The sequence below is a fragment of the Microcaecilia unicolor genome, chromosome 11, assembly GCF_901765095.1.
Source record: "Microcaecilia unicolor chromosome 11, aMicUni1.1, whole genome shotgun sequence".
Lineage (NCBI taxonomy): Eukaryota > Metazoa > Chordata > Amphibia > Gymnophiona > Siphonopidae > Microcaecilia > Microcaecilia unicolor.
Window position 1 is genome coordinate 16,282,255 of NC_044041.1, and position 71,695 is coordinate 16,353,949.

Genomic DNA, 71,695 nt, shown 5'->3' on the forward strand with positions numbered 1-71,695 from the left:
TGGTCCCTAATGTCTCTCTTCCACCTTTCCAAACTGTCACAACCTCTTCCCCATCCACTACCTCTCCCTCTGCCTGGAGAAGCATCTGATGATGTACAGATGCACTTCAGCAAGAATTACCCGAGACCCTTAAGGTCCCGTCTTGCTGAGTCCTTAACGTGTGGCCTCTGTGCGCCCTTCTGTCCATCTGAGACTGACTGGGAGCAGGATTTTCCAGGATAGCCCTTTGCAGACACAGACTGCTTCTAAATGCCTGAGAGTAACCTCTGCTGGAGGTGACATGGCAGGAGAAGGAACCTTAGGACATCTCAGGTGATGGAGATGGTCACATGACAACAGACTCTCCCAATCGCGGAGCAGAAAAGAGAGGTTTTGGTGGTGAGATGCAGGAGTGGACAGCTGTGGACTTCAGCCCTCTCCAGCATGGCTCTCAGCATTCAGTGACTGTCAGTACACGAAGTATGGATATCAGTGTTTACTCAGAAAGTTAATTACCAGGGCCGATAAGATTTAGATATGAATACACTTTTATCAATATTTGTGTTTCATTTTTTTCTATTGTATATGTTGAGGGTCAAATTTCTTAGTAGTGGGGGGGGGGGGGGGCAAGGATACATTTTCCCAGGGTCCCAGCTAAAGTATCACAAGGGACCCTCTTGGCTAAGCTGAGGCAGAGTCTCAGGGTGCCTGGCATTGGCTGGGCCCACACTTTTGTTTTGGCCCTGGGCCCCTGTGTTTCCCAACCAGCAGGTTGTCTGTGTTCATATCTACATCAAAATTTGTCACATATCCTAACTCAACATAAATATAAATAGGGTTCAAAAATAAATAGGGTTTTTACAGGGGAGGCTCAGTAACCGGATTTGTTCCCTCCCAGCTACAGCTAAGCATTTGAATATATTATGTGATGTTTTGCCTGATCTCCTGAAGACATCTTAGGCGAAACACAGGACTATGTCGGGATCAGAATTTTGAGAATTACATTCAGTTCACCAGGGTTGGTTGTGGAAATGCACGTTTGACTCCACCCGATTCAGTGAAATAAGATTGCAGTCCTCTGCAATCAAGATTGATATCATACATTACGCTAAGTTCAGCTCTCTATTTTTTTGGTTTTGATCACGGTGGAACGCCTTGGGGGGCGGGGCTTATAAATTTTAAACTCCTACAACGTCATAACGTAGCGTCGATTTAATCAGTTCTAAAAAAAAAAAGCTGGCGCCATCTTGGCTAATAACTTTTGCTGAGCTGACGCTAAAAGAAACACGGGGTGAGTCTATCTCTAGTTTATTTTCAGTTTGCTGGATACTCTTTGAATGTAGGTTTACTACTAATATTTGGGGAGATTTCTAATGAACTTTCTATCTATATTGCAGGGGAATGTCCTTGAGACAGCCCATTATGGGCGAAACGTGCATGTCAGACAGTTGATCCCCTGGGTCCGACAAACTTTGAAAAATTGAAAAGATAAGTGCTTTAAAAAATTTTAAAAAACTTAATTAAAAAAATTTATATATAGTGAATATGAAATTTGATAGATTCAGTAAGAAAATAAAAGAACCAGTGAAGAATTTGATGTTTTCAAATCGATTCTATCTAAAGGATGGCGATTTACATCACTGAGGTTCAAGAGAATATTAAGAAAAATATATATGATTAACTTTTTTTGCTGAAGTATCTATGCTATAAATTGTGTCTGTACAAAAATACTTTACTACTTTTAATAATCAAACGGATATAAAGAAAATTTAAACTGGATTATAGTACTATCTATTGTTATCGGTTGATAATCCGGTTATATTAAAATTAGTAAATTTGCTCTTGCCTGCTGTGGAGTGACATATCCTAACGCAACATAATCCCAACATTTTTGTTGCTGTAGATCAGTTGGCTTCACTCCCAGTCCTCAGAGGCCACAAACAGGTCATTTTCAGGATTGCTCTATTGAAGATTTGCACACAATGGAGGTTGCAGGCGTAGAAATCTCTCTCATGCATATTCATTAGGAATATCCTGAAACCCTGGCCCTCAAGGACTCAGAGTAAAGAACATGGCGCTAGATCTGGGATCCATTCCACCCCAATGTATCACTATAACCAAGAGCTTCAAGCAACAGCATCTGGTAATCTACAACCTACCCTCAGTGGCGTAGCCACAGGTGGGACTGGGCCCACCCACTTTGGACTCAGGCCCACCCAAAATTGTGACACTCTTGCTGTGGCTGGTGGGGATCCCCAACCCTTGCCAGTTGAAGGTTTTCTCTCCTTGGGCAGCTTCGCTCTTCTAAATGTCAGCCAGCAGCACTTGCCTTGAGCTGACGCTGAGATCGGCCCTTCTGCACATGCTCAGTTTTCGCACGTGCAAAAGCACGAGCATGCACGGCCTGCCAGCAACAGCATTAGTTTGAGGCAAGTGCTACTGGCTGCCGTTTGGAAGAGTGTTGGCTGCTTGAGGAGGAGGTTTGGGATGCCCGCCAGCTGAAGAATTTATTATTTGGGGTTTGTGGGCAAAGAGGGGTGGAGGGAGGAGCAAACCGGAGGTGTACCGGGGAGGGGGGTGAATTCCATGCCCGCCCATCCGGCTACGCCCCTGTTGCCACCTTAATCAATAGTATCCACAGTCTTATTTTATTTTTGTTACATTTGTACCCCACACTTTCCCACTCATGGCAGGCTCAATGCGGCTTACATGGGGCAATGGAGGGTTAAGTGACTTGCCAAGAGTCACAAGGAGCTGCCTGTGCCTGAAGTGGGAATCGAACTCAGTTCCTCAGGACCAAAGTCCACCACCCTAACCACTAGGCCACTCCTCCACTGTTGCTACTATTCCACTAGCAACATTCCATGTAGATGTTGGCCCTTGCAGATCACCAATGTGGCCGCGCAGGTTTCTGCTTCTGTGAGTCTGACATCCTGCACGTATGTGCAGGACGTCAGACTCACAGAAACAGAAGCCTGCGCAGCCTTCTACATGGAATGTTGCTAGTGGAATAGCAACATTCCATGTAGAATCTCCAATAGTAGCAACATTCCATATAGAATCTCCAATAGTAGCAACATTCCATGTAGAATCTCCAATAGTATCTATTTTATTTTTGTTACATTTGTACCCTGCGCTTTCCCACTCATGGCAGGCTCAATGCGGCTTACATGGGGCAATGGAGGGTTAAGTGACTTGACCAGAGTCACAAGGAGCTGCCTGTGCCTTATGGCCACCAAAATCTGTGACACATCTTAACCCAGCCTAATCCTAGATATAAGCTTTAATCACATGCACCCTAATGAATAATTTCACAAACTTGTACTGGTATAAATTGGTACATAATAGAGACCTTCTGTATGCAAATATTTCTCATGCATATTGATAAACACACTCATTGTGGATATCCTGAAAATCTGACTGGTTATCCTGGTGACATCCCCAGGATTGGGGGGGGGGGGGGTCACCAGGATCGATTTTGGAACTACTGTCCTATGATCCTACCTCAAACATATTACCACAGTATTAGCAGTAAATTTGGGAGAGCAAACCCAACATACACTGGCTTTCCTTCATGGTATGCATAAAACAAAGGATCACTCTAAATATTGGAGTTGGCAGTAGCGGAGAAGGGAACAGATAAGAAGGATTTATCCATGGAGCGGAGTGCACGGGAAGGGGTGTAGGGAAGGACGAGTGTGGAGAGATACTGGGGAGCAGCAGAGTGAGTACATTTATAGGTTAGCAGAAGAAGTTTCAACAGGATGTGAAAACGGATAGGGAGCCAGTGAAGCGACCTGAGGAGAGACACTCAGAGATACTATTTAAAAAGAACCAAAGAGCGTCTCTGAATATCAGTCAACGATAAGGTATAAAAAGATATCCAAATACTCTATACGTGATGTGTTGTGTCTTTTATGTTTGAAAGAGAAAAAGCCTCAAATGCTAAAATCCTCCTAAATGTGAAATTTCAAGCTTGAACCGTGGACCGGTGAAACGCGACTACAAGGCTGTCAAGATAAGTACATCTTAGAACCTTTAAGATACTAATAAGTAAGGTTCAAGCTTGAAACTTCACATTTAGGAGGTTTTTAGCCTATGATGAATGAAAGGTGGCTCCCTAAAGTTGTTAGAATTATCAACAAAGGAGTGCTCCTTAGCATTTGAGGCTTTTCCTCTTTCAAACGTAAAACTACTACTACTACTTAACATTTCTAAAGCGTTACCAGGGTTGCACAGCGCTGTATAATTTAACAAAGAAGGACAGTCCCTGCTCAAAGGAGCTTACAATCTGAAGGACAAAAAGTGCAGTCAATCAAAGATTGAGGCAGTCTAGATTTCCTGGATAGAGGTACAATGGTTAGGTGCCGAAAGCGACATTGAAGAGGTGGGCTTTGAGCAAGGATTTGAAGATGGGTAGGGAGGGGGCTTGGCGTATGGGCTCAGGGAGTTTATTCCAAGCATAGGGTGAGGCGAGGCAGAAAGGGTGGAGCCTGGAGTTGGCGGTGGTGGAGAAGGGTACTGAGAGGAGGGATTTGTCTTGTGAGCGGAGGTTACGGGTAGGAGCGTAAGGGGAGATGAGGGTAGAGAGGTAATGAGGGGCTGCAGATAAAAGACACAACACATCACGTATAGAGTATTTGGATATCTTTTTATACTTTATCGATGCATAAAACAAACCCATTTGGACCCACTGCCCCAAGAGTTCCAGCTATAACCAAAAAAATCATGACCCAACACCATCTCAAGGTTGAGTTGCTCCTGTTAGTATGAGATCTTGTTCTGATTAGCCTAGAGCTGAATTATTGGTGTCTTGGTACTGTTTCATGAAGGTTTGGTATATGAATTTCTCCTCTGCTTTCCTATTGTATATTGATTTATTTTGTTAAAGACCAGAAACCCTAGTAGCAGGGGCTGAAGCTATACAGCGTCAGCCTTGACCAATACCCGGATAGTGGACCACCAGGGAAGGCCAAGTGCTGACCGCAGAAGGCAACAGCAAACCTTGCAGTAGTGGTGGGTCCATAATCACTGAACCCAGTGGTTCCCAAACCTAGTCCTGGAGGCACTCCAGCCAGTCAGGTTTTTGGGATAGCCACAATGAATATTCATGAGAGAGATGTGGAGGCAGTGCATACAAATCTCTCTCAAGAATATTCACTGTGGATATCCTGAAAACCTGGCTGCGGTGCCTCCAGAACCAAGCTTGGGAACCACTGGCTTAACCCTTGACTACCAGAAGTAGGTAGATAGAATGACCGCAACAATGATTTTGCTACTGAGAGAAAAACATGTGATTTATACTAAATTGAACCTGCCGATTCCAAATATGAACTACGAATTTGCTGGACACATCTAGATTTTAAGTTATACATGCAAAGCCTATTCACTTATAATATTAATGCTTGGGATGCATTTGTGCTAGTAGTGCAGAACGTCCTTGGGAACAGACGAGCTGAAAACTATGCTGAACTAGTAGACAACATGCTTAAAGCATACGAACAATTTGGCTGCCGAATGTCATTGAAAATGCATTTCTTACATTCCCATCTCGACTTTTTCCCACCCAATTTGGGACACGTAAGTGATGAACATGGAGAGAGGTTCCATCAAGACATTTCTACAACGGAGAACAGATATCAAGGCCGCTGGAATCCCAACATGACGGGGGACCTACTGCTGGTTTTTGCAAAGGGAAAATATGACCAGTCACAAACGCAAAAGTAGATGCCTGAAGCACTTTTAACAGTACTGGGCCTTTCTCAAGTAAGACTTTTAAACTGGAATACGAGACTTTTTTGAAATTTTGTTATTCCATTACATTTTCATATACTGTTTACTATGAAAACGTTGATGTAGATCAGGTAATTGTTGGAGTAAAAATTGTTCTGTAAAAAATTGTTCAATGCTTTCCAAGTGCTTAATTCATTTGGGCAAACTTACGCATAACAGAATTTCCTGACATGTTACAACAATTCTGACTTCGGATTTGGAATACGCACACTGAATTTAGTATAGAACAAACGTTTTTTTGCCCAGTAGCACATTAAACATTTTTTTTTTGTTGTACTGTGGAAAAACAAATAAATGAAGGCCAGGAAAATTTGCTTGTGTTGTAATGGAGAACAGAGGGTCACGAGCCTCACTCTCCCTGATATGACATTATCTAGTTAGTAACGAAAATGTAAACATGCACTTCCAACCAGGCAGAGCAACTATCAGACGTCAAAACTCCACTTGGCAAGACATTAAACAGAGCACAGGTGAGTTAAGTGAGGACATGCCTGCCCTCTGGTTGGCTGCGGTTCATCAGCTCAGGATAAAGCCACGCTTGTGTAAACCAGCCTGTTAATACGTTTAGAAAAGGGGGGGGGGGGACACCTTGACTTTTTTCTTCTTCACTTGCATCCTACCTCACCTTGTGGATTTTTTAAAAAATATTTTTATTAGATTTTTGAAAGATACATCTAACACAAGAGAAAAAAAACCCAACAACATGTGCAAATGCACAATATGATAAGGCATACAAAGCTGAGTTCAAACAATTAAGTTCTATAAGTTTAAGCTGCAGATGAGAGAAAAAGGTCTAGAGTTTTCCCATTTCTGATGACTAATTTTATGTCCAGGAATCGAGTTTATTGCAGACTGCTCATAGTTTTTTGTATAATAAAATCCAGTTCCACCAAAGGATAACATTGACTTGAGATTTATCTTTCTAATGCGAGATTATTAATTTCAATGCCACAGAAACTAAGAAATCAAACAGTAGTTTATCGTTTTCTGAAAATAAAAATGGAATGCAAGGGGATGCAAGATTCTTCAAACCCAAAAATCTTTTGTAGTTTATCCCAGATATCTGACCAAAATACGACTAGGTTAGGACATTCTAGCAAAAGATGTATTAGAGTTGTGGATTTTTAACACTTATTTATGTATGAATTTGTTTATTTATTTATGTATTTAAAACCCGCTCAATCCATAATGCTCTGGGTGGCTCACAAGAGATGGTTGCTGATGGGTTTCCAGATTTTAGGAAGGGACTGGCACCAGCTCTGATCCACTTGCAGGCACTGTCTTTATAAAATAATTAGAGGCTTCTTGGAGCGCCTTCAGGCATATCTCGCTGTGTGTGATCATTCAGTTCAGTTTTCTATGTGATCTTGCAGTCTCAGGACTTAGTCACCAGTCAGTGCAACTTGTGCTGAAATTCTGGAAAATCGGGCAGCTTCAGCATTGGGTCCCGAGGTCCAAGTTCCCAGCTTTGGAAGTGAGCTGATCTCACATTGTGTCAGACGCTGTGACATGATTAGGCTGAAAGAGTATCACAATAAATAAATCACATTTAGCACTGGGCTGGCACAGAAACAAATTTGAACTACACAGAACTAATGTCTTGTTTGGTTTAGTGGTGAAATAGTTCAGAGCTGCTACACTGAAACTAAAACACCCCAGTCCCTTGGGGCCAGCTGGTGCTCAAGCACTCACATGCCCTGTCAAATAACCATCTATCTGTCCCTGTCAAACTTGGAGCAGATGATACCCAGTATTCTGCCAAGAAAGAGCTCCCACCTAGCTCTGTCAATGCACCTCAGTTCTGCCCTTGCCGTGGATCCTCTGTTATTCCTTCACACTCAAGCCTTCTGTTGTCTTATGTAGATACGTGGAATGCCCTCCCACGGGAGGTGGTGGAGATGAAAACAGTAATGGAATTCAAACATGCATGGGATAAACACAAAGGAATCCTGTTTAGAAGGAATGGATCCACGGAACCTTAGCGGAGATTGGGTGGCAACGCCAGTAATTGGGAAGCGAAACCGGTGCTGGGCAGACTTCTACGGTCTACGCCCTGATCCTGACTGAATAGATATGGATGGGCTGGACTGTAACTTTTAAGGGGTTTAGATGTTAGCTTTAGAATTTTTAGTACAAGAACAGTACCAGGCAGACTTCTACGGTCTGCGCCCTGAGAAAGGCAAGGACAAATCAAACTCGGGTATAAAGTATCACATACCATGTAAATGAGTTTATCTTGTTGGGCAGACTGGATGGACCGTACAGGTCTGTATCTGCCGTCATTTACTATGTTACTATGTTACTCTTTGGGGTTCTACATGGAATGTTGCTACTAATTGGGATTCGGGAATCTTGTAACTGTTTAGGATTCCAGAATCTTCAAAACTTTTAGCCCAAGAAGAGTGCTGGGCAGACTTCTATGGTCTGTGCCCTGGGAATGGCAAGGACAAATCAAACTCGGGTATACATATAATTTATTTATTTGTTACATTTGTATCCCACATTTTCCCACCTATTTGCAGGCTCAATGTGGCTTACATAATACCGTAAAGGCATTCACCAGTTCGGTAAGGAACAAATACAAATAGATGTTAGGGCCAATAGGGTAGATAAGGTTCTGGCACATTATGGGTTGGGGATAGGAAGGGGTATATAATGACCGATAAGATTGTTGGTATTAATGTGTTGCAGAGTTGAGGCATTTATGTTGTAAACTGAGTTTATCTTGTTGGGCAGATTGGATGGACCGTAAGGTCTTTATCTGCTGTCATTTACTATGTTACTCTCTGGGGTCCTACATGGAATGTTGCTACTAATTGGGATTCCGGAATCTTGTAACTCTTTAGGATTCCAGAATCTTCAAAACTTTTAGCACAAGAACAGTGTGCTGGGCAGACTTCTACGGTCTGTGCCCTGGGAATGGCAAGGACAAATCAAACTCTGGTATAAAGTATCACATATCATGTAAAATGAGTTTATCTTGTTGGGCAGACTGGATGGACCGTTCAGGGCTTTATCTGCCATCATTTACTATGTATCTATGTATGTCTCAGGATTATATATGTTATGCTATATCACATAGTACATGGTGTGAGATTTTACCTATACATTTTAATACACGAAATGAAATGCACCTCGGTCCTTCCCCCAAGGCCACTCTGCTGTTCCACTCCAGTCTTAGATCTCTACAGGACAGAACTGAACTGTCTACCCCCTGCATCCTGAGCACCAGTAGCCCCTGCTGGCGTTTGAAAGCAAAAGACAGAAGAAATGTGACAGACTCTGCTGTTTGCAGGTACTCACAATGCTCCTGGGTAGGCAGGGATTTGAGAATGGAAGCCTTAAATTTTTTAAAACTGATTTGATTCAGCATTTGGAATCTGAGTGGGCCCTTCCCTTCTTGTCCTTACCCCTCTTGCGGGCTTCCATTGAGTATCTTTATCCCCAATTGCTGAATGTGGGTATGGACTGTGCTTGCTTGTTTTCTCGCTCTATCCTCCTTGACCCCTCTCTTCTTGAGGAAATAGCTTCAATTTAAGCCTTCTCCCCCATTTCTGTTTTATTCTCACTTTTTGTATTTGAAACATTGCCACCAGCATAGATGTCATTGTAACATGTGATATAGCAAGGCAAATAACCACATATCCCAGCTGCCAATAAAATTGTTATTGATATATAAGAATCTGAACTTGAAAGAGTCTTCACTGACCTTGCTCAATCTGTACATCTTTATCTGTATTTTATCATCAGGCACACCATGTCCCCATGTTATTAATATCCTGCCATTTGAAATTTTCAGCACTCACTCACTGAATCCATAGACATGCAGGAAAAAAAATGTATCCCGATTTTTCAAGCACAGGATACACATGCACCATGGACCTGCACAAAAAGTACACAAGAAACCAACAACCACCCTCTCCCAAGGGAGACCAGAACCACCCTGACAGTAACTAAGGAACCTCCCTCTTGCAAAGGTGCCCAGTGATACCCTGCAAGAGCTCAGCTACTCTCCCAGGAGTGTCCTTAGCAATTCGCCGCTCCTAAGGGAGCCCACAGCCCAGAGTCACCAGAGTAGCTGCAGCAGAGGCTTAGCCAGACGTCGGCGGGGGAGGGGGGTCCAGAGCCTGAGGTGGAGGGGCACAGTTTAGCCCGCCGCCGACCCCCCCCCCCACACTTTCAACCCCTCTCCTGCCGCCGACCCTCCCCTGCTGCCGCCTCCGCCAGGTACTTTTGCTGGCCGGAGTCCCCAACCCCCCGCCAGCCGAAGTCTTCTTCAGCGCCGGTCTCCGGGAACGTCCAGGGACGTCAGGACTCACAGAAACAGATCAGCGAATATGTTGGAGACCGGCGCTGAAGAAGACTTCGGCTGGCGGGGGCTGGTGGCGGTGGTAGCAGGAGGGGGGTCAGCGGCGGGGAGGGGTCAAAAGTAGAGGGGGCCAGGGCTAAATCTGTGGGGGCCTATGCCCCCATGGCCCCACCTAGCTACGCCCCTGAGTCGCTGCTGCAGTGACCTCCCTCTTGCAAAGGTGCCCAGTGAGATAAGCCCTGGTCATCATACATACTTAGAGATCAGCAGCTCTACCAGGTGGGTCCAGGGACTCATAGGGAGCAGCTGCAGCAACTTCCCCGCTCCTAAAGTAGCCCAGTGCCACCAGAGAGTAACTGCAGTAACCTCCCTCTTGAAAAGGAGCCCAGTCGGAGCCCTATGGTCACACAGAGGCTTTCCCAAGGGTACCCAGTGACCCCCCCCCCCTAAGTGAGCCTAGCGCCACCCTGCTGTCAGATTCGGATAACTTAATGGACTTGACAGTTTTGCAGGTGTTGCGATGTCATCCAGACATAAAAAGGGGCGGGGTCAGCCAGGGGAAAGTCCTGGGTTTAAGTTTAGAAACCGGCAGAAGGGGAATAAAGGGGGCGTGGCCTTAAGAGGGTAGTTTGGGGTGTCGCGACCAATGAGCGGCAGGAGCGGAGGGCGAGCCTCCCCCCCGTCTCTCTGACGGATTAGTGTATGGGGATCACCTCATGCCCGCCGCCGCCCCCTTATAGTGCTGCTCGCCTCCTCCAGCCGCTTCATTCATTCATTGCAAGCACAGCCCCGCTCTTCCCTCCCCTGGAGCAGCGGCTGATCCTCGCTGCTCTCTCGGCTCTCCTCTTGCTGTCACTGGAGCGATGACTCCCCGGGTGCTGCTGGTCCTCTGGGTCTCCGTCCTGGCTGCAGAGCCTCAGTCGTCCCTCTTGGGCCGGGACAGTACCTTCTGCCACGTGCTGCGTTCCGGCTCCGGGCTCAGCTACCTGAGCTTCCTGCACCGGGGCCCCGACGGGCTGCAGCTGTACCAGAGCACGTGGGCACCGGGAGGGAGGCTGCAGGACTGCTCGGTCCGGGAGGAAGCGGAGCTCGTGCGCGTCTATGAGGCAGCCTGCGCGGAAGGGATCCGGGGCGACGTGAGCGGGATCCGGCAGAACCTGCGGGAGCTGGAGAGGAGCCGCCACCGCTGCAGCCGCGGACCGGGGGTGAGGGCCAAGCGGGCGCTCGAGGGGGCTGAGCCAGGCACGGGGGGCACCCGCAGGAGGACCAAGAGAGGATGGACGATGCCCGGGACCCTGTGGTGTGGAGCCGGAGACTCCGCGGGAAACTTCACTGATCTGGGTAAGGATTGGATGAGATTCTCCTGCGGGGCATCTCCGGTGCATCTTCTGGAGGGGAAAGGGAAATGGGACTTGTATACCCCGCCTGCAGCTACATCCAAAGCGGTTTACATCAGGTACTTATTTTGTACCAGGGGCAATGGAGGGTTAAGTGACTTGCCCAGAGTCACAAGGAGCTGCAGCAGGAATTGAACTCAGTTATGCAGGATCAAAGTCCACTGCACTAACCACTAGGCTACTCCTCCACTAGCAACATTCTGTGTAGAATCTCAAACAGTAGCAACATTCCATGTAGAATCTCCAATAGTAGCAACAGAATCTCAATAGTAGCAACATTCCATCTAGAATCTCCAATAGTAGCAACAGAATCGCAACATTCCATCTAGAATCTCAAATAGGGAAAGGGAAATGAGACTTGTGGGGTAGCCAAGGGTGGGCTTGGGTGGGCCCAGGCCCACCAGTAGCAGCACACCTATGATGTGGCTGGCAGAGATTCCCAAGCTGAAAACTCCCAACAACTGTCCCTCCTGCATACCTTATAAATAGCAGATCTTCGCCTGCAGGAAGCAGCGACTGATACATACTGCTCACACCAGCCCCAAAGCCTTCCCCTCTGACTTATTCCTGCCTATGCAGAAACAGGATGCTGCATCAGTGGGAAGGAAGTGGGGCCAGCATGAGTACTGTGTATTAGTTGCTGCTTACTGCTGGTGAAAATCTGCTATTTAAAAGGTGTGCAGGAGAGGGGGGATATTTGAGAGACCACATGGCATGCAGGCAAGAGAAGGAGAGACCAAATCACCTGTGGGATGGAGTGGGGTTCTTCTGCCCACCCATCTTGGGCCCAGGCCCATCCAAAATTGGGTGTCTGGCTATGCCCCTGCTTGATATAGTAGTTTCTATGGTATATGCAGGTACTTATTTGTACCTGGGGAAATGGAGGGTTAAGTGACTTGCCCAGAGTCAGAAGGAGTTGCAGTGGGAATCAATCTCAGTTCCCCAGGATCAAAGTCCACTGCACTAACCACTAGGCTACTCCTCCACTAGCAACATTCCATGTAGAAGCCTGCCCCTGCAGATCAGCAACGCGGCCGTGCAGGCTTCTGTTTCTGTGAGTCTGACGTCCTTCATGTATGTGCAGGACGTCAGACTCACAGAAACAGAAGCCTGCACAGCTGATCTGCAAGGGTGGGCTTCTACATGGAATGTTGCTAGTGGAATAGCAACATTAACATTCCATGTAGAATCTCAAAGAGTAACAAGATTCTAGAATCCCAAGAGTAGCAACATCCCATGTAGAATCTCAAATAGGGAAAGGGAAATGGGACTTGATATACCGCTGCCTTTCTGAGGTTTTTGCAACCACATTCAAAGCGGTTTACATATATTCAGGTACGTATTTTGTACCAGGGGCAATGGAGGGTTCAGTGACTTGCCCAGAGTCACAAGGAGCTGCTACTCCTAGTCAAGCAAGGGAGATGCCACCTTGTGATGCCTTAAGGAGATTCTGCAGAACATCTTTCCATGTGACAAGTCACTTTCAGTTGGATCCCAGGCACTGAAGTCCTTCCCCACCAGAGCCAGCTTTAACTATTAGGCAACACAGATTTTGTTTGTTTTGGGGGAGGGCAAAGAGCCCCTGCGGTCAAAGCAAAACGGTTGAGCCTATAGCTACACACGCACTCAAGAATCAAATAGTCACACACAACAAAGTTCAATATTTTAGAAGTATGATGTCCAATTATGCATTTTTTTTTTACAGAATTGTGGTGTTAATTTTCACTGTTGGATTCAATGATCAAAGTTTTGGGAAGGACAGGTTAAGGGTTCTGACAGTTATCTGAGAGAGGTCAATGCCAAAGATCCTCCTAGGGTCCCCAATATTTTTGACCCGGCCTTCTCTCCACCCCCCTCCCCACCTCTTTTGTGCTTATTGGAAAATGCTTAATATTTCCAGTGAGGGGGATTTCAGAGGTAGGACAGAGCTGATGCTACAGTCCTTTCTTTATTGGGACATTACATCTGCTTTCACTGCTGCCTGGCTTGTGAACTCCTTAAATTTTTGTTTTATTTGCCATGAGGTCATGCTATTTTATACTAAATGATGATTTGTCCTTTTATATAAACCTGAGGTATGAAATAAAGTGATTTCTTGACCTAACCTAAATTACAACTTTCTTATATCCATCCCTTCCCGCCTACCTTTGTCAGCAGGGTCTCCCAGCTAACTATGGGAAATAAATTGAATTCACCCTTCATCCAGGCGTGCTTTACAATTTGACATTTTAAAAATTAGAGACTGTGTAGTTGTTTCTGGGGTGGATGATGTGGCCCACACTTTTCTGGTTGCTGGACTACCTTCCAGTGGGGGAGAGGAAAAAAGAATGGATGAAATTATATTACTTATTCCTTAATGTCAGCTGGGTAAGCAGAGGGAAATAAGGATTTGCTTAGGGTCACCCAGGGAACCCTTGTCAGAGGAAGAATATTTGTCTTGGGACTTTTCTTGGCTGGTAGCACGGTGCTTCCACCTTTATATCATAGGACAGAGAGTTCACTGTTTCCCAACCTTCTCCTGCACACGCACCTAAAGCAACTTTTTTCAGGATATCCTTAATGAATATGGAAATCTCTCTCGTGGATACTCATTATAGTAATTGTGAAAACCCTATGCCCAGGTATGCTAATACGAGAGGGGGCTGGGAGTTCCTTCTTAAAACAAGTGTGCTGTTGACAAATTGCTCCAGATCTCCAGGGAGAGGTTGAATGCTTCTAGCTGTGAGTTTTTTCTCTCTCACCGCAGCGAATCAGGATACAGATTCCCAGGTACAGCAGATGTCAATAAAATAATGGCATTGTCTCCGCATTTGCTATGGGGATTGTGACTAATAGATCCTCTAAGGACTGGAGAGCCTAGATTATAACCAGAGGGGAAAAAAAAGAAAATTTGGTCAATGAGTATAATCTGGCTTTCATTAAGGGTAATGAGATGATGTACTGCCTTTCTGTGGTTCAATCAAAGCGGTTTATATTTATTATATTTATCACACATAATGTGATACCCGCAAGCGAGCCTTCTCTGGAGTAGCCCCCACACTCTGGAATGCGTTGCCTGACTACCTCTACTTCAGGAAGCAGGTGAAAAGCTTGACTCTTCAACCAAGCCTTTAACGGAAGAAGTAACTAACTTGTTACTCTCACTCACACACACACACACACAAGGATTGACTCGGGCTGCACATACTGCAGCGGGACGTGTTTATCCACTCCTACCCTAGCTAAGATAATATTTAACCATCTCTCTGACCTCATGTGCAACTTTCTTCAAATCAATCACCTTACTTTCTAATTCTTCCTACTTTCTTACTCATCTATATGTTACAACTTTGCCTTACCCCTCACTACCAATTATAATGTTCTAGTACATATGTGTTGTCATTGTATATAGTATACCATGCCATACTTTGTATTGTTGTTCGGATATTTTTACTGCTCTAATTGCCTCCTGGTCATGTGTGATCTATTCTTACTGTACACCGCCTTGAGTGAAGTCCTTCAAAAAGATGGTAAATAAATCCTAATAAATAAATATATGAAGGTACTTTCCATTTGAAACCTCGATAGCAGCTTTCCTCCTGACTTCCCAGTCAGATCCACAGAGTTGGAATAGGGTTTCAGAATGAGGTGTCAGAGAGTCCCTTCTTGCTCAGACTGTTTCCAAGGGATAGTTATATTGGTCTAATTAGCATAAAAGGAACATAGCATCGTATAGACCTGTAGGTACCTGTTAGTCTATAAGAAACCAGGCAGCATCAGCTCCATAGTAACATAGTAGATGACGGCAGAAAAAGACCTGCACGGTCCATCCAGTCTGCCCAACAAGATAAACTCATATGTGCTACTTTTTGTGTATACCCTACTTTGATTTGTACCTGTCCTTTTCAGGGCACAGACCGTATAAGTCCGCCCAGTACTATCCCCGCCTCCCAACCACCAGCCCCTCCTCCCACCACCGGCTCTGGCACAGACCATATAAGTCTGCCCAGCACTATCCCCGCCTCCCAAACACCAGCCCTGCCTCCCACCACCGGCTCTGGCACAGACCGTATAAGTCTGCCCAGCACTATCCCCGCTTCCCAACCACCAGCCCTGCCTCCCACCACCGGCTCTGGCACAGACCATATAAGTCTGCCCAGCACTATCCCCGCCTCCCAACCACCAGCCCTGCCTCCCACCACCGGCTCTGGCACAGACCGTATAAGTCTGCCCAGCACTCCATGTCGCTTATATTTGTTATACGCATTAGCACTAGAACTGGACCGGTTCTGACACAGTAGAATCCTAGGTCTCCCACTGGGTATGGACCCTGCTGCCATTCTCTCTCTCCTAAGCACCTTTGTTCCACATCAGGCTGGTGACTCTGCTCCCAGTTACCCCCTTCTGCATTTACCGCCTGACCTGCCCTGATCCTCCCTGCTCCTGATTTTTCTGTATATTTTGCTGTGCACTGACACACGGCCTCTCCTGCAGGAATATTCAAGGGGGCAGATTTATGCTGTCGGGAGCATGACCACTGCGCGGAGAGGCTGACTGCATTTGAATTCAACTATGGAATACGTAACTACAGGCTGCACACCGTCTCACACTGTGACTGTGACTACAGGTGGGTCATCGAACACACAGACATCACATACAGGACACGTATGCACCCGGTTGCATGATATCTTGCACTGTCATTATTGGTGGGCGATAGAACACATACCAACATTTCACGCCTGTCACTGTAATTGTGAGTACAAGTGAATGTTAGAGCACACGCTGATACCCTTAGAGCGATTGATGTATACTCTCTGATATTGTGTCTATGAGCAGGGCTGGCTGTAGCACTGGTGGCATGGCCGTGCCGGTATCAGGAATGGTAGTCTTCATGGCTGGAGAGGGAGATTGCTCACTGGAGTGCTGCGGTCAGTAGCACTCTTTCCAAGTCGCTGGTGCAGGAACCTGAAAACAATTGTCACACAGCTTAAAAGCCCTGAGTATAGAGGAGTGATAGAATGAACACACACATACACACCATTTCCCAAAAGAGCACAAATTATAGCCTCAGAGCAGGGGTTCTCAACCCAGTCCTTGGGGTACAGCCAATCAGTCAGGTTTTCAGGATACCCACAAGGATTATGCATGAGATAAATTTGCATACAATGGAGGTGGTGTACACAAATTTATCTTGTGCATAGTCATTCTGGGTACCCTGAAAGTCTGACTTGCTGGGTGTGTCCTGAGGACTGAGTTGAGAACCACTGCATCAGAATGGTATGTACCATCTCATATTGTAATATGTCTATGGGTGAGAGAATCTTCTTAGTGTCACTATATCACACACAATAAACTTAGACATATACTTATGTCACAGCTGACTGTACCCCCCCCCCCCCCCCCCCACACACACACAGACATGCATATAAGGCTGTGACTAGAATTGTGAAAATTATGCTCACTTATCTGAACATAAGCCATATTGGGTCAGACCAATGGTCCATGCAGCCCAGCATCCTGTTTTCCAAACAGTGGCCAAGCCAGGTCACAAGTACCTGGCATAAACCCAAATCGTGGCAATATTCCATTTAGAATCTCAAAGAATAGCAAGATTCTGGAATCCTAACGAGTGACAAGATTCCATGCAGAATCTCAGAGTAGCAACATTCCATACTATAAATCTCAGGGCATGTCTTTCTCAATAGCAGAGTAAATCACTTGTTTATTTAGATTTAGCTCTTACTTTTTTCAGTGGTAGTTTAAGGTGTACAGTAATAGCAGAGGACACTTACTGGACAAGCATGTGGTACATGAGTTGAATTGAGTGAGACCTCAGTACAGAAATAGAATGGTGGGGAGGGGGAGGGATTAAGATTCAGAGCAAATGTAATATCCTCTCTGCCTCCCGATACTAGAATGTCAGGGCTGTAGCAGGTCAGAACTAAGCTACATTGCAAACATTCTATAGGACAATTGTGCAGTGGTAACTTTGATTCACATCCAAAATCTTGTTTTTTTATGTTAAGAAACTGCTGCTGTGATATTGAAGTTCTCTGTGGCAATATCACCTGCTTAACCCTTGTGGTTCTGCTAGGTATGATTACGCAGCTGCATCTGTAATACATGATGTCAGAATTTTCCTAGAATCAAACCCCACCCTCAATTACCCAATGGATCCTGTTGATAGACTGCACTGGAAAGTCTCGCCTGTTTCCAAACTGCTCACTTTTTTTTTTCCAGATTTAAGAAGTGCCTTCATGATGTAAACGATACAATCTCTACCTTTGTGGGAATCACTTTCTTTAACATTTTGGAGGTGCCCTGCTTGATGCTGGAGGAAAAAGAAGAATGCATGGAGTGGCACTGGTGGGGAGCGTAAGTAATGGAAGGGCATGAAGTGGCACTGGTGGGGAGGGTGAGTAATGGAAGGGCATGGAGTGGCACTGATGGAGAGGGTAAGTAATGGAAGGGCATGGAGTGGCACTGGTGGGGAGGGTAAGTAATGGAAGGGCATGGAGTGGCACTGGTGGGGAGCATAAGCACGTGCGGGTCGTCAGACTCACAGAAACAGAAGCCAGCGCGGCTGCGTTACTGATCTGCAAGGGCAGGCTTCTACATGGAATGTTGCTAGTGGAATAGCAACATTAACATTCCATGTAGAATCTCAAATAGTAGCAACAGAATCTCAATAGTAGCAACATTCCATCTAGAATCTCAAAGAAGGAAAGGGAACTGGGACTTGATATACCGCCTTTCTGAGGTTTTTGCAACTACATTCAAAGTGGTTTTGTATATTCAGGTACTTATTTTGTACCAGGGGCAGTGGAGGGTTAAGTGACTTGCCCAGAGTCCCAAGGAGCTGCAGTGGGAATCGAACTCAGTTCCCCAGGATCAAAGTCCACTGCACTAACCACTAGACTACTCCCTTAATAGGCTAAATTCTATCGGTGGCACCAAAGAAAGCGCTATTCTATAAGCAGCACTTAAAGTTAGGTGCGGTTTGTAGAATAGCGCTTATCCTTGAGAATCATGCCTAAATTTAGGCGCGGCCATTTGCATCACCTGAAACGCAGTGGAAATGCAGCTACATTAGTTTCATATCCCCGTTATTCTACAACGACGCATGTTAATTTTAGGAATGTCCCATTCTGCCCTTGCCCTTCTCATGTCCGCACCCCTTTTTTCAGATCATGCATAAATTACAGATACGGATCCCGCGCCTAAATTTATATGTGTAAATGGAATTAAATCTAATTAGTTCCAATAATTGCTTGTTAATGCCAGTTATAGATGCTAATTGGCGCGTTATTCCGTTAAATTGTGTGCAAAGATTGAGTATACGCACAAATTTGCATGCATATTTTTGGGAAATTTTTACAGAATTAGGGGGAATATGCCTTAAGTTTGTACTGCAACAATTAATGCTATGATTTAAAAAAAAAAAAAAAAAACCCAGACCGGACAAGAGCAAATATGGTAAAATTTGACCGTAGCTTCATGTATTGGTAGAACAGTTTCTGAACTAAAGACCAGTGCAAAGTACACAACAACAATAAAACACAGGTCTCGCCATCTTCAGCAGCTAAATGTTCAATTGCACATGTTATACCCCGGCATAACAGCTGGAGAGCTTAAGGCAAGCATGGACCTCCATGCCTGAGTTCAGAACAGGGGCGTAGCTACGTGGGGCCACGGGGGCATGGGCCCCCATAGATTTAGCCCTGGGCCCCCCGCCACCAACCCCTTTGACCCGCCGCCAACCCTCCCCCGCCGCCATCGGCTACATTTGCTGGCGGGGGACCCCCAACCCCCGCCAGCTGAGGTCCTCTTCATCCGGCGCAAGGCTTTGTTCTGTTTCTGTGAGTCTGACATCCTGCACGTTGTACGTGCAGGACGTCAGACTTACAGAAACAGAACGAAGCCTTGCGCCGGAAGAAGAGGACCTTGGCTGGCGGGGGTTGGGGTCTCCCGCCAGCAAAGGTAGCCGAAGGCGACGGTGGAGGGTTGGTGGCGGGAGAGGGGGTCGAGAGGGTCGTCAGTGGGGGGGGGGCTAAAGTTGTTGGTGGTGGCAGGGGGGTCAAAAATGGCGGGGGGGGGGGGGTAAAATGTGCCCCCTCACCTTGAGCTTTGGACCCCCCTCCCGCCGAAGTCTGGCTACGCCCCTGGTGTAAACACCAGCCGTAATGTGGCCCTTGAGAAAAGAATCGTGTTCACCTCTGGGGAGATGTAGAAAATAATCAGTTGGAAAAGCCTGGGAGCAGTGGCGTTCTTGGCCTGGATGGCACCTGGGGAGGAGCGCCGATGCGCCCCCCCCCGGGTGCAGCGTACCCCCCCCCCGCTAGATGACACCTCCCCCCTCCAGCGAAATGACACCCCCCAGGTGCACGCCGCTGGGGGGGTGCCGTGGCGCACGCCTGCTCCTCCGAGTTCGCTAAACTTCGTTCGTTCGCTGCAGCTCCCTCTGCCCCCCCCTTGGTACGCCACTGCCTGGGAGAGAGATGCCGGGCAGTGAATCTCCTGTTCCAGCAGATCCGAGAGAGGGAGGGGAAAGGCATTAGGGAGTTTGCAGAATTAGGAATTTCTTAGGGTGATGACCGAGGAGGAAATCCGTGAAGGATCTCCTGAGCCTGCAGCTCCAATCAGCTGTCCAGCACCTCTCCCGACTCTCACAAGACTGCAGCTTTGAACTCAAGTAACCTCGAGGGGGCGGGGCCAAGTTCAAGTCTGAGCTCTGACTCACTTTCTCCACCCCTTGTAGTGAAAAGCCGGTGAAGGAGTCATTGAGATTCATGGCATGTGGCCCAAGACAGAGCGGCTTTTGCTAGCTTTTCATGCCTTGTGCTCTTTCTTCAGATTAAGGACATTTTGACCTCTCCCTTCCTACGTCTTTCACCTGTCAAGGGAGTGGTGCTTCCTGTCTTTACTGTAATACCGTTTCTTTTCTTTCTTGTGTGCTGTGTGTTGCTTGGCGATCCCTTTGTCTTTTTGCTAAAGACAAAGAACTTTTTTTTTCTGCTATAAACGCCGTGTTATTGTGAGCGCAGAAAGTTTAATGTAGGCATAGGAGCCAACTTTTCAAAATTATTGGGGGTGCTAAGCCCAATGGAAATAACCCCTCCCTGGACACATACAAGGAATTTTCTCAATATTGGGGTGCTCAAGCACCCACAAAGCAGGTTCCTATGAATATAGGAATGGAGATAAGTCTGTATGGCTGACCAAACCATTACTGGTATCTAACAAATCAAATCCCCCAGTCTCTGGTAACAAACAATCAACTTCAAAAGCTAAAACCAGGACAAATTGCTGACACATAGGCATAAATCACAAAAGCACTGTCCCCGCGCTCTAAATTATAGGTATTTCCTCCTATATGCAAACGTTCATATATGAGTATTGTGTAGCCCGGTACTTCAAAATATCTTCTTATATTCAACTAGTAAAAAAAAAGCCCGTTTCTCATTGAAATGAAACAGGCGCTAGCAAGGTAATTACCTTCTGCCATTAATGTTTTTAAAATTCCAGTGTCCCCCCCCCCACCTCCCTCCCATTTCCAGGGTCCTCCTTCCCAGTTCCAGGGTTGTCGTCCCTCCCTCCCTTCCAGTTCTAGGCCCCTCCCTCCCTTCCAGTTCTAGGCTCCCTCCCTCTGAATTTTAAAAGTCATCCTGACTTACCTCGTCGGGGTTACGGCAGCCAGCAGCAGCGGTAAAAAGCGTGAAGGCTCAGCACTTCAGTTTTCCCTTCTCTGTCTCTCAGCTCTGGTCCCGCTCTCATTTCCTGTTTCCACAAGGGCGGGACAAGAGCTGAGAGACAGAGAAGGGAAAACTGAAGTAAGTGCCGAGCCTGCACGCTTTTTACCGCGCAAGGTAAGTCAGGATGACTTAAAATTCGGAGGGAGAGGGCCTGTAACTGAGAGGGAGGGAGGGACGACGACCCTGGAACTGAGAGGGAGGGGGGACCCTGGAATTGGGAGGGAGGGAGGGCGGGGATGCTGGAACAGGGAGGGAGGGGGGACAGACGACGACCATGGAACTCGGAGGGAGGGAACGAACTTCCGGTGGGTGAATATTATATGCAGCCTTCCCTTCCCTCCGAGGGCGGGGCACTGAGAGCGAGTGCGCTGCCTGTGGTTGGTCCCTTCTCTTTCTGACGTCGCGTTTCTTTCCCTGGGTGATTACGAACCCTACGAGCACTACACGGCTTCACTGCCACGGAGTCAGCTTCAGAACGTTGGAGGTGCAAATTATTATATTAGATAATAACTTTATACTGTTAAAGAGTGCCTCAGACAAATATCCACTTTTTTTCAGGCAATATATTGTTATTCCAAGTGGTATAGCACTTCTTTCATCGGGCCACTCTTGTGTAAGTTTTGAGAAACATGCTATAGCCTATGTGATAAGTGCTACTAATAAATCAAAACGTGCACTTATCTTTTAAAAGTGATATCAAAGAGCTTCACTGCTTCTCCGGTCACAAATTTCGACCCAACGGCTGGCTTCCCCTGGAAACGCCCGACACCGCGGGTTTCAGAAAATCTTTCCTCAGGGACTTGGGTTAGAGCCATCCGTGGTTATACTGTGAAGTCACCTTCTCCAAACGCTATTTTATACTGGTTTTATCCTGGTTCTAGTTTTTGAAGTTGACCAAACCATTAGGCATGACTAGGCAGCCGCCTAGGCAGCATCTTCGGGAGGGGGGGGGGGGAATCAAATGGCAGCTGCCGTCAACGCTTAATAGTAGGTTCTGACAACCACACAAACTGACTATCAGCCTGGGTTAACCTGCATAGAGGGTGGGCAGTTGTCAAATAGCCCATTTGCCCAGATTATTCTGGGAGCAGAAGCGGAGCCAGGATGAGGCAAGGTGACGGCGTGGGGGGAGCGGGAGCGGACTTCCGCCGGCGCACATTTTCAGGACGAAAAAAATAGGGGCCGGCAGAACTGCGTTTGGGGGAGCGGCCGCTCCCCCTGGCGCCCCACCTAGCTACGCCACTGTCTGGGAGGGATGGTTTTTGAGTGATCTTGATTGTTGGTGGGGGAGGCAGTGTTCAGGGCCCTATGACCGGGGAATATATGACTGTGGGAGACTGTTGCCAGCTCTGACAGTTGTAGGATATAAAAATCTTATTCACTGTGGGGGAAATTCTATAATTTGGTGACGAAAATGACAATTTCAGTTTTGGTTTCAGATTCAGCACCAAAACCGACCCGAAATCCAGGTTCAGGTTTCAGACGAAAATGCTGGGGTATGTTTGGCTGAAACCGAAACTGCCCCGTCCACCCCAAGCCGCACCACTACCCCCCCCCTAAATGTCAGTAGGCCATCCCCAGGTCTACCTTAACAAGGCTTGGTGGTCTAGTCGCCTCCTTGAGGCGCTGCCACTGTTCTGCCTGGCACCGCGTCGCCGTGTTTTAAAAATAGCTGCCGAGACTCCCTGCGGCAGTGTCGCAAAACTGTCAACACCCACGAGACTACCGTGGGAAGGCTTGGCACCTATTTTGAAAAGACAGCAGTGTCGGGCAGAATAGCGGTAGTGGACAGCAGTGGCATAGCAAGGGCAGGGCGGTGGGGGCGGTCCGCCCCGGGTGCACGCTGCTGGAGGGTGCAGAGAGCAGCCGTGTGCCTGTCGGCTCCGCTGGTTCCCTGCTCCCTCTGCAGAGCCAGTGGAGTCGACAGGCAGGCGGCTGCTCTCTGCACCCTCCAGCAGCCAAGAATGCACCTGGGGGGAGGGGCTTGATGCGCCGGGGAGGGAGGTGTCATTGCGCCGGGGGGGCTTGATGCCCGGGTGTCATTGCGCTGGGGGGGGGGCTTGATGGGCCGGGAAGGGGGGTGTCATTGCGCCAGGGGGGGTGTCGTCCTGCACCCTCGGGGAACGGACACCGCTGCACCCGGGGGGGGAGGGGATGCGCAGCGGCGATCCGCCCTGGGTGCAGCCGACCTAGGATCGCCACTGGTGGGCAGGAAAGAGTGGATTATTCCCTGCCCCTGAAGAAGCCACTAAACCAGGGCCCTTCAAGGTAGGACCAGGGAGGGCCCACTGAGGCTTGGGGGACTGTAGTATGTGGGAGGGGAGCTACAGCAGTGCAGCAAGGGGGGCCTAATGACCTTTACTGCCAGGGGCCCAGATCACTGTCAGTCTGCCCCTGACACATGGCATGTTCTGTAAGTATCAAGTATCAAGTTATAAAATTGCCCTGTACACCTTCACAATGAATATGGCAATTGGTTTTGTGACTTTAGCATGGTTATAATCAGGGCTTTTTTTTGAGGGGGTACTTGGGGGTACTGAGTACTGGCACCTTTTCCATTATCTGCTTAAATTGACCCATGGTCCCCAAGTTTTAATGAAAGAGCTCAGGCTCTACACAGCAATTCTGCCTTGTCATAGATTCTGGTTGCAGGGGGGCCTGGCTATTGTGGGGTGGGTCCCTCAATGATCACCCCACCCCTGAAGGGTGGCCTATCATTTGAGTACTGGCACCTTTTTTGCTAGAAAAAACACACTGGTTATAATTGAGGATATATTTTTTTATTGCAGACTGAAATGTGTATGTCTTTGCAGTTTGTTCTGACCGGACTGGCCCATCCTCTCTGTCCAGTTACAGGTGTTTCCAGTTTGGATAGATAAGCATGTAAATTCCTGTCTGCAACTCAACACCAGATTATAAATATTCTGCACCTTAGCCAGTGCAGAAATCTGAATTAGGCAGCCTGGATGTTATCCACTATGTTAATTTGTATATAGAAGGGGGCAGAAGGAAGTGTTTGACTTTTTAGATTATCAATATTTCAGCACATAATGCAAATTTGCACATTTCAATTTATAATGCAAAAATACACCCTCACTAATAACAAGAGTCACAGTGACGTTCCTAGGGTGGCTGACACCCGGGGCGGATCGCCGATGTGCCCCCTCCTGGGTGCAGCGTGATCCCCCCGGCAAAAGGACACCCCCCCGGGTGCATTTTTACCTGCTGGGGGGGGGGGGGCGCGCACCTGTCGGCTTCGCTCGTTCCATGCTCCCTCTGCCCCGGAACAGGAAGTAACCTGTTCCGGGGCAGAGGGAGCACGGAATGAGCGGAGCCGACAGGCACGCGGCACCCCACCCCCCCCCAGTGGCGTGCACCCGGGGCGGACCACCCCCACCGCCCCCCCCCCTTGGTACGCCACTGCAGAGTCACACTTTCCCCACACATAACTCCATGCATGTGAGCTAAGCTTTCTACATGCGAGCTGACCTGTTTCAAACGAATGCACTTCCCTACGTGATACCAGTGGCGTAGGAAGGGGGGCAGTGGGGCGGTCCACCCCGGGTGCACGCCGTTGGGGGGGTGTCGTCTCCGTTGGTTCCTTGCTCCCTCTGCCCCGGAACAGGTTACTTCCTGTTCCGGGGCAGAGAGAGCAAGGAACCAATGGAGCTGACGCAGCTCCCAGCGATGTGGGCTCGGGGGCGGATCGGTCCTCCCACCCACCCCTCGCTGCCAAAGTAAGTTACAATGCGCTCCGGGGGGGGTGCGCGCTGGAGGGGGGCGCCGTGCTGCACCCGGGGGGGGTGCGCGGCTGCGACCCGCCCCGGGTGCCAGCCGCCCCCGCTACGGCACTGCGTGATACTAACAGGAAAAAGAGAAAAATTGGGGGAGGGGGAGAAGGTCCCCTATGTTGTCATCAGTGCACCCTATTGCTCAATAGTACCCACTGTATGCAACATCTCCTCAGACATGAAACAAAGAAATTTTGAAAACACAAATAAAATGACCGATTTATAAATGAGTTGGAAAACGAAACAAAACGAAAATGTTTGGCCTGTGCAACTCTATTATCACAGATAGGAGCACACAATGGCTGTATTCCAGATTGCACCTTTCTTCTGGGTTCAGAGGGTTAAAGGGGGTGGTAAGAAAGGGAACATGAATCTTTTATACAAAAGCTTATGAACGTCTGACTCATCTGTAGTTAAGCTGGGTGTAGAAACACAATGCCTTTATGCTGAATATGACGTCTAAGCACCCGATGGACTCGTGACATACCCAGTCAGTCAGGTTTGCAGGATATCTGCAATGAATGAGATTTATATGTATTACCTCCAATAATGACTGCCCTTGGTAGGAGCCACATGCAGTCTTCTGGAGCCCTGCAATTGGACCAAGAAGCGTATATTGTACAATTTATTTATTTGGATTTTGCTCACACCTTTGTCATTAGTAGCTCAAGGTGAGTTACATTCAGGTACACTGGATATTTCTCTGTCCCAGGAGGGCTCACAATCTAAGTTTGTACCTGAGGCAATGGAGGGTTAAGTGACTTGCCCAAGATCACAAGGAGCAGCAGTGGGATTTGAACCGGCCACCTCTGGATTAAAAGACAGGTGCTGTAACAACTAGGCCACTCCTCCACTTGGGGTTCTACAGGGAATGTTGCTACCCTGAGATTCTGCATGGAATCTTGTTACTCTCTTTAGGATTCTAGAATCTTGCTATTTATTTAGATTTTGCTCACACCTTTTCAGTAGTAGCTCAAGGTGAGTTACATTCAGGTACACTGGATATTTCTCTGTCCCAGGAGGGTTTACAATCTAAGTTTGTACCTGAGGCAATGGAGGGTTAAATGACTTGCCTGAGATCGCAAGGAGCAGCTGTGGGACTTGAACCACCACCTCTGGCTTGCAAGACCGGTGCTCTAACCACTAGGCCACTCCTCCACTATAGCAACATTCCATCTAGAATCTCAAATAGTAGCAACATTCCATGTAGAATCTCAAGTAACAACATCCCATGTTCCACTGCTCTAACCACTAGGCCACTCTTCCACTAGCAATATTCCATGTAGAAACTCAAATAGTAGCAACATTCCATGTTCCACTGCACTAACCACTAGGCTATTCCTCCACTAGCAACATTCCATGTAGAAGCCTGCCCTTGCAGATTAGCAATGCAGCCGCGCAGGCTTCTGTTTCTGTGAGTCTGACGTCCTGCACGTACGTGCAGGACGTCAGACTCACAGAAACAGAAGCCTGCGCTGCTGATCTGCAAGGGCAGGCTTCTACATAGAATGTTGCTAGTGAAATAGCAACATTAACATTCCATGTAGAATCTCAGATAGTATCAACAGAATCTCAAATAATTTATTTATTTGGATTTTGCTCACACCTTAGTTCAAGGTGAGTTACATTCAGGTACACTGGGTATTTCTCTGTCCCAGGAGGGCTCACAATCTAAGTTTGTACCTGAAGCAATGGAGGGTTCAGTGGCTTGCCCAAGATCACAAGGAGCAGCAGTGGGATTTGAACCAAGACTGGTGCTCTAACCACTAGGCCACTCCTCTGCTCAATGGGCAATTCCTTCCCTTCAGGAATTCTCTTCCTCTCTCCTCCACTCAGCTTGCCAGAGCCTCCTCACATTGCCTTTGAACTAGTGCTGAAATGTATTTATTCATGTCTGACATTTTTATCCTACATTATCCCGAGTGTGACTCAGGTTCAGTGTGAAATGTGTTCTCTTCTACCAGAAATGTCTGCGGAGGGGGAGGGGGGGGGAGCCACTCTGCTCTCTGCTTCCAAATTCACTTCTCCTCTCCTTTGATTCCCCACCTCCTCTTAAATGATCCTGGCCCTGAGGGCCTTATCTTCAGGCTGTCTCCATTATCTCAGGCTCCCCTGGCTTTCTGGACCTCTTTTTGTGCTAAATTCAAGGTCCTTACGTTTGTCCTCTGTCTTCTGTGGCCTTCTTCCCCATTGATTCTGTAAATTATCTCTCTCTCTCTTTCCTGCTGTCTTCAGGCACTCAGATTCTCCTATCTTGCTTTGTCTCCTCTTCTCTTGAACTGTGCCCCAGTCTACACTATACCCAGATTGTCTTCCCTTTGGATAATTTGAAAACGCAACTCAGAATTCACCTCGTTTCAGTTCGTTCACACAATCCCTCAGTTGCCTTGTTCTGTTCTGTCTTTCCGTCCACCCCATTTTCATCGCTGTACTCATGGGCCGATGATCAGAAGCAAACGCAGGCGCTAGAGGCTGTTAGTGCCATACTAGTCGCCTGCGTTTGCTACCGCCTCATGATCAGAGCCCCTGAGCGTGTGAAACAACGCGCTCACGGGCTCTGAATGCAAGTAGCGTGCAAATGCATGCGAAACCGGGCTAAACTTATTCATCCCCAATGATCAGTGACCAGCGTGCCAAAGATTGGCTCGCTGGCTGCGGCAAACCCTACACCAGCTTGGAGCTGGTGTTAGGGTTTGCAGACCATTGGGGAGGAATGGTGAGCCCTGAGTTAGCAAATGTTTCGGTTAACAACAGTCAGCGGATAATAATAGGCAGACAGGAACTATTTGGGAGGAGTAGGGTTAGGCCAAGAGGCAGGGCAGTTAGGGTTCAAATCCTGCTTCTCCTACAGATGAACCTTGGCCAGTTGCTTCACCCTCTATTGCTTCAAGTATTATTACTTTGGTCCTGGGGAACTGAGGAACTGAGTTCAATTCCCACTTCAGGCACAGGCAGCTCCTTGTGACTCTGGGCAAGTCACTTAACCCTCCATTGTCCCATGTAAGCCGCATTGAGCCTGCCATGAGTGGGAAAGCGCAGGGTACAAATGTAACAAAAATAAAATAGATACTATTGGAAATTCTACATGGAATGTTGCTACTATTGGAGATTCTACATGGAATGTTGCTATTCCACTAGCAACATTCCATGTAGAAGGCTGCGCAGGCTTCTGTTTCTGTGAGTCTGACGTGCAGGACGTCAGACTCGCAGAAGCAGAAGCCTGCGCGGCCACATTGGTGATCTGCAAGGGCCGACGTCTACATGGAATGTTGGAATAGCAACATTCCATGTAGAATCTCAAATAGTAGGAGGAGTGGCCTAGTGGTTAAGGTGGTGGACTTTGGTCCTGAGGAGCTGAGTTCAATTCCCACTTCAGCCACAGGCAACTCCTTGTGTCTCTGGGCAAGTCACTTAACCCTCCATTGCTCCAGGTACAAATAAGTACCTGTATACAATATGTAAGCCGCTTTGAGCCTGCCATGAGTGGGAAAGTGCCGGGTAACAATAAAATAAAATTTGTTACATTTGTATCCCACATTTTGTAACCATCCAGGTAGTTTTCTTGCTTATTTCAGGGAGGGGGGGGGGGGGTAGTTTTGTTGGCAGTGGGGAAGATGGACCTATTAAAATTGGCAGAGTCGCATTTAGAGGAGTCCTATTCCTCAATCCCCACCCCAAACTACACCCACGGGTACAGCTTAGATTGTAAGTCCACTAAGACAGGGACAGAGCTTGTTCCCTGCTTGCTACTCATCTTGAACTCAGATTTTGAAAGGTTAGTCATTAACGCTAAAATCCAAGGGATCTCAATTTTGCAGTAATTCGTGGGAAATGGCCATTTTGCAGTCATTACGTTTTTTGTTGTTTTTTTTTTTTTTCCTTTCTACCTTTTTGATCAAATTTTTCACTTCTCACCAACAGGTGCAAAAACTATGGCCATGGCCTTGTTGCCGAAATCAAGCAACAAGGTATCTTCAACTACACGCATCCCTTTTCCGATGAGCTGGATGAGAGATACCGACCCAACAGAACTGACCCAAATCCTCCTGTAGGGGGCAGTACCATCACCAATTCCCTGGATGCAAAGCCTGCGGGGGCGCTGTCTTCTGATTTCAGGGCTGAGAGACCAAGGCTGGACGAGGAGAGGAGAAGAAAGCAGAACGAGAACCAGAAGAATTCACTGCAGGAAACGGGTGGGGGTACCGCTGAGGAGCCAGAACTGCTACCCACAGAGGGGGAGAAAGATCATACAGCTGGAACTGAACCAGGTCTACCAACCACCACCGTGCCTAAAGTCAAGACAGGCGCTTCCCTATCTGAGACACCAGCTACCTCTGAGCCTGAAGTGCCAACTGTCTCACTACCTGAATCACCTGGATCCCCAGAGTCCAAGGTCCTTTCCAATCATTTGGACGAACTGCACCCTCTAACAGAGAAGCCTCCTCCTGAAAAGAAGCCCCAGAGCTCTGTGCCCAAGAACCAGGAAGCTCAGAGCAATGGGAGCAGCATTAATACTGGCAAACAAGACATTGTGATGGCAGGTCTGGATCATCCAGCCATGGGACAAGGAAAAGACAGGTTACCTCAGCCTCCTGAGACACCTCCAGCTATTACTGAGAATAAAGTCTTAGTAAATGTGAAAGGCGAGCCTATCGGTAACACCTCTGATGGACGTCACCCTTCTGTCCCTCATGGTCAACCTCACAAAGACAAGATCAGCCAGCACTGTAAGTAGCAGGGCCTCGTGGTTCTGTGTTATCAGCTACAGGGGTAGGGTGATCACTGAGGGACCCACCCCACAATAGCCAGGCCCCCTGCAACCAGTCATAGAATCTATGACAGGGTAGAATTGGTGTGTAGAGCCTGAGCTCTTTCATTAAAACTTGGGGTCCGTGGGTCAATTGTAGCAGACAATGGAAAAGGTTCCGATACTCAGTACCCCCTCAGAAAAAGCCCTGCTTTTAGCAGACAATGGAAAAGGCTCCAGTACTCAGTACCCCCAAGTACCCCCTCAGAAAAAGCCCTGCTTTTAGCAGACAATGGAAAAGGCTCCGGTACTCAGTACCCCCAAGTACCCCCTCAGAAAAAGCCCTGCTTTTAGCAGACAATGGAAAAGGCTCCGGTACTCAGTACCCCCAAGTACCCCCTCAGAAAAAGCCCTGCTTTTAGCAGACAATGGAAAAGGCTCCGGTACTCAGTACCCCCAAGTACCCCCTCAGAAAAAGCCCTGATCAGCTGTGACTGTGGCATGATCTAAATGTGGGTGCTGTGCAGAGGGAGAGACATTGGGCTCAGTTCTAGAAAAGCGCCCCGATATTTAAGCATCCGGAGGGCACCTGTTCTCTAAAGGACTTTCCTGTAGGGAAAAGTAGCATAACCAGGTCTGTACACGCCCTAGACTGCGGTAAATGTGGGCACCTAGATTCCAGTGATGGGCATGTAATTTAACATTGTACGTCCTGCCCGTGCTCCGCCCAGATGCCGCCCATATATACATCTGTCAAAAACGGGCTCTGCAAGATATGCGCATATTTACAGAACAGCGCTTAAGTGGATACTTGGCATTCGGTATGTGCCAGTATTCTAGTGATTTATACACGGATGTCAGTGGTTCCCAAATCTGATCCTGGAGGCACCCCAGGTTTTTCCCATGTTCTCTCCACGGGGCTGAAGTAAGAAGCCTTTTTTGTTCAGATATTCCCGTGTTAATATTCCTTCCTGATGCAGAAAAGGGTTTTAAAGTGGGGGAAATCTGCAGTAGGACCACCAGGGCCAAAGGAAAGCAGTGGCCAGTATGTCCTACACAGGCAAATTGTCAAAATAGGGAATCATTCCTAGCAGTGGCATAGGCAAGGGTGGGCCTGGGCCCACCCACTTTGGGCTCAGGCCCACCCAGTAGCAGCACATCTATGATGTGGTTGGCAGGGATTGCCAAGCCCTACTAGCTGAAAACTCCCAACGTCCCTCCTGCAGATCTTCGCCCGCAGCAAGCAGCGACTGTTACACCAGCCCCACCGCCTTCCCTCTGATGTATTCCCGCCTATGCGGAAACAGGAAGTTGCTTCAGTGGGAAGGCTATGGGGCCAACATGAGCAGTGCGTATTAATTGCTTCTCGCTGCTGGTGAAAATCTGCTATTTAAAAGATATGCGGGAGAGGGGGGGATGTTTGAGAGACCATATGGCATGCGGGCGAGAGAAGGAGAGACCAAATCACCTGTAGGACTGGGTGGGGTTCTTCTGCCCACCCATCTTGGGCCCAGGCCCACCCAAAATTGGGTGTCTGGCTATGCCCCTGATTCCTAGCTTTCCTCCTAATACAGAATCTTTAGTCCACCTTGGAGGTGAAATAAAGATTTTGTGATAGTGGTAATCTGGGGCGTAGCCAGATGGGCAATTTTGGATGGGCCTGGGCCCAAGGTGGGTGGACATAGAATTCACCTCCATCCCCCTCTGCTTTGCTCCTCTCTCCACCCCTCCCTGCCCACAAACCCCAAATATTAAATACTTGAGCTGGTGGGGATCCCCAAACCCTGCCAGCTAAAGATTTCCTCCTCCTTCTCGAGGAGCCAGCACTCTTCCAAACGGCAGCCAGCAGTCCTTGCCTCAAACTGATGTTGCTGCCCGCAGGTCGTGCATGCTCAGTGCTTTTGCATGTGCGAAAACTGAGCATGTGCAGAGGGGCTGGTCTCAGCGTCAGCTCAAGGCAAGTGCTGTTAGCTGACATTTGGAAGAGCGAGGGCTGCCCAAGGAGAAAAAAATCTTCAGCTGGCAAGGTTTGGGGATCCCCACCAGCCACAGCAAGAATGTCACAATTTGGGGTGGGCCTGAGTCCAAAGTGGGTGGGCCCAGTCCCACCTGTGGCTACGCCATTGAGTGGTATGCGTATCAGCTGTCAGCTGGTACAAGAGCCAGGCAGGCGGTGGTTGTCCAGAGAAGACGGCGGTTGCAGTTTAAGCAGGCGGCAGTTTCGGGTCAGCCGGTGCCGATGTGGTACCACTGAATGCTGGAATGGTGCTGGGGGGGGGGGGAGAGGGGTGACTTTATGTGCTTGAGCATGAACAGAGCGTTTTTGTAGGTGCTCAGTGACCACCTGCACCTCTTGCTGGACCTGGTAAGGAGGGATGGAAGGCTATGTCCACACTGCCAGTGGGGTTGTCTTGCTCCAGCGCTCCTCTGGGTGGTTTTCATTTTGGGGTTTTTGTTATGTTCCTGCACTATAAGAACTAGATTGATCAATTTTTTAGCGCCCACTCTGCCAGTCAGTCCCCCCAGAGATTCTCTATCCGGGCTCACTCTATCAGCAAATCCCAATCAAACCGGTGGGGGGTGGGGGGGGGGGGGGGGGGGGGGGGGGGGGTTACACCTGCATCCCATGAATCTGCAAATCCACGCTATTGGCAACGGTTGTGAGACTTTATTAGTGTGGATTTTGAAACGTGGTGCTGATTTGCATAACTTTAGCTTACTGTATGCCATAGTAAACTAATTTCCAAGTGTCAATGTTAAAATATCTGCACAATTGTTTTAGCCTGGGGTTTTATTACATCGACTTGTAGGCAGAAGCGTAGTGAGGCCAGCTGACACCCGGGGTGGTTCGCCGCTGCGCCCCCCACCCCCGGGTGCAGCACGGCGCAACCCCCCCCCCGGAGCGCAGTCTTACCAAGGGGGGCGGGCGGGAGGACCGCTCCGCCCCGAGTGCAGTCGCTGGGAGCTGCGTCGGCTCCGTTGGTTCCCCTGCTCTCTCTGCCCCAGAACAGGAAGTAACCTGTTCCGGGGCAGAGAGAGCAGTGAACAAGCGGGAGACGACACCCCCCCAGCGGCGTGCACCCGGGGCAGACCACCCCTCCGCCCCCCTTCCTAAGCCACTGCTTGTAGGCGCCCATTTCATGATGCTCACGGCTATGGCCGTGCTGTCTTCTGTAGAGGTGGTTCACAAGCTGGTTTGAATTGGTCAAACTGCTTTGCAGATCTTGGGTAAAACTTTACATTGTTACAGACTTAAACCAGGCTGAAAAAAATCCACCTGGTCTGAGTTTCATTTGGTCTGTTCCACTGTCTCTCAATGGTGTCTGAATTGGTGGGTTTCTGTTCAGTAACCGCATCTCTCATTGTTGCTCTGTGTGTCTCTCTCCACTTGGCTTTCTGAGTGTTCTCTGTTTCCCATCATTTGACTGTCTCTGGTCAGTTGCGCTCTTAACAATTTCTTTCCCATTGTCTCAAGATATCTCCAAGAGCTGTGGATGCTACCGGCGTCTCGATCAGTGCGAATACAAGATCGCTCCGAAGGAGATGAAGTTTCAGCTGTATAATCCGGATCAGAAAACGCTCTTCCACTGCAATTGCACCAGGAGGTAAGGGAGATCAAAGAAACATAACCACTACCCTAAACAGTGACCACAGAGAGATTTCTGGAACTTCTCCAGGCCGCAGTCCAGCCACATTCCAGCATCTCAGACTTACCCATCAACCGTTGCCGGCACTGGCAGCCCAAACCAGTAGCCTGTACCGTCCAGTGCCCCGTGCTGACTTCCAGGGTCACAGAGAGACTTAGCCAGGTCTGGGGCAAGACTACCCTCCCCCTCCCCCCACACTCGTGCCACCCCACTCCCTTACCTTTTGTGTCTGACTGCTCCTGCTCCTGTGTGCCAGGACCTGGATGATTGCATTAATGCGATATCCTTTTTAATGCAATCATCCTGGTCCCGGCCGGCATACAGGAGAGAGACACACCCAGAAGAAACTTGCCGGCACCGGGCCCAGGGAATTTCCCCCCCCACATCCCCCCCTCTCAGCAGCCCTGCTGACTTCACTAATGAGAACCATAAGAAACTAAGGTTTAATCCCAAAAAATGCAGGTTCATGCACTTGGGTCGCAAAAATGCGAGGGAATGGTACAGTATAGGGGGTGAAGTGCTTCAGTGTGCGAAGGAAGAGCGGGACTTGGGGGTGATTGTGTCTGACGACCTTAAAGCTTCCAAACAGGTAGAAAAAGCGACGGCCAAAGCCAGAAGGATGCTTGGGTGCATAAATAGAGGCATGACCAGCAGGAAAAAGGAGGTGATAGTGCCATTGTATAAGTCTCTGGTGAGACCTCATTTGGAGTACTGTGTGCAGTTCTGGAGACCGCACCTATGGAAAGATATAAACAGGATGGAGTCAGTCCAGAGGGCGGCTACGAAATTAGCAAGCGGTCTTGAATGCAAAAATTATAGGGACAGGCTTATGAACCTCAACATGTATACACTGGAAGAGAGGAGGGAGAGAGGAGACATGATAGAAACGTTTAAATATCTCAGGGGCATTTATGTACAGGAAGAGAGCCTTTTTCAAATGAAGGAGAGCTCTGGAATGAGGGGGCATATGACAAAGGTAAGAGGGAATCGGCTTAGGAGTAGCCTAAGGAAGTATTATTTCACAGAAAGGGTGGTGGAGGCGTGGAATGGCCTCCCGGTGGAGGTGGTGGAGTCGAGGACTGTTCCAGAATTTAAAAAGGCATGGGATAAGCATGTGGGATCGCTTAGGAACAGGAAGAATTAGGGGTTACAGAGGATGGGCAGACTGGATGGTCATATGGCCTTTATCTGCCGTCATGTTTCTATGTTATACTGGATGAGACCAAAGGTCCATCAAGCCCAGTATCCTGTTTCTCATTGTGGCCAGATCAGATCACATGGCAGGATCAGGGGCAATATGCAGACAAACCACAGGAGTGAAAAGACCACTAGAATCCCATGAGGGAGCATGCAGCATGAAAACAGGAGTGGGAGATGGATCCGGGCACTTCAAACACAGACCAAGGAACACCCAATATGAAATTTAAAACTTTTATTGATGGCTCTTAACGATGACTCCACACCGCACCGTGTTTCGAGTCTCTTAAAAGTATGTTGTAAAAATAAATCTATAGTACAGCAGAGAGAGGGAGCAAAGTACAAACAAAAATCCAAACAGCAAAAGAAAAAGTACCAGGAGCCTTCAAAAAAAGGGACGTAAAACCTTTAATCATTCGTAAAAATAAATCTGTCTTTGGTTGTAAACATAAGTGACAAATGATTCTCTCTTCAAGGACAAATGCCAGTGGCCCATGTTTTACAGACAACTTTCTTAACAAGCGGACTGTTTCAAGACCTCTTTTAGTAATTTTGTCTTTGAAGACAGACTCATTTGTGACTGTTTACGTTTTCAACCGAAGACACATTTATTTTTACAGCATACTTTTAAGAGACTCCCGAGGCAGTGGCATGTCAAGTCATCATAAAAAAATCAACAATAAAAGTTTTCATTACATATTGGACGTCCCTTGGCCTGTGTTTGAAGTGCCCGAATCCGTCTCCCAGTCCCTCAATTTTGAGTGTGCCTGAACTCTAAGTGGGTAGGTATGATAACCCTTCCCCTGCCGCTCCCTCCCCCAGGTGATTGGAGGGTCATTTAACTCCACTCCCCTGCACCCCCCCCCAGGTGGACTGGTGCCAGCAGGTAGAATGTGTTTGCTGCTCATTGCCAGCCAAGATCTAAAACATTTAAAGGTGTTGGGGGAGGGGGGAGGGGAATGGAGTTATGTGTTAATTACCTTCTCTGATAACTGCAGCTCTATAAAGAGGAGGGCTGGTAAAATGAGTCAGAGCCATGGACCATGAGAAATGAGGACTTGTAAGGCTGTCTGACAGGTTCTAAGTTTAGCATATGAATTTATTGCAATGTGGGTGCAGGGGAGTGGAGTTAAATGACCCCCCAATCACCTGGGGGAGGGAGCGGCAGGGGAGAGGTTATCATACCTACTCGCTTTGAGTTCAGGCATGCTCAAAATTGGGGGTCTGGGTTATCCAGATATTAAGAGTGATAATAAAAATAATATTATTCCTTGTTGGCTCCTTCCCCCGCCCGCAAATCGGCCACCCAAATTGTTGGCTGACCTTTGCCCCCTCCTTTTTCCACTGACCCTTGCTCTTGGACTCTGCTAATTTCTCCACTGACCGCTGTTCACTTTCCTATCTGGTGTGGCCAGCAGAGGGTGTAATGACCTATATGACGGGATTTTACTATTGCCCTGGACAGGCTGGCAAAGTTCCTGAGACGGACAAAGGGACCCAATGAGGTGGAGGATGTTCTGTCCGACTTCGTATCCCCGTCCTGCTTCACGCTGGAGTCTCTGGTTACATGCAAGAGAGAGCAGGAGACAGGCACAAGGTAGGCGGATGAGAGACCTGTAAATCCACTGTTGCAGTATCGGCTTTTATTTCTGTAATTCACTCTGACCGGGGGGGGGCATTTTCAGATAGGACAGAGGGAAGAATAAAGAGAGTGGTAGAGAATGAAAAGGCCTCGTCTTTCATTTCCGATTATTCTGCCGGGTGCAGTGGCATAGGAAGGGGGGGGGGGCGGTGGGGCGGTCTGCCCCGGGTACACGCCGCTGGGGGGGGGGGGTGTCGTCTCCGTTGGTTCCTTGCTCCCTCTGCCCCGGAACAGGTTACTTCCTGTTCCGGGGCAGAGAGAGCAAGGAACTAATGGAGCCGACGCAGCTCCCAGCGACATGGACTCGTGGGCGGATCGGCCCTCCCGCCCGCCCCTCGCTTCTAAAGTAAGTAACAATGCGCTCCGGGGGGGGGGGGGAGGGAGCGTGCCGGAGGGGGGGTGTGCCCTGAGGTGGGGGGCGCCGTGCTGCACCTGGGGGGGGTGCGCAGTGGCGACCCGCCCCGGGTGTCAGCCGCCCTCGCTACGGCACTGGCCGGGTGTTTTTGCTTCATTCCTGTACTCGGTACATTTCTACCTGATCATATACAGAGAGAGGATTTCACATCTTTTATGTAATCTGCCTTGCGCTCTTATCCTAGAAAAAGGTGGACTAAGAATTGACTAGAGATATGTAAATAAAACAGCTGTCTTCTTTCTGTAGCTGTACCAGTATTCCCACGGCCGTCCTGTCCAACGCCAGACACTTGCAGCGTGCCATGAAGCTGCTTCAGAAGAACAAACCGCTCCGAGCACCTGGCAAGGTTAAGCGCCAGGACCGGAGGTCCCTGAAACTTTATGATACGTGTTTACAGAGACTTGGAGCATCTGTAGGGCAGCGGGAGAAAGTACAGACACCGCCACACTGAACCGACATGCTGAAGGAGCGGCCTAATACTGTGTGTATGTGCAGGCCCTGTTCATGCACACGTTAACGCAGATGTGTTTGTATGTATTTCTCTTGTGAGTGGACATGTGAACATGTTTGTATATTTAAGTTGTGTAGAGGTCTGAGACTCTGTTGCGTATGACATGACAGATATGGGCAGATGGGTTCTTTCGCTGTAGTTTAGTGTAGTGAAGAGCAGCAGAGCAGGGCAGCTAGGGATGGGATCGGCCGGGCTTGTGCCTCTCCGGGGCGTTATGTGAAGGCCAGAGATGAAGGGACAGGCAGAATGAGGCCCAGAAGTGTGTCAATGTCATCCCGCACTTTATTCTGGAAGCCAAGTCTCTCCTGTCTCCGAAGGTGCTATGTCTTTTTTATTATTATTATTTAAGGGGGATATGGCTTCTGGCCTGAGGGTCCCTGTTCGACTGTTGGATAAATAACTTATTGAAGGACTAACCAGATAAAATGTTATATTTTTCTTATGGATGAAATATTTCTAATTTTTTTTAACAAAAAGTACTTGTATAATAATAAAACTTTCAACTGGAAACTTGAAATAAATAAAAGATTAATCTTATTCTTGAAATTTGATTTATTGATCCAGTTCAGTCCTTGGCACACACCCAGACAGTCTGCCGTTTCATGCTTATTCCTGTGACTATTCTATAAAGATCCCCATGCAACTTTTATAGTGCGTATCTGAAAAGGGTGCTGCCGTTGGGTAGGCCTGAACCAAGTACAGGTGGGCCTGTGCCCACCCAGGCCCACCTGTAGCTACGGCACTGTCCGATAGCCTTGGCCACCTTAAGAGCATGGTCCTGCCCTGGGAGGAAATGACCCGGGAGGGGCGGAGCCATACTGGGGAGTTAAAAGACAGAGCCTGGCTGAGGTTAAGGAGGCCCAGGGAGAGAAGCAGTGTTGCCAGGTGGGCGGTTTTACCGCTCAATTGGGCGGTTTTTCGTGACCCGCTGCGGGAAATTTTTGCCCGCGGCGGGTTGCGGTTTTTTGGGCTTCTTTTTTGTCTTTTGGGCGGTTTTTTAGGCGTTTTTTTCGGCTGCGGGGGGCAGGGATAGTGAAGTTTTGGGCGGGGTTAGTGACGTTCTGGGCGGGGCCGATGACGGGGGAGACGGGGCCGATGACGGGGGAGACGGGGCCGATGACGGCGGGGGCGGGGGTGATGATGGCGGGGGCGGGGGTGATGACGCGGGAGTGGGGGTGTCAGGGGCGGGGTTTGAGTTTGGGCGGGTTTTGGGCTGGATTTAGGCTGGTTTGGGTGGGAAAAAATTTTTCCACCTGGCAACCCTGGAGAGAAGAATTGAACCCCCCAGCAAATGACGCAGAAGCTACTGTTCCATAATCGTGACCTGGCTGAGGTTAAGCCATTTGATTTGCCAAATTGAACCTTATAAGTTTTGCTTTAAGGTCTGGCTGGAGCCAGACTTGAACCTCGGCCGAGAACTGAGAGCAGGAGTTTTCCTACCCTATATCGAGGGCCCTGTGAAAGGAACAGGCCCAGGCTTTCCTTTGAATCAATACTTATTTTGTTTTCACCCCTTTTGTCCGGATGTGTGATTTTACCGGCCCATTTCCCAACCCTCGCTTGGGGTCTCACAGATGGCTTCTTCAGCACTGAGCATCCATCGTCTGCAAAAGCACGAACAAAGCTGCTAGTTTCTCAGAAATCCACTGCTCATTTTGCAACGCACACCAGGGGCCAACCCCCCCCCCCAACCATTATCGACCCCGCCGCCACCAAGTTTGACGACCCCTGCCGACGACCTTCTCGAACCCCCCCCCCCCCGCTACCAACCCTCCCCCTCCCCGCCTACCTTTGCTGGCGGGGGACGTCAGAAACAGAACGAAGCCTTCGCGGGAAGAACAGGACCTCCTCAGCTGGCGGGGATTGGGGTCCCCCGCCAGCAAAGGTAGCCCAAGGCGAAAGCGGGGGAGGGTTGTCGGCGGGATGGGGGGTCGAGAAGGTTGTCGGCAGGGGGTTCAGGGCCAAATTTACGGGGGCCCAGGCCCCCCTGGCCCCATGTAACTACACCACTGACGCACACTACTCGCAGGTGATTGGAAACGCGTTGAGGGGGTAATTCTCTATAGGTTGCCTAAAGTGAGGTGCTGGGATGCTACACGCTAAATGCATTTCCCACGTATAAGTCCACAGTTACGCTAGCTGAATGGCTGGTATAAATACTTGCGCATATGTGTCAGAATTCTATATCATCTGGGCGTAAGTGCTGAGCATATCCCCTGACCTGCTCATGTCCTTCTGAGGTCATAGCTGTCCATTTGGATTTTGCAAGTAGTCTAATGGTTAGTGCAGTGGGCTTTCATCCTGGCAACCTGGGTTCGATTCCCACTGTAGCTCCTTGTGACCTTGGGCAAATCACTTAAACCTCCATTGCCCCAGGTACAAAATGTTTAGGTTGTGAGCCCTCTAGGGACAGAGAAAGTACCTGCATGTAATGTGTACAGTGCTGTGTACATCTAGTAGTGTTCTAGAAATGATTAGTAGTAGTAGTAATTTCTAGATTCCCGACCAATTACGTATTAGCATCAATAAACACCAATTATAGACAATGTTAATGCCAATTAGCAGCTAATTATTAAATTCAGTTACGTGTTTAACTGGCAGCATTCTCTAACTTTCTCACACAACTTTGTGCGCTCAGAGTAAAATTGTGCGTGGAAGTTTCTAGAATTAGAAGGTGAGTATTTTGCCTTTTTCTTTGAGCAGCAGAACTGGTTGTACTGACTCTGCCCAATGCGCCTGCTCCATAGAACAGATCCCAACTAAGAGATCAAATGATAGAGGGTTATAAAATCCCTTTCAAAAGGACTAGGTTATAACTCATGAAACTAACTGGCAGCAAATTGAGTACAAATTCAAGAAAGAATTCTTTCACTCGACTTCCGTTTAAGCTGTGGGATTTGTTGCCGGAGGAGTTAATTTTGGTTAATTGTATAGCCGACTTTAAAAATGTGTGTTTGTGAAGGGCAGAGGAATTAACAGTTCTTAGCCAGGTAGCTATGGGGATTGTCACCTCTTACTTCTGGGAATGAGGAACAGGGAATGGATCCTCCCATGGGATCTGCTGGATGCCTCCAAATGTTCATGGCTGGCTCTAGATGTGGACAGTTTACACATGGCAGCTCTGATTTCTATTTTGTAACGTTTAGGTCAGAACTATTGCACTATAGGACTCTATGGTAGGCTACATTTGAGGTCTATAAAATAATGAATGGAGTGGAACGGGTAGACGTAAATCGTTTGTTTAGTCTTTCCAGAAATACTAGGACTAGGGGGCATGCCATGAAGCTACAAAGCAGCAAATTTAATATGAATCGGAGATTATTTTTCTTTACTCAACGTGTAATTAAAATCTGGAATTCGTTGCCAGAGAATGTGGTAAAGGCGGTTAGCTTAGCGGGGTTTTAAAAAAATGTGGACGGCTTCCTAAAGGAAAGGTCCACAGACCCATTATTAAATTGACTTGGGGAAAATCCACTGCTTATTTCTGGGATAAGCAGCATAAAACGTATTGAACTTTTTTGGGATCTTGCCAGGTACTTGTGGTCTGGATTGGCCACTGTTGGAAACAGGATGCCGAGCTTGATGGGCCTTTGGTCTTTGTGGCAATACTTATGTACTTACATAAAGGTTGTCAACTGAATCCAGATTCACCCAACAGGGCTGATCCAGTCCTGGGTTTACCCCGTTGCATGCAGGGACTTTTAGTTCTGAGTTTCCCCATCATACTAGGAACGCAAAAAGATCAGCACGCACATTCCTCAATCTCCACTACCCTAACTGTAAAGGACTGAAATATAAATCCACATACGCGACCAGTTTCTCATACATCTGCACGCAGCTATGGAACGCACTACCGAAGGCCATAAAAACAACGCAAGACCTATCTTCCGAAGGCTACTGAAAACTGATCTGTTCAAGAAGGCGTACCATAAACAGTCATCTTAAACACCAAAAAATAAGACTTTACACGACATAGACACAACCGAAATCTTATCACTTGACTGATTAACCTCTTTGCTATTAGTGAACAAGCACTATCGGGAGGCGGGGCTGGTGGTTGGGAGGCGGGGATAGTGCTGGGCAGACTTATACGGTCTGTGCCAGAGCCGGTGGTTGGGAGGCGGGGCTGGTGGTTGGGAGGCGAGGATAGAGCTGGGCAGATTTATACGGTCTGTGCCAGAGCCAGTGGTTGGGAGGCGGGGCTGGTGGTTGGGAGGCGGGGATAGTGCTGGGCAGACTTATACGGTCTGTGTCAGAGCCGGTGGTTGGGAGACGGGGCTTGTGGTTGGGAGGCAAGGATAGAGCTAGGCAGACTTATACGGTCTGTGCCAGAGCCGGTGGTTTGGTGGTTGGGAGGCGAGGATAGAGCTGGGCAGATTTATACGGTCTGTGCCAGAGCCAGTGGTTGGGAGGCGGGGCTGGTGGTTGGGAGGCGGGGATAGTGCTGGGCAGACTTAGACGGTCTGTGCCAGAGCCGGTGGTTGGGAGGCGGGGCTGGTGGTTGGGAGGCGAGGATAGAGCTGGGCAGATTTATACGGTCTGTGCCCTGAAGAGCACAGGTACAAATCAAAGTAGGGGTTACACAAAAAGTAGCAAATATGAGTTATCTTGTTGGGCAGACTGGATGGACCATGCAGGTCTTTTTCTGCCGTCATCTACTATGTTACTATGTTACTTTTATCCCTATATCGAATATGGTCTCTCCATAGTCGATGACCTAATGTATGTTATAATCCAATTATTACTCAGGAACCTTCATGCAATACCATAATGTATTCTTCCTACCATGATCTGTTCCATATATGTTATGTTCCATGTGTGTATGCACCTTAACGCAACACCATTTGCAATTCTGCTACCCGGAAATGGCAACCGCCATTACGGCAAATGTAAGCCACATTGAACCTGCAAATTGGTGGGAAAATGTGGGATACAAATGCTACAAATAAATAAATAAAATTCCCTAGGAAAAGCAAGACTATAAGTCCCAGCATGCAGTGTGGTAAAACCCAGGGCTGGATCAACCCTGCCAGGTGAATCTGGATCCATTTGGTGACCTTAAGATGCTCACCGTACATAATGCTTCCTAAACATGGATTGATGGGAGATTTTTCTAGTGACAACACAGTGGTGAATATATTTCCAAAAGCAGAGAAGTAAAGTCCTTCTGTACATCCCACTGTAATCCTGAAGACAAGAATTTCTCATCATGAGCTATCTGCAATAGTTGATATTTACTGAAAGCGCAAGAAAACTGTGTGAATGTCAGTATGATTAGCAATAGATTATTCAAATATGGGAGAGAGAGATAGAACTCGGTGACCTTCAGGGTGTGCAGAATGGCTGGGGCTTCGTTATCTTGCGGGACGGGGAAATTCATGCTTTTTCTTGCAAACTCAAGGTTACATTCAGGTTCAGTAAGTATTTTTTTTTTACCACAAAGAACCTCATTTTACTGACATGTTAAGATGCACTAATGTGATTTATTAACAAATGTTAAATAACATAAGCCCTATTATACTCTATACACTAACACTGCACTTCAATTAACATGCACTAAGGCAGTGGTGTTCCTAGGCTGCCTGACACCCGGGGGGATCGCTGATGCGCCCCCCCCGGGTGCAGCGCAGCCCCCCCACCGGTGAAATTACACCCCCACCGGCAAAATTACACCCTCTCCCCCCCAAGTGCAGCGCAGCCCCCCATCCACCAGTGAAATTACCCTCCCACCGGTGAAATTACACATTCTCTCCCCCCCCCGGTGCATTTTTACCTGCTGGGGGGGGGGGGGGTGCCGCGCGCCTGTTGGCTGAGTCGGCTCGTTCCCTCCCTGCTGCTCCTTCTGCCCTGGAACAGGAAGTAACCTGTTCCGCGCAGAGGGAGCAGCAGGGAGGGAACGAACGGACTCAGCCAACAGGCATGCGGCACCCCCCCAGCGGCGTGCACCCGGGACGGACTGCCCCCACCGCCCCCCCCCCTTGGTACGCCACTGCACTAAGGAGTGAACAGCGATGAGAAGCTTATAAACTGTTTCTAGCCACAAGTGGTTTCTAATGCATTGAATATCTAACCCTAGATATTCAATGCATTGGTCAATGTTCACACCGGTGCCCAGTTAAAACAGATGTTTATCTGTCTGAACTTTATGCCAGGGGGGTAGCTATGTGGGGCCATGGGGGCACGGGCCCCCGTAGATTTGGCCCTTGCTCCCCCCGCCGCCAACCCCTTCCACCCCCTCCTGCCGCTGTCGGGTACCTTTGCTGGCGGGAGTCTCCAACCCCTGCCAGCCAAAGTCCTCTTCTCTGGCGCGGCCGTGTTGCTGATCGGCAAAGGGCAGGCTTCTGTACGTGCAGGACGTCAGACTCACAGAAACAGAAGCCTGCGCCGCCGCGTTGCTGATCCCGAGTCACTTCAACTCTCCGCGGCCACTTTGAATCGGCGCCAAGGATCAACAACAGGAAGGATACATGCAGGGCAGCGCTCCGGGCGGGAAAGAGGGGGCTCTTTCCTACCCCAAAGGCGGAAGAGGTCACTAGACCACCAGGGCACTAGTAAGTAAGGGGAGGGGAGGCTAGCAATCTGCCTGTTTGTCCGGATTTCTGGACAAATGGGCAGATTGGCAAAACCCGCCTGGTTGCCCGGACAAGCCCTCAAAAAGAGGACATGTCCAGGTAAATCCGGACATATGGTAACCCTACTATAGGGTCACAAGGGAAAGGAAAAGGGATGGGATTTGATATACAGCCTTTCTGTGGTTACATACAGTACTTATTTGTACCTAGGGCAATGGAGGGTTAAGTGACTTGCCAAAATTGCTAAGAGCTGCAGTGGGAATTGAACCCAGATCACCAGAGGAGCTGCTGTGGGAATTGAACCCAGTTCCCCTGGTTCTCAGGCCATTGCACTAACCATTAGGCTACTCCTCTGCTCCATAACCTTCCACCACAGTCCTGTGGTAGCACTAGTGAATTACATTAGCACTGCACGACTATAGTGAAGGTGACAGCCACTATACTGGATGTGGCACAGCCAAGGGCAGAATGGGCACTGCTTCTAGGCCACCATGGATATTCCGGAAGGCCCAGGCAGCCTATAGGGAGTGTTCCTGGGGAGGGGGGGGGGGGGCCCTGAAAACCTCTTAAGTTTATGTCATCTCCCATGATGACAAAAGGAGGCAGAACCCCCAAACAAAAACAAGCATTCCTATAAATGACGCCAGGAATGACATCAAATGAAAAATTTCCAGCTGCCCACCCCTATTAGCCAGGTGAAATGCAGTTCCTGATCACAGCTAACGGAAGCTGGTTCCCCTGGAGGATGCTGCCACCTACTGACTCCCTTCATTAACAACAAAAATCTGCAAAGCACAAGTCCGAGGCAGGAATCATGCAGGCACAGGTATCAGCCAGCTTCCTCCAGGGCAGTCCTTGCTGAGGGATACCTGCAAAATCAGACAGACACACTAAACCCCTTAGAAGGTACACCTTTCTCAGTTTTAAAAGTGTGCATCTTGGCTTTCTAAAATCAGGCTTTGGACGTTTATGCATTTTATACATATCTACATACCAGTTAATGCACATCTAAACTATGAATAGCGCTACTAAAATAAGCATCTTGTTGTCTTTTCACATTTAGAATCACATATGTATTGGGAGCCATAATTGGAAATTGCTCCACATAAGTCAGGTTCATATACCTGCATTATTTAAGAGTGCTCCCAATTCATACTATATTCATTTTAAATTTAAGCAGTCACATATTGGAGGTTTGGTAACCCACAGTGTTTTTATATCATTTTAATAACTAGTGGATTCATAGTTTTTTGTTTACATGTATATCTATTTTGCTATTCCAGGCAGTACCTGGATTCACCACTAGTGGTCCCTGGATAACTCCCAGCAATGGAAACCGAAGTATTCCTGACAGGGTCGGGGGCCATCGGTCAAGGCCATAAACAGAATCCTGGCAGTGCTGCCGTCAAAGCTCTTCCAGTTCTAATATTTATTCTTCTCACAGGACTGATAACGCTGCCGAAACTTCGCTTGAGATTTATGTAACAATCCTGGTACAATTCCCAGAGATAAATTCAATGGGAGACCTATTACGATCGCTGTAATTAGAGCGGCCTAGATGCTCTCCGTCTTCTAAGTATGCTCTTTAATTAATTCATTCATTAAGTACTTTATTCAACACACTTGATCCCATACAGGTGACTAAGCGGTTCACACAATAAAAAGAATTCAAGCCAGAGCTGATGCCAGGAACACAGGGGTAGGGAGTAGGCAGAGGGAGGGGGCACAGATGAAACACAGAGGAAGTGAGTGGGAGGGAAATAGGAGAGTAGGTAGGGAAAAAAAACCCCAAGAGAAACAGACTGGTTAACATCTGTTTCTTAGCCCTCTTGCCACCCTTATTCAAACCTTCCCCATTTCTACCCATATATATGAGTATATAGCTTATTTAAGTATCCCTCAAATCAGTGGCGTAGCCACAGGTGGGCCTGGTGGGTCGGTGCCCACCCATTTAGGGCTCAGGCCCAGTCATCAGTAGCACACGTTTAGCGGTAGCTGTTGGGGATCCCAAGATCTGCTAGCTGATGGTAACAAAAACGCTGCTATCCATGATACTGGCACCTGCGCATGCTCAGTTTTCAGCGCATGCCTACGGCAGACTGACAAGGTGGAAAGAAGCGTTTTCCCACCAGCTGAGATATTTTTTGGGTGTGTGTGTGTTGGGGGGGGGGGGGGGAACACTTGGTGCCCACCCATTTCTTCCCTAGGCCCACCCAAAATCTGCTGTCTGGCTACGCCCCTGCCTCAAATGCTTATCAAGAAGCTTCAAACCTATCAAAACTCGGCAATCCATCTTATCTGACCATGTTTTCCCCCCCTCCTCAATATCCATCACTGGCTCCCAGTCTTCTACCGAATTCAATATAAGCTCATACTACTCACTTTTAAGGCTCTTTGATTTGGACTTCCCCCTACACCCCCCCCTCTTGCTCTCTTAGGTCCCTCAATGACCATTGGTCAGTTCTCCTAGGACCATGACAAGCCCAGCATGAATGTCAGGAGCTCTGCTTTCTATTTTGCTGTTCCTGCCCTCTGGAACACACTTCCTTTAAGGATTCGTAGGGAACTATCCCTCCCCCACTCTAAATCAGTCATCGAAACCTAGCTCTTTCAAATGGCTTTCCTGGGTTACCACCAGAAGAGGTTCTGTGATTGTCTACCTTACTGTTCTATCTCCCTTACCCTTAAGAACATAAGAATAGCCATCCAGGGCAGACCAACGGTCCATCTAGCTCAGTATCCTGCTTCCAACAGTGGCCAATCCAGCTCACAAGTACCTGGAAGAATCTCAAAGGAGTAGCAAGATTCCGGAACCCCAATTCTGGAACCCCAAAGAGTAGCAAGATTCCATGCTACCAATCCTGGAACAAGCAGTGGCTTCCCCCATGTGACTTCTTCTCTTTCCCTCCACCCCGTCTACTTTCTTCTCCCTCCTCCTACTTTCTAACTTAACTGGGTATGAATGTTTTACTGTCCTGTCAGTTGAACTGTAGTTCCTTTCCTAATCTTTCTGGACTTGGCCTGTAAATTGCTTCGTTTCTCTTGTTGGGTGAAGCAGTATAGTAAATCTGAATCAAGTATAAATTATGGTTCTGGGGTTTGGCTGCTGGTTGGTAATTAAAAGAAGTCCATAAAGAGTTTCTGTGTACAGAAACCACAGGAAGTGTCGGGCACGAAGCCCTGATTCTTTAACTCCTAGAAATCCTTCCCTGGTATTGAGATGGCTGAGGTTCTGTCTGTGCAGCAGTATCAGAACCTTCAGCACCCTGCCATTGTGGGCTCTAAGTTTAGCCACTAGGTGGTAGTGTTGAACAGCTGGCATGCTGCCCTCACAACAGGGGCGTAGCCAGACACCCAATTGTGGGTGGGCCTGGGCTCAAGATGGGTGGGCAGAGGAACTCCACCCTGTCCCACAAGTGATTTGGTCTCTTCCTCTCTCACTTGCATGCCATATAGTCTCTCAAACATCCCCCCTCCCCGCATACCTTTCAAACAGCAGATTTTCACTGTCAGCGAGCAGCAACTAATACGCATTGCTCATGTTGGCCCCACAGCCTTCCCACTGATGCAACTTCCTGTTTCCGCATAGGTGGAAATACGTCAGAGAGAAGGCTGTGGGGCTGGTCCAAACAGTATGTATCAGTCGCTGCTTGCTGTGGGCGAAGATCTGCTATTCACAAGATATGCAGGAGGAACAATTGTTGGGAGTTTTCAGTGGGTGGGGCTTGGGAATCCCCGCCAGCCACATCATAGGTGTGCTGCTGCTGGGTGGGCCTGAGCCCAAAGTGGGTAGGCATGGGCCCACCCAGGCCCACCCTTGGCTACGCCACTGCCTCACAACATTCCCAGAGGTAAGAGAAAAGCCGACCCACCAGACCACACCCCAATGTATTCAGCCTTTGTATATCCCACCCCTCTACTCTTTCCTCATGGGGCACTGCTTGAACACAAGACGGGTTGAGAAGGCTGAATTAAAACAGATTTTTTTTTCCCTTTATATTTTTCTGTCCACTGCTGTCTGAGGGAGTCCTATGAAAGGGGATTGATAGAATTCAGGTCGCATTCCCTTTCTGGGGAAGAGGCGTCTACCTCTGAGTATTTCAGAGAACCACAGAATAGCAGGAAAGAAGAAAAAAGAAACACACACAACAATAAAATATATGTACAGAAAGAATGACCAATTCCTGGAACTATTCAAACTCCGCTCTCACTGGCCCAAATGCGCACATCCGGATCCGGATCCGGGTCCACAGAAGTCACATCCATGGCAGAGAACTGCATGTGCCCAGAGAAGTCACCTGTTTGCAGTTATCACTGGGGTTCACAGAGCTGCCAAGTTACCAAGAAGGAGATTTTAGGCCAATCCTGGCTTTCTACCAACCCTATCATGGTGCATTATGGGACCTGCAGCCTGGATTTCAATGGGTAGACTCAGTCCCACACTGCTTTTGGGTGTAAGTTCAAAACCAGTCTCCCTCCTGAACTGGGGGTTCACGCCTCTATTCATTAGTGTTAGGTCCCCAAACTACTCTGAATTGGGAGCAGAAGAGATGTTTTTGCTGAAAATGTGCTTGGAAAGATTCGAGTGATGTGCTGGATAGAGAGTGGAAGAGGGAACTTTTTTTTTTTTGTTTTTTTGCTTTCTTCATGCTCCCTTCCTTCTCTCCACTTGCATTTTCTTGGGCCTCCTTTCCATAGGAACAAACTTTTAAAAATGATTGGGGGTGCTAAACCCAATGAAAATTACAACTCCTTGGACAAAGCCAATGAGTTGTTCAATACTGGGGATGCTCGAGCATCCATAGAGCTGGCTCTTCTCAATCCCTCCCTCCTTCCACCCAGGCTTTTGCCCCTCTCTTCTGAAATCTTTCCGCTTCTTGTCCTTTCTCACTTAACGTACAGGGGCGTAGCCAGACACCCAACTTTGAGTGGGCCTGGACCCAAGATGGGTGGGCAGAAGAACCCCCTCCCTGTCCCACAGCTGATTTGGTCTCTCCTTGTCTCACCTGCATGCCATCTGCTATTTACAAGGTATGCAGGAGGGACAGTTGTTGGGAGTTTTCAGCTGGTGGGGCTTGGGAATCCCTGCCAGCCACACCATAGGTGTGCTGCTACTGGGTGGGCCTGAGCCCACCCTTGGCTACGCCACTGCTTACGTAGCTCCTGCCATCCTGCATCTTCTAACCTCTGCTTGTGTATTTTTCATCTTCCTTCTCAGACACCTTGCCAGGTCTTGCTTTTCTGCTCTGACGGGAGTTTCTTGACCAGCTGTAGGTGAGTAGAATCGCTCCCAATATGGGAGATTCAGGGGAGATGCTGAAGGTTTGGTGTCCTTGTAGGTGCACCAGGATTCACTAATCACAATACCTATGGTCAGGAACAGGTATTCACACCCCAAGCTGCTGGTGCAAGACTCACCGGCCTTTGCATTTGTGCTATGCTCATATATTAGGACACTTTTGCTAGGATCAACACGTCACTGCATTAACACCAAGGTTTATCAAATCTGTTCTAGAGACCCACAGTCAAGCAGGTTTTTGGGATATCCGAAATGAATATATAAAAGGTAAATTTGCATATGCTGGGCTTGCAATGTACGTAAGTTTCTCTCATGCATATTCACCAAGGATATCCTGAACCCCTATCACTGGCTGTGGGGGTCCCAAGACAGGTTTGGAAAGCCGTGCAGTAGACACTAATCATAGCAGGTGTCTCATACTATGTGGTACAGGTCCCGGAGATGCAGTCCGGTCCCAGAAACGTGCTCACAATGATCCTTACAGATTTGTATGCAAACGTATTTTCGATTGTCAGACAGACACGGCGGGGGGGGGGGGGGGGGGGGGGCCAAGAATGATACCTCCTACCAGGGCTTTCCTTGGAACAGGAAACCAAGATGGACTAGGAAGGCATTTCCAAAGGAGGTGAAAAAAATGGCCAACGTTTCTTTTTAAACAAGACAAACCAGCTGTGGGCAAGGCACAGACCAGTCTGGGAGCAGAGGGTGGCAGGGAATTCTACAAAGACAGGGATCTCAGCCCCTCAAACTGGGGCTCCCACTCCCTCAGTTAGAGTGAAGTCTTATTTATCGTTGGACTCAGGGGCAAATCCCTTGGCTTATTCTCTTTCCTACTATAGCTGGGGGATACGGCCCCTAGGCTTGGAGCAGTTTGCAATTCCCCGTCTGTCTTCCCAGGGATGTCAGGGCTCTTTAGAATTGTCTGTAAGCCCTGGATTTCCCTCTGACCACCGGCCTGCCTCACCGCTGGTACAAGGATGGGCTGGCAAGGTTCTAGACTATCAGGGTGATCGTTCCAGGTAATTAATGATTCTGAGGCCCTGTTGCCGTTGCCTTTGGCCATCATAGGGCTTGCAAGGTCTTTAGAGCTGGCTTGTTGCATTCGATTTGGATCAGACCCCAGGTGGATCTTGGGAGGCTCCTGCTTGGGGCTCTTGGACCCATGAGGGGAGGGGCTGCGGCTTTTGCTCTTTTCACGGGAGGATGGCATGAGGATTAGTTCATGGAATTTTGCCAGTGCTGGGCTGCGGCTTCGACGTTGTTTCATCTTCCCTGGGCTTGGACTACGGGATTTAGGCCGAAGCAGGACCAGTGTGCTATCATCCTCCTCGGAGCTGGAGTCCGAGCTGTCCGATGAACTGCTGCTCTCTGGGTCAGAACCAGGCATAGAAATCTGGAAAAGTAATAGGATATAGTCATAGATTACAAAGAGAAAATATGAGATATTAGCATAAAGGCTTAGCAAAAAATGTTGCAGAAGAAAATGACATCTTTATGCGTGTGTGGTGAAGTGTATTTCTCTAGTTTGGCCAGCAGATGGTGCACGTTTTATGTTTAACGCTGTCACAGAGAAATGACTGTTCCTTCTTTAGTTTAACCAGTGTGTTTTTTCTAGCAAAAAAGTTGTGGGTACTCAGATGCCAGGCCACCCTTCAAGGGTGGGGTGATCACTGAGGGACCCCACCCCACAATAGCCAGACCTCCCCCACCACCACCACCACAATAGCCAGGCCCCCTGCAACCAGTCACAGAATCTATGACAAGGCAGAATTGGTGTGTAGGGCCTAAGCTCTTTCATTAAAACTTGGGGGCCACGGGTCAATTTTAGCAAACAATGGAAAAGGTGCCGGTACTCAGTACCTCCAAGTACCCCCTCAAAAAAAGCCCTGAGTTTAACACAGAAGAAGAAAAAACCTGCAGTGATGTGGCCAGCGACTTAAAAAATGTTGTTCTGGGCTCTGATTGGCCTAGGAGCTCAAATTCAGTCTGGAAATATTGGATTTTCCTCCAGTCTCAGTTTGGAAATAGGGAGAGAAAGATCTCTTTACTGAGACCCTGTGAGCAGTTATATTCTGTAACCTGTGATCAGCTATATTTCCTGTACTTCCGAGGCACTATCCAGATAGTGATAAAATATTTAGATAGTTTTATTATTGATCCTTATTCAGGTACTTGTTATTTTCCATCTGTTTTTAGCGTTCACTGTTCAATATTTGTTTATGACAATACATTTTTTTAGTTTATTGACTCTGCTTGTCTTTGCTGACAAAGAATCCTGGTGGTCTTTGAGTGCTTTCTAGGAACTGTGGGACCACTGGGAGTGTGGCCCCAATAACCTAGAAATCACCAGGGATAACTTGAGAGCGGGAGACTTGTCCAGAGGCGGTTGGGACCCAGTTGGTGGGAGGAGAGTGCAAGTATAGAGCACATGCCCTGGTGCAGGTGAACCCCAGGTGTGCTGAGCATAGACCCTCTAAGTGGCCGCAGGGTTAGCCCTAGGCAAGTGGCTAGGCGTTTCGTGTCAGCATGCATCTACTGCCCTCATCTCCTCCTACTTTCTACTTGGGCTGAAAGTACACACACACTATTACACAAAACACATCCTTTCCCCAACAAATAGATGAAGCCCTGCCTATGTTAGCCAGTGAGTAAAAGCATGTGCGTTGCCATAGTGCTTCTACTTGTGAGGACCAGCTTCACCATCATACACACTGGGCAGTCACTACGACAGCAGTGTTGGGGGAATGGAAAACAGCAACTGAAAGCAAGAGGTTCAGACAGCCTGCCACATAAAGAATCATCAGTACGTACTGTGACCTGCAAACAAGGTGAGCAATTCTTTTTAAAAGGCCCGTTACTCAGGTAAAAGCTATTTGAAAATTGCCCTCATAGGGACTAATTTGATAACAAACCACCTAAGGGAATATTCCAAAAAGGCGGAATCAGTGCCGATGGGCCTTTATCAGATCCAGTAGCATGGAAATTGTCTAGCACAAAGGCGCATGTGTTCTCTACAGGGGTAATTCTAGAAGGAGCCTCTTCGATCAGGGTGGCAAGAACGCATGTAAATGCCAGTATTTTAGTCACGTGTGTGCATATCTTGACACCTACATGTGTAAGATGATGATTTTCTGGCTATATCTTATCTGCCAAGATTTGATGGTATGTACTTTACAGGTGTCAGAGGAGGGCGGGCCCAGGAAGAAAGAAGGGACGTCTGAGGAGGCCTTCTGAATCGCCGATCAGCTGTTCTTGCCCGTGCAGCAGAGGTGACAGGCGCTGCACGGGCCGGTAAGGCAAAGGGGGGGGGGGTCGTTGGAGGGGGGGAGCGGCAGCCACGACCAAAGGGGGCGGCGGGGGCGGGGCACGGGACCGGAGCATGGCAGGAGGCGGAGCTAGTGTGGGAGAATACACAGGAAGAGCGGAGGGCCGGCCCGGGGCTGCTAAAATTGGAGATTTTTCGTGGGGGGGGGGGGGGCAAGGCGTCCATACAGGACGCTCATGACGAGCGCCTTTGCCCCCTCCCGATCCTTTTTTTTTTGTTTCTTTTTTGGTGCTGAGGGAGAGGGGAGCAGCGGCGACCCGGGGAATCAATAAAGGACGCCCCTGACGCATTTTCGCCCCCCCCCCAGTTATTTTTTTTAATGGATTTTGTAAACTTCTAGCAGACAGACAGCCCTAACGAGAGGTACAGACTCTCGTTAGATTTCACGGTGTTTCCTGTGTTAAACGAATCGGAAAAGGTTAGTGCATGTCATTTCAATGGGATTTGTAGAAGAATTGCTCATCTGCATTCAGTTTTCGTTGTGACTGTGGGCAAGTCACTTAACCTTCCATTGCCCCAGGTACAAAATAAGGTCCTGAATATATGTAAACCGCTTTGAATGTAGTTGCAAAAACCTCAGAAAGGCGGTATATAAAGTCCCATTTCCCTTTCCCTATTTGAGATTCTACACGGAATGTTGCTATTCCACTAGCAACATTCCATGTAGAAGCCTGCCCTTGCACATCAGCAACACGGCTGCGCAGGCTTCTGTTTCTGTGAGTCTGATGTCCTGCACGTATGTGCAGGACGTCAGACTCAAAAACAGAAGCCTGCGCGGTCGCATTGCTGATCTGCAAGGGCAGGCTTCTACATGGAATGTTGGTAGTGGAGGAGTAGGCTAGTGGTTAGTGCAGTGGAACATGGAATGTTGTTACTATTTGAGATTCTGGAATGTTGCTATTACTTGAGATTCTACATGGAATGTTGCTACTATTTGAGATTCTACATGGAATGTTGCTATTTCACTAGCAACATTCCATATTTAGATTGTGAGCTCTTTGAGCAGGGACTATCTTTTGTGTATGGTGTACAGCGCTGCGTATGCCTTGTAGCGCTATAGAAATGATAAGTAGTAGTAGTAGTAGTAGTAGGATGCCCAGTCTTCTAGGTTCCTAAGCTCTTCCTGCAGTTCTTCACGATCCACATGTGTTTTGACAACCTTGAATAGTTTTGTGTCTTCTGCACATTTAATCACCTCATTCGTTGTTCTGTTTTCTAGATCATTTATAAATATATTAAAAAGCACCAGTTCCAGTACAGATCCTCGTGGCACTCCACTATTCACCCTCCTCCGCTGAGAAAAATGGCCATTTAACCCAACCCCTCTGTTTTCTGTCCAATAACCAATTCCTAATCCACAACAGAATGTTGCCTCCTATCCCATGATGCTTTCAGTTTTTTCTGGAGTCTCTCTCCTTTTAAAAATGTGAGGTCTGGCCACAGCATGTGTATGTTAGCACCCTGCATCAACGATAAAAAGTGTGCAATTGAAACCAGGCACACCCCACTCTCCACGCCTGGGCCTTCAGTGGGAGAAGGACATTTTCAGAAGTCCCAAAAAGGCACCACAATGATAGTTTGTGAAGCATGACACAGAGTGCTGAACCGGGTCCAGGGCAGGACAGCTGCGGCACCCCCCCCCCCCCCCCCCCCGATTGCAGCTGCTACTGGAACAGAATTGAAGTACCTTGGCTGTCGGGGATCCCAAGGCCCCGCCAGCAGAAGACGTCTTCTTCCTCCAGCGCTGACTGCCGCCCCCCCCCAGCTGCCCTGCTGCTCCCCACCCACTGCTGCACAAAATACCTTGGCTGGAGGGGTCCCCAACCCCCGCAAGCTGAAGCCTTGTCCCATCGCCTGCCCTTTCTTCCCCCTCATGTCCTGTACGCTTTTAGTGAAATTGAGCAGTTTCACTAAAATGAGCGTACAGGACGTGAGGGGGGAAGAGACAGCAGGGCAGGCAACATGGCGGTGCTGGAGACTGGCGCTGGAGAAGGCTTCAGCTGGCGGGGGATGGGGACCCCCCTCCAGCCAAGGTATTTTGTGCAGCTGTGGGTGGGGAGCGGCAGGGCAGCTGGGGTTCGGCAAGGTGGGGCGGCAGCAGACCAAAATTGCCCCCCCTACCTTGGGCTCTGGCCCCTCCCACCGTGAGGTCTGGCTACACCCCTGGCATCCTATTCATTACATCCCTGACCTTCTCGCCAGAAAGTGCCCCCCCCCCACAGCTATGAGAAATCTGCAGTTCTGTCAGAAGCCTGTACCCTCACTTTCCTGTAATGCCACTCTAGCATCGAAATGTAGGATGGTGCAAGAGAGGAAGAGAAACAGCTAACCTGAAATGGCTCGGTGACTCCTATCAGGGTACCAAGGTTGTTGCTATAGTAACCAAGAATGTATTCGCTGGTCCCTTTCGGCAATGACTCCTCAGTAAACATCACCTGAAAATAAAGAATAGAGCAATGATGGAGCCATATTGAACTGGGGTCCTGTTCAGAGGGTCTCAGTGTGGCTCTTTGTGACCTTAGGTAAATTACTCAACCCCTTCGTCTGTAAGCCCTCCAGAGACAGGAAAGTAATCTACAGTACTTGAACGTTACTCACTTTGAGCTACCGCTGAAAAAGGTGTGAGCTAGAGCAGGTTGTAAGCGTTTTAATAAATAAATGATATAAACCCCATCCTGATTACTAAGTAATAAGACTGATCATGATCTAGACAGTACCGAACTCTTATCACTTGACCGATTAACCACATTGCTATTAATGAACAAGTACCATCACTTTAATCTCATGTCAAAGATGATTTCTTTGTAATTGATGACCTAACATATGTTACAAACCAACCTACTACCATAACCTACCTTTAATCATTATTTTTTCACGGAGAGGGTGGTGGATGCTTGGAATGCCCTCCCGCGGGAGGTGGTGGAGATGAAAATGGTAACGGAATTCAAACATGCGTGGGATAAACATAAAGGAATCCTGTGCAGAAGGAAGGGATCCTCAGGAGCTTAGCCTAGAATGGGTGGCAGAGCTGGTGGTTGGGAGGCGGGGCTAGTGCTGGGCAGACTTATACGGTCTGTGCTGGGACTGGTGGTTGGGAGGCGGGACTAGTGCTGGGCAGACTTATACGGTCTGTGCTGGGACTGGTGGTTGGGAGGCGGGACTAGTGCTGGGCAGACTTATACAGTCTGTGCCGGGGCTGGTGGTTGGGAGGCGGGACTAGTGCTGGGCAGACTTATACAGTCTGTGCCGGGGCTGGTGGTTGGGAGGCGGGACTAGTGCTGGGCAGACTTATACGGTCTGTGCCGGGGCTGGTGGTTGGGAGGCGGGACTAGTGCTGGGCAGACTTATACGGTCTGTGCCAGGGCTGGTGGTTGGGAGGCGGGACTAGTGCTGGGCAGACTTATACGGTCTGTGCCGGGGCTGGTGGTTGGGAGGCGGGACTAGTGCTGGGCAGACTTATACGGTCTGTGCTGGGGCTGGTGGTTGGGAGGCGGGACTAGTGCTGGGCAGACTTATACGGTCTGTGCCAGAGCTGGTGGTGGGAGGCGGGACTGGTAGTTGGGAGGCGGGACTAGTGCTGGGCAGACTTATAGGGTCTGTGCACTGAAGAGGACAGTACAAATAAAAAAGTAGTACATATGAATTTATCTTCTTGGGCAGACTGGATGGACCGTGCAGGTCTTTTTCTGCCGTCATCTACTATGTTTACTATGTCAAATAGTCAGAGCTATCACACACAAACCTATATGCAATATCATAATGTATTCTTCTTTACCATGTATGCATGCACCTTAATGCAATACCATTTGTAATTTTGTTAACCAGAAATGGCAATCGCCACTACGGCAAATGTAAGCCACATTGAGCCTGCAAATTGGTGGGAAAATGTGGGATACAAATGCTACAAATAAATAACCCCTCCCCTTCCCTCTTCCACATGAAAACATAAAATGGGATTACTACTTAACCTCTTTTGATATCTAACTGGCAGGTGAGGAGGCTGAGTGACAAAGCTTGAGCTGCTCAGGTGTAATACAACCTGCACAGAGGAAATGATACCAACTGTATAAAGTTCCCACAGGAACTGGGTCACCCAGAGGCAGCCACAGCAATCAGACGTGCGGAACAGAAACTTTTCTCTTGACAAACAAAAAGGCACATTTGCTCTTGGGGGAAATCAGCTGTACTCTAGTAATTATAATTCACATCTCAACTCTGCTGCTGTTCAAGCACTCTCTACCATCCCAGCTACATGGGCTTACACGCCGTTATTCGGGTTTCCCATGGCACCCTACTTCAGAAGGGGAGAGAGTGAGCAACCGTGCAAGTCAAAAGCATGAAAATTCCTGAAGGGTTGATTCCTAATGCTAGAAGTGAGGGCACAGACAACGAGGGCTTGACCTAAAATGAGCCAGTGTTCCTGGCTGGGTTCAGGGTCCAACCTGACAGGAGCTCCCCTCAGGCCAGCAACGCCTGGTGCCTCCACCTGAGGTAGAAAGGTTTTAGCAGGTGAGATTCTCTCCCTTCTCCCCAGGAAAATTCCAACACCTCTTCATACATTTAACTCAGGATTTTCCACTCCTCTGTTATCTGTGACTTACATACCTCACACAGATTTCACAGATTTCCAGAGCAGAAAAAAAAAAATCGCTTGCATAATTCACTCCAGCACCGAGGAAACTCCTTCCCCCTCCTCTTAAGTATAGACAGATCAAGAGAGAGACACACACAGATATTTTAGCTCATCAAGGACCCCAGCCCTCTGTAGGCTAAACCGCAGCCTGGGACAGCACTGAAGAAATGCCCCCCCTCCCTCCCCTCTCAGACAGAGAGAGAAAAGAACAGAAGAACAGCTTTTTATCCTCACTCCTGGTTTTTCTTTTAAACAGATCCTGCTCTAATAATAATCCAGTCTCTTTTCCCTATTCATAAGCACCATCCTCCGAATGTTGAAAACTACCCAGCTCCCCTGGGGCCACTTCACTTGCCCTCTCTAAGTATCAGGGTGAGGCCTTTATTTCCTTGCAGAATATGCGTCTTTCTTTAACACACTCTGATCTCTTCCCAGGGCCGTGCCTAGGGTCTCCGGCGCCCCCCTGCAGTTGGCCTCTCCGGCGCCCCCCCCCCCCTCAGTTGGCCTCTCCGGCGCCCCCCCCTGAAAACGAGCGCTACACTACCCGCGCTCTTCTCCCCAGATCCTTTTTTTTGTTTAAATTTACCTCTCCGGCGCTTGCAGCATAGGCAGTGTTAGTGAGAAGGAGGCGGCGCTCCCCCGCCCCGACGTGTCTTGCCTTCGCTGTGTCCCGCCTTCTTCTGACGTCAGAAATGATGTCAGAAGAAGGCGGAACCGAGTGAAGGGAAGACACGTCGGGGCGGCCGGGGGAGCGCCGCCTCCTTCTCACTTACGCTGCCGCACGCCGGAGAGGTAAATTTAAACAAAAAAAAAAAAGGATCTGGGGAGAAGAGGGCGAGGTAAGCATGGTGCGGCGGGGCGCCCCCCAGAGGATGGCGCCCTCCTGCCATGCTTACCTCGCTTACCGCATCGGCACGGCCCTGTCTCTTCCCTTTAGCCACTGTAAACATTTTAAATGTACAAATATTCACAGTTGCTGACCCCTTTTCTCACAGTAAGTTCAATGATTCACATATAGTTACAACCTGCCCTCTAGCAATAAGGAGAGGGATTGATGCAGAAAGACTTGTGATAGAACTAATCACTCCACAACAACCACAGCATAAGACATTTTTTTGAAAAATTGCCAGCAGTCATCGGCCCAGTCTCCCTCCCCTTCCACCCAACCCCCCCTTCCCTCCCTCCCTCCCTTAGCCAACCCCCTGACCCAAACATTTTCCCTGGTGGTCTAGTGGCCCACCCCAAATCCCCTTTCCCTGATTACAAAAATACATCCTTGGTATCTAGAGGCACCCACCCTCCACCCCACGACCCCTTGCCCAGGCATGAGTAATTCCTACTTGCTCTTGCCTCAGGCACTCTCCTCTTTAATATGGAGTCACTCTGCCCCCTTGTGGTACATCATGGGACGCACTAGATGGGGGGGGGGGCCAATCTACCATATAAGAAAAATTTTCCCAATATGGTCGACTGGCCCCGCCCAGTGCATCCTAAGATGCACCACATGGGGGCAGGATGCCACCATTTTGTAGATGATAGCACCAGAGGCAGAAGCGAATGGGTATCGCTCCTGCCTCTTCAGGTATGGGGGGGGAGGGGTCTGGGAGGGGAGGAAGCTCACAGAAGGGGTTAGGGGGTTATAGTGAGTGCCTCTAGACCCAGGGAGTAGGGATTTTTTTGTTTTCTATTTCTCTCAGGGGATGAGCCCACTAGACACCAGGAAGCATTTTTTTTATATCGTGCAGGGGGGGGGGGGGGGGGGGGCAGTGCCCAGCAGGGACTAATTTTTTTAAAATTCAGATCAGGTTGGTTTGGACTGGGTGGTTGCCATAGAGCAATATTTTTAGGGAATGAGGAGGTCAGTCACATGTGTGTGAGGGGGGTGGGGGCGTTGCCTATCGTGTCAGGGGTTGGGAGAATGCCAGAGGAGGATTTATTTTAAAATTTTTGTGCAGCCAAGGGGAGAGAGTTGCTGACTGCGGGGACTGCACGCCAACCTCAAACCTGGCAGTAGGTTTCTGGCATTGAGCTTTACATGGGAGTAAACCTCAGCGCAAAAACTTTTTCTAAAGAAAAAGTATGTTTGTCCACATCCTTCTTGCAGACGACTTTTTCGACTTCACAGGCAGCTGCTTCGACATGCCAAGCACCATACAGACCAAAGGGTTTACATCTGTGAATACTGTGCCCACGCCTTCAAGAGCTCCCATAACCTTGCTGTGCATAGAATGATTCATACAGGCGAGAAACCTCTACAGTGTGAGATCTGTGGTTTCACCAACCGTCAGAAGGCCTCTCTCAACTGGCATATGAACTGCCTCTGGTGACCACTACCACTCTCCAGGCAGCATACTGCTGTTTCTTCTGCGCTTCGTCTGCGCTTACTGGGTATTGCTACAGTTCCCAATTGTGGATCGCCTTGCCGAGAACTGTTCGTACCACTCTGGTCCATCTCAGCATCTGGATTACCACTGTCCATCTTGGTCTCTCTTACCTTTCCCTTCTTACCCTGCTCCTTCTCCCCTATCTAAGAAGAAATGCAAAGTGATGCACTTAGGGAGTAGAAATCCACGGGAGACGTATGTGTTAGGTGGTGAGAGTCTGATAGGTACGGACGGGGAGAGGGATCTTGGGGTGATAGTATCTGAGGATCTGAAGGCGACGAAACAGTGTGACAAGGCGGTGACCGTAGCTAGAAGGTTGTTAGGCTGTATAGAGAGAGGTGTGACCAGCAGAAGAAAGGGGGTGTTGATGCCCCTGTATAAGTCGTTGGTGAGGCCCCACCTGGAGTATTGTGTTCAGTTTTGGAGGCCGTATCTTGCTAAGGATGTAAAAAGAATTGAAGTGGTGCAAAGAAAAGCTACGAGAATGGTATGGGATTTGCGTTGCAAGACGTATGAGGAGAGACTTGCTGAACTAAACATGTATACTCTGGAGAAAAGGAGAAACAGGGGTGATATGATACAGACGTTCAAATATTTGAAAGGTATTAATCCGCTAACGAACCTTTTCAGGAGATGCGAAGGTGGTAGAACGAGAGGACATGAAATGAGATTGAAGGGGGGCAGACTCAAGAAAAATGTCAGGAAGTATTTTTTCACAGAGAGAGTAGTGGATGCTTGGAATGCCCTCCCGCGGGAGGTGGTGGAAATGAAAACGGTAATGGAATTCAAACATGTGCGGGATAAGCATAAAGGAATCCTGTGCAGAAGGAATGGATCCTCAGAAGCTTAGTCGAGATAGGGAGGTGGGGCTGGTGGTTGGGGCTGGTGGTTGGGAGGAGAGGATAGTGCTGGGCAGACTTATTCAGTCTGTGCCAGAGTCGGTGGTGGGAGGCGGGGATAATGCTGGGCAGACTTATACGGTCTGTGCCAGAGCCGGTGGTGGGAGGCGGGGATAGTGCTGGGCAGACTTATACAGTCTGTGCCAGAGCCGGTGGTTGGGAGGCGGGGCTGGTGGTTGGGAGACGGGGATAGTGCTGGGCAGACTTATACGGTCTGTGCCAGAGCCGGTGGTTGGGAGGCAGGGATAGTGCTGGGCAGACTTATACGGTCTGTGCCAGAGCTGGTGGTTGGGAGGCGGGGATAGTGCTGGGCAGACTTATACGGCCTGTGCCAGAGCCGGTGGTTGGGAGGTGGGGATAGTGCTGGGCAGACTTATACGGTCTGTGCCCTGAAGAGCACAGGTACAAATCAAAGTAGGGTATACACAAAAGTAGCACACATGAGTTGTCTTGTTGGGCAGACTGGATGGACCGTGCAGGTCTTTTTCTGCTGTCATCTACTATGTTACTATGTAGGTATGTTCAGGTACTGTACATATTTCTCTGTCTCTGGAAGGCTCATAGTCTAAGTTTGTACCTGAGGCAATTGAGGGTTATGTGATGCCCATGAGCCCATAAAGCCATAGAGGGATTTGAACCCAGCTCTCCTGGTACTCAGCCCATTGCTCTTACCAGAAGGCTACTCCTTCTCACCAGAAAACCTGGCAAAGGCTGGGGGGAGGGGAAAAGAGAACTGAAACCTGGAAAAAAAGTAAATGGGAAAAAATGAACCTTTGGTGTTATTTGGAGGGGAGAGATTCAAAATGAGGAAATATGAAGCCATTCAAATCAGCAAAAGCAGTAAGCAAAGGGCTGAGGTGTCTTCAAACCAGCAACACAGTAAGTAAACATACTGATGGCCAGTAATTCCTTTTACCTCAGTACAGGAGAAATGACCATAAATAAATACATTACACAAGCCTCAGCTGCCCCTGTCTTTTCCCATTCCCTCTCTGGCATAATGGGCAGGGATGGTGGATGGCGTTTAGCTGGGGCTGGACACTGGGGAGTCTTTTCTGTTGGACAGGTGGATGGCAACGATGGGAGAACTGGCTGTGGAGTTAGTGTCACGGGAAGAAAAGTGGGACAGACCGCCCTGTAATGACAGAAGGAAACAAGTCCACTTATGTTTAAAAAAAAAAGGGCCTATCCATAATTTAGGGGGTATGTCCCATCATAATGGAGGAGTGGCCTAGTGGTTAGGGTGGTGGACGTTGGTCCTGGGGAACTAAGGAACAGAGTTCGATTCCCACTACAGGCACAGGCAGCTCCTTGTGACTCTGGGCAAGTCACTTAACCCTCCATTGCCCCAAGTACAAAATAAGTACCTGAATATATGTAAACTGCTTTGAATGTAGTTGCAAAAACCTCAGAAAGGCGGTATATCAAGTCCCAGTCCCATTTCCCTTTCCCTATTTGAGATTCTACATGGAATGTTGCTGTTGCAACTATTTGAGATTCTGGAATGTTGCTACTGTTTGAAGATTCTACTTGGAATGTTGAGATTCTGTTGCTACTATTGGAGATTCTACATGGAATGTTGCTAGTGGAGGAGTAGCCTAGTGGTTAGTGCAGTGGACTTTGATCCTGGGGAACTGAGTTCAATTCCCACTGCAGCTCCTTGTGACTCTGGGCAAGTCACTTAACCCTCCATTGCCCCTGGTACAAAATAAGTACCTGAATATATGTAAACTGCTTTGAATGTAGTTGCAAAAACCTCAGAAAGGCGGTATATCAAGTCCCATTTCCCCATTGGAGATTCTACATGGAATGTTGCTATTCCACTAGCAACATTTCATGTAGAAGCCTGCCTGCCCCTGCAGATCAGCAACGCGGCCGTGCAGGCTTCTGTTTCTGTGAGTGTGATGTCCTGTCAGACTCACAGAAACAGAAGCCTATGTGGCCACATTGCTGATCTGCAGGGGCAGGCAGGCTTCTACATGAAATGTTGCTAGTGGAGGAGTAGCCTAGTGGTTAGTGCAGTGGACTTTGATCCTGGGGAACTGGGTTCAATTCCCACTGCAGCTCCCTGTGACTCTGGGCAAGTCACTTAACCCTCCATTTCCCCTGGTACAAAATAAGAACCTGAATATATGTAAACCGCTTTGAATGTAGTTGCAAAAACCTCAGAAAGGCAGCTGTATATCAAGTCCCATTTCCCTCCCCCTTATGGAGGAACAATGCTCCCAGCTTCTGCCTGTTCTGAGAACAACTGAAATGCCAGACTGGAGCAGAAGTACAAATTTGTGCATCAGCAGAGACCTCCCATAAGAACTCAAACCAAAGATGCAGACAAGACACAACAGTACTTACAAATCCATGTAGAAACACATTCTGTGCTGCTATAATAATGCACATTAACAGATGAACAGAGAGATAGATTGAGTCATGCAGAAGACAATAAAGGCAGATCAGACTCATTAAAAAGCCAGAGACACTCAGACGCCCATGTTCCCGCTTTTGTAACAATGAGGTTTAACGCAGAGCTGTGTACCTGGTACTGCTGCCGCACTCCGTCTCCATCCACCTCCCCCTCGTGCTTTGCCCACACATAAGACGCATAATCTTTATGGTGTCGGAAGCCTACCTGAAGAGGAGAGAAGAGACAGCAGTGAAATCATTCTGAGACTCCGCTGTACTGGAGTCCTGGCAGTTCTAAGATTCTCCAGTGAGACACCCATGATACTTTCCTCCTAGAAACACCACCCCTCCCCCACACACTTTCCCACTCGAAACACTACCCCCTCCTCCAACACGTTCCCACTCAAAACACCACCCCCTCCCCCCTACACTTTCCCACTCGAAACACTACCCCCTCCCCCACACTTCCCCACTCAAAACATCACCCCTCCCCTCCACACTTTCCCACTCAACACACCACCCCCTCCCCCCACACTTTCCCACTCAAAACACCACCCCTCCCCCCACACTTTCCCACTCAACACACCACCCCCTCCCCCCACACTTTCCCACTCAAAACACCACCCCTCCCCACTCAAAACACCACCCCTCCCCCCACACTTTCCCACTCAAAATACCACCTCTTCCCCCCCACACTTTCCCACTCAAAACATCACCCCTCCCCCACACTTTCCCACAAAACACTACCCCCTCCCCCCACACTTCCCCACTCAAAACACCACCCTTCCCCCCACACTTTCCCACTCAAAACACCACCCCTCCCCCCACACTTTCCCACTCGAAACACTACCCCCTCCCCTACACTTCCCCACTCAAAACATCACCCCTCCCCTCCACACTTTCCCACTCAACACACCACCCCCTCCCCCCACACTTCCCCACTCAAAACACCACCCCTCCCCCCACACTTTCCCACTCAAAACACCACCCCTCCCCCCACACTTTCCCGCTCAGAACACCACCCCTCCCCACTCAAAACACCACCCCTCCCCCCACACTTTCCCACTCAAAACATCACCCCTCCCCTCCACACTTCCCCACTCAAAACACCACCCCCTCCCCCCCCCACACTTTCCCACTCAAAACATGAAGCTACAAAGTAGTAAATTTAAAATGAATTGAAGAACATTTTTCTTCACTCAACGTGTAATTAAACTCTGGAATTCGCTGGCAGAGAATGTAGTCAAAGCAGTTAGCTTAGCGGGGTTTAAAAAAAGGTTTGGATGGCTTCCTAAAGGAAAAGTCCATAGACCATTATTAAAATGGACTTGGGGAAAATCCACTGCTTATTTCTAGGATAGGCAGCATAAAATGTATTATACTTTTCTGGGATCTTGCAGGTACTTGTGACCTGGATTATCCACTGTTGGAAACACGATGCTGGGCTTGATGGATCTTCGGTCTCTCCTAGTCTGGCGATACTTCTGTACTTATTTACACGCTTAAGTATGCGTATTTTGTAACTTGCAGTTCGTAAATGGCACCGTAAAGAAATTCCCTTTTAGCAATGCAACTGCAAGGGGGTGCGTAGAGGGACCACAGCATGGGCATTTCACTAAGCATAATTTCGGTCACGCTGTCAGTTGCATGCGTTGTTGCATTAAGCACTGAAGGTGCCCCGATTTAAACCAGCCACTGACATGACGAGTTGATGCGCCTTGCTTTTGATGCAGCTTTGCGCTAGTGTTCTTAGCGCACCCAAGAATCATTTATAAAATTAGCACTAAGCTTCCCACATCTTGGCACCAAGTTATAAAACTGGCCTCTTAACCCTCTGTTGCTTCAGATACTAAATTAGATTTTAAGCCCTCTGGGGACAGGAAAATATGTGGCTGAATAGATATAGATGGGCTTGAGTGTAAATTTTAAGAGGCTTCGACATTTGCTTCAGAACTTTTAGTACAGGAACAGTGCTGGGCAGACTGGATGGACCGTTTGGGTCTTTATCTGCCGTCATTTACTATGCTACTATGTCAATAGGAGCCAGTGCTGTGGGTGCTTGAGCACCCTCAATATTGAGAAAACTCCTTGTATGTGTCCAGGGAGGGGTTATTTCCACTGGACTTAGCACCCCCAATAATTTTGAAAAGTTGGCTCCTATGACTATGTCAACTTGCCTTGAGCTACTACTGAAAAAGGTGTGAGCTACTGTAAATTCAAAATCCCTTCCCCCTACTGTTCTGGGTCCCCCCACCACCACCACCCAGGGCCGCCAAGAGACTGGGCCGGGCCCGGGACAAGGCCACCCCCGAGCCCCCACCCCCGAGCCCCCGCCCCCGGGCCCCGCCCCCACTGCCACCCCCTCAGGTTGTCACCGCCCCCCCCGAGGGGGTCCGGCGCCATAGTCCCACCCGCCTCCGCCACCGGGCCCCTTCCACCCAAACCCCCGCCAGCAGAAGTGCTGTCTTCTGAGACTCAGGCGTGCACGGCCCACACAGATGCACTCCTCTCAGCTGATCTTCGCTGTACTCTGCAGGGCTTCGGTGCATCTGACGTCAGCTGAGAGGAGTGCGTCTGTGTGGGCCGCGCACGCCGGAGTCAAAAGACAGCACTTCTGCTGGCGGGGTTTGGGTGGAAGGGGCCCGGTGGCGGGTGGGACTGCGGCACCGGGCCCCCCTTGGAGGCCCGGGCCCCGGGAATTTTGTCCCCCCTGTTCCCCCCCTCTCGGCGGCCCTGCCACCACCACCACCACATTCCATGGCTGACTTTCTGGAAATCTAGCCCCACTGTAATTATCACACCAGCTAGACCACAGGGGGGCCCAGAATGTTTACAGAGGCAGAGGGAAATCCATGGCTTGGCCCAAACTGTCCAGATATTTATAGTGTCCTCTGCTCAACCTGAATTACCAGAGAAAATGCTAGAGAGAGGAAGTATTTATAGACCAACTGTCAACACAAAGTACTTTACAGACACCAAAAGCAGCTTCCCCAGAATAGAGCTACCTACAATAGCAGAAGGAACAGGCCTTGTGCAAAACCCGGCAACGGTACGGCAGGATCAGGAGCAAAGAGGAACCTGCATCAGCCACACTGCACTGCAAAATGCTCACATGCCAGGGCACCCTAAGGGGCACTGCAGTGGACTTTAGAAAAAGCTCCCAGGTGCATAGCTCCCTTACCTTGTATGCTAAGCCTCCCAACCCCCCCCCCCCCCCCCAAAAAAAAAAAAAAAAAAAATACCCACTCCCCACAGCTGTACACCACTACCATAGCCCTAAGTGGTGAAGGGGGGCACCTACATGTGGGTACAGTGGGTTTCTGGTGGGTTTTGGAGGGCTCACATTTACCACCACAAGTTTAACAGGTGGGGGGGGGGGGGATGGGCCTAGGTCCACCTGCCTGAAGTGCACTGCAGTATCCACTAAAACTGCTCTAGGGACCAGTGTTGCCAGGTGGGCGGTTTTACCGCCCAATTGGGCGGTTTTCCGCGACCCGCCGCGGGAAATTTTTGCCCGCGGCGGGTTGCGGTTTTTTGGGCTGGTTTTTGTGCTTCGGGCGGTTTTTTCGGCCGCGGGGGGGCGGGGTTAGTGACGTTTTTGGGTGGGGTTAATGACGTTTTGGGCGGGGTTAGTGACGTGGGAGGCGGGGCCGATGACGTGGGAGGCGGGGCCGATGACGGGGAGGCGGGGCCGATGACGGGGAGGCGGGGCCGATGACGTGAGAGGCGGGGCCGATGACGGGAGGCGGGGCCGGTGACGTGGGAGGCGGGGCCGGTGACGGCGGGGGCGGGGTTGATGACGCGGGGGTGGGGGTGTCAGGGGCGGGGTTTGTGTTTGGGCGGTTTTTGGGCTGTTTTTTGGGCTCCAGTGGGCTGGAAAAAAATTTTCCACCTGGCAACCCTGCTAGGGACCCGCATACTGCTGTGATGGAGCTGGGTATGATATTTGAGGCTGGCATAGAGGCTGGAAAAAATATTTTTTTTAAACATTTTTGAGGGTGGGAGGGGGTTAGTGACCACTGGGGGAGTAAGGGGAGGTCATCTGGTCATTTAGGGTACATTTTTGTGGCTTGGTCGTAAAAAAAAAAAGGACCAAGTAAAGTCAGCCAAGTGTTCGTCAGGGATGCCCTTCTTTTTTCCAATATCGGCCGAGGACGCCCATGTGTTAAGCATGCCCCAGTCCCGCCTTTGCTATGCTTCCGACACGCCACCGTGAACTTTGGTTGTCCTCGTGACGGAAAGCAGTTGAGGACGCCCAAAATCGGCTTTCGATTATGCCGGTTTGGGCGACCCTGTGAGGACGCCCATTTTCCGATTTGTGTCGAAAGATGGGCGCCCTTCTCTTTCGAAAACAAGCCTGATGGTCTTTATCCGACATCATTCAACCTCATAGACCAAAGGCTCAGGATCCCAGTCAACCCTGGTTCTGATTATGCTGGAAGCCCAAAGAAGCAGGAGAAGCTGGATCCAAAAAGCTGATTAAATCATATAAAATTCTCTCCTATACGAACAGGAAGACCACATGGGTTAATACATTTTGCCTTTCTGTATTAGCATGATGCTTGTTTGTTTGCATTTTAATCGGAAAGGTTGCCACATCTCCCTCCGAATCCCGTCTTTCAAAGGTGTCTTGTGATAACTTCAAAATGCTTTCTGTATCATGAGATAAACTTTACTCTCAAATCCCTTATCTCCCTTTTTGCCCTGTTATCATTTCTTCTGAAAACGATACCACCATTTGTGTCCTAGTAACCCCATAAAATCCGACACCTGCCACAGGTTAGCTCACTGAAACAGGAGTCCAAAGGTACTGGTACAGGAAGTAAAAGTAATCGAGCTGAAAAACAACAGTGCAACATAAAACGGCTAGCACACCTGAGCAGTCGCTCTAATGGGTAACAAGAGAAGATAATGCACTCTGAGGAGCCTGAGAGAAATGCAGCTATATTAACCCTCCTGATGCACTCCATGGGAGCACTGTGCACAGGATTAAACATAGTAAACATAGTAAATGACGGCAGATAAAGACCTGTACGGTCCATCCCGTCTGCCCAACAAGATACTTTATATGTATACCTGACTTTGATTTGTCCTTGCCTTCTCAGGGCACAGACCGTAGAAGTCTGCCCAGCACTGTTCCTGTACTAAAAGTTCTGAAGATTCTGGAATCCTAAAGAGTTACAAGATTCCGGAATCCCAATTAGTAGCAACATTCCACGTAGAACCCCAAAGAGTAACATAGTAACATAGTAAATGACGGCAGATAAAGACCTGTACGGTCCATCCCGTCTGCCCAACAAGATACTTTATATGTATACCCGAGTTTGATTTGTCCTTGCCTTTCTCAGGGCACAGACCGTAGAAGTCTGCCCAGCACTGTTCTTGTACTAAGTTCTGAAGCTAACATCGAAGCCCCTTAAAATTTACACTCCAGCCCATCCCTATCTATTCAGTCAGGATCAGGGCGTAGACCGTAGAAGTCTGCCCAGCTCCCGTTTTTTTTTCCAATTACCGGCGTCGCCACTCAATCTCCGCTAAGATTCCACGGAACCATTCCTTCTAAACAGTATTCCTTTGTGTTTATCCCACGCATGTTTGAATTCCATTACCGTTTTCATCTCCACCACCTCCCGCGGGAGGGCATTCCAAGTATCCACCACCCTCTCCGTGAAAAAATACTTCCTGACATTACTCCTGAGTCTGCCTCCCTTCAACCTCAATTCATGTCCTCTAGTTCTACCACCTTCCCGTCTCTGAAAAGGTTCATTTGCGGATTAATACCTTTCAAATATTTGAACGTCTGTATTATATCACCCCTGTTTCTCCTTTCCTCCAAGGTATACATGTTCAGGTCAGCAAGTCTCTCCTCGTACGGTTTGCAACGCAAATCCCATACCATTTTCGTAGCTTTTCTTTGCACCGCTTCCAGTCTTTTTCCATCTTTAGCAAGATACGGCCTCCAAAACTGAACACAATACTCCGAGTGGGGCCTCACCAACGACTTGTAGAGGGGCATCAACACCTCCTTTCTTCTGCTGGTTATGCCCCTCTCTACGCAGCCTAGCATCCTTCTGGCAACGGTCGTCGCCTTGTCGCATTGTTTCTTCACCTTCAGATCCTCCGACACCAACACCCCAAGGTCTCTCTCCTGAGTCGAGCTTACTAAACTCTCCCCTCCTATCCAGTATCTCTCTTTTGGGTTTCTGCACCCCAAGTGCATCACTCTACACTTCTTGACATTAAATTTTAACTTATTTCCTTTGAAACCGTTGTTTTTTTTTTTTAAAATATCTTTTTCTATTGCAGTGCAATACACTCTTACACCATAATATAGCTATAAATAATACATAATAAGCATTAATTGTGAACAGTGCTCATTTTAACTGCCAGACCCTCAACTATTCTCATCGTTTCTACTCCCTCCAAGATATCCACTCTATTGGCTATTTTCGTGTCATCCGCAAAAAGGCACACCTTTCCTTCCAACCCTTCAGCAATATCTCCCACAAATATATTAAACAGAATAGGCCCAAGCACCGACCCCTGAGGCACTCCACTGCTCACCTTCCTTTACTCCGAGCGGATTCCATTTACCACCACCCTCTGCCACCTGTCGGTCAACCAGTTTCTTATCCAGTTCACCACTTTTTGTCCTAAGTTCAACCCTTTCAGCTTATTCACGAGTCTTCTGTGGGGGACCGTATCAAAGGCTTTGCTGAAGTCCAAGTAGATTACATCTAGCGCACGTCCCTCATCCAGTTCTTTGGTCACCCAGTCAAAGAAGTCAATAAGATTAATTTGGCAGGATTTTCCTTTGGTAAAGCCATGTTGCCTCGGATCCTGTAACCCATTGACTACTAGAAAGTTAACTACCCTTTCTTTCAGCAGCGACTCCATTATTTTTCCTACCACCGACGTGAGACTTACCGGTCTGTAGTTTCCCACTTCTTCCCTGTCTCCACTTTTGTGAAGAGGGACCACATCCGCTCGTCTCCAATCTGGCGGAACCTCTCCAGTCTCTAAAGATCTATTAAATAAATCTTTAAGAGGTCCCGCCAGGACCGCTCTGAGCTCCTTCAGTATCCTGGGATGTATTATACAAAGGTTTATTAAAACAATGGCTGGCACTGGACTCGGGTCTCAGGTGAACTGGGGATGCTGTGTAGGAAGGACACACAGTCCAGGAGGAAGGAGGTCAATCACAAGGGTAACACCTTTCCCAGCAAGGACCTACTACTACTACTTAACATTTCTAAAGCGCTACTAGGGTTACACAGCGCTGTACAATTTAACTTAAAAGGACATTCCCTGCTCAAAGAGCTTACAATCTAAAGGACAAGTGAATAGTCAGTTCGATAGGGGCAGTCAAATTGGGGCAGTCTGGATATCCTGAAGGTAAGAGTTAGGTGCCGAAAGCAGCAGTGAAGAGGTGGGCTTTAAGCAAAGACTTAAAGATGGGCAGGGAGGGGGCTTGGCGTAAGGGCTCAGGAAGGTTGTTCCAGGCATAGGGTGAGGCGAGGCAGAATGAGCGGAGCCTGGAGTTGGCGGTGGTGGAGACGGGTACAGAGAGGAGGGCTTTGTCCTGTGAACGGAGGTTACGGGCGGGAACGTAAGGGGAGATGAGGGTAGAAAGATAGTGAGGGGCAGCAGACTGAGTGCATTTGTAGGTAAGAAGGAGAAGCTTGAATTGAATGCGGTATCTGATTGGAAGCCAGTGAAGTGACCTGAGGAGAGGGGTGATATGAGTATATCGGTTCTGGCAGAATATAAGACGTGCAGCAGAGTTCTGAACAGATTGAAGGGGGGATAGATGGCTAAGTGGGAGGCCGGTGAGGAGTAAGTTGCAGTAGTCAAGGTGAGAGGTAATGAGAGAGTGGATGAGAGTTCGGGTGGTGTGCTCAGAGAGGAAAGGGCGAATTTTGCTGATGTTAAAGCGGAAGAAGCGACAGGTCTTGGCTATCTGCTGGATGCGTGCCGAGAAGGAGAGGGAGGAGTCGAAGATGACTCCGAGGTTGCGGGCAGATGAGACGGTGCAGTGCCAAGAGTTTGGAGCCATTGTCAAAGGCCAAGCCGTGCCGTTATTGGAAAGTTCTTGAGCTATGAAGAACAGAGCGTTTCTGTGACCAGGATATTCAAGCATGATACAGAAAAGTGCCCCACAGTCAGCCGGCATCCTGCTACCTCACAGTCCCCGGTCTCCGCTGGTACACTGCACAGTACAGCACTACATTTCGGTCAATCAATACTGCGTCCCCACTGTGGTATACTGCAGAATGCACACTGTATTATAACAAATCAGAACACTGTATTGCATTGCAGCATAATAATTCCACTGCAAAACACTGCATTGTACTACAGATGACTGGTATAATGCAGGACTGTACTATAATCAGGGCTGGTGTGTTACATTCAGGGGCACAGGGCACTACTACTTCCAATCATTTCTATAGCGCTACTAGACGTAGGCAGCGCTGTACACTGGACATGAAGAGACAGTCCCTGCTCCAGTGCCTTAGCGAGGGTGCCTGACACCCGTGGCGGGTCGCCGCTGCGCACCCCCCCCCCCCCCGGGTGCAGGGCACGGCGCCCCCCCTCCGGAGCGCAACCCCCCCCCGAAACGCACCCTACCTTGCAGCGGGGGGGGGGGCAGGCGGGAGGGCCGATCCGCCCCAGTGCACGTCACTGGGAGCTGCGTCGGCTCTGCTGCTTCCCTGCTTTCTCTGCCCTGGAACAGGAAGTAACCTGTTCCGGGGCAGAAAAGTACAGAGAACCAGTGAGCCGACACCCCCCCCAGCGCTTGCACCCGGGGCGGACCGCCCCACCACCCCCCCCCTTCCTACGCCACTGCCCTGCTCGACAGAGCTTACAATCTAATTAGGACAGACAAACAGGAGAAATAAGAGATAAGGACAAAGAGTAGCAAGATTCTGTGTGGAATCCCAAAGAGCAGCAAGATTCCGGAATCCCAAAGAGTAGCAACATTCCGGAATCCCAATGACTACTACTGCTTATCATTTCTATAGC

General features: G+C 48.8%; 2 protein-coding genes across 2 annotated transcripts in view; one reads left to right on the forward strand and one right to left on the reverse strand.

The window, feature by feature from the left end:
• Positions 1-10,838: 10,838 nt before the first annotated feature.
• On the forward strand, positions 10,839-37,662 carry PLA2G3 (phospholipase A2 group III). Its single transcript, XM_030220065.1, has 7 exons — positions 10,839-11,422; positions 15,952-16,084; positions 17,698-17,832; positions 28,922-29,727; positions 33,223-33,352; positions 36,057-36,188; positions 36,895-37,662. Exons 1-7 carry the CDS (start codon positions 10,945-10,947, stop codon positions 37,097-37,099), a joined length of 2,019 nt encoding a protein of 672 aa, XP_030075925.1. The 5' UTR covers positions 10,839-10,944; the 3' UTR covers positions 37,100-37,662.
• Positions 37,663-49,591: 11,929 nt separating this feature from the next.
• INPP5J (inositol polyphosphate-5-phosphatase J) overlaps positions 49,592-71,695 on the reverse strand; it is an 88,122-nt gene continuing 66,018 nt past the window's right edge. The window contains 3 exon segments of the mRNA XM_030219686.1: positions 49,592-50,423; positions 54,686-54,790; positions 62,805-62,897. Of these exon segments, the coding sequence (XP_030075546.1) occupies positions 49,800-50,423; positions 54,686-54,790; positions 62,805-62,897 (822 nt within the window). The 3' untranslated portion in view covers positions 49,592-49,799.

Excerpts from the sequence above, each read along its gene's own strand:
- PLA2G3 (XM_030220065.1), top strand. The coding sequence starts at position 10,945 with ATGACTCCCCGGGTGCTGCTGGTCCTCTGGGTCTCCGTCCTGGCTGCA. Across the intron at positions 17,833-28,921 it reads GAGTGGCACTGGTGGGGAGC|GTGCAAAAACTATGGCCATG; the intron begins GTAAGTAATGGA and ends TCTCACCAACAG. Across the intron at positions 33,353-36,056 it reads CACTGCAATTGCACCAGGAG|GCTGGCAAAGTTCCTGAGAC; the intron begins GTAAGGGAGATC and ends TGCCCTGGACAG.